The sequence below is a fragment of the Hyaena hyaena genome, unplaced genomic scaffold, assembly GCF_003009895.1.
Source record: "Hyaena hyaena isolate Hyena2069 unplaced genomic scaffold, ASM300989v1 scaffold_102, whole genome shotgun sequence".
Lineage (NCBI taxonomy): Eukaryota > Metazoa > Chordata > Mammalia > Carnivora > Hyaenidae > Hyaena > Hyaena hyaena.
This window is the reverse complement of record NW_024080734.1, coordinates 3,153,680-3,225,168: the sequence shown is the minus strand read 5'-3', so window position 1 is coordinate 3,225,168 and position 71,489 is coordinate 3,153,680. Positions and strand designations below refer to the sequence as shown.

The 71,489-nt window shown below is 48.4% G+C and overlaps 1 protein-coding gene across 2 annotated transcripts; it reads left to right on the top strand.

The window, feature by feature from the left end:
* The first annotated feature begins 45,532 nt into the window (after positions 1–45,532).
* On the top strand, positions 45,533–48,350 carry NKX2-5 (NK2 homeobox 5). Of its 2 annotated transcripts, none has more exons than XM_039235759.1 (2): positions 45,533–45,863; positions 47,403–48,350. In XM_039235759.1, the coding sequence occupies exons 1-2, from the start codon at positions 45,533–45,535 to the stop codon at positions 48,041–48,043; spliced, it is 972 nt and encodes a 323-aa protein (XP_039091690.1). In that variant the 3' UTR covers positions 48,044–48,350. The 2 variants fall into 2 exon arrangements, with proteins under 2 accessions (XP_039091690.1, XP_039091691.1); XM_039235760.1 differs by lacking the exon at positions 47,403–48,350 and adding an exon at positions 47,076–47,155.
* The last annotated feature ends 23,139 nt before the right edge of the window (positions 48,351–71,489 follow it).

Sequence of the window (71,489 nt, the reverse complement as noted above, 5' to 3'; positions counted from 1 at the left end):
AGCTGGAAATATGAATTTAACATGAAATTCGATTTTCAAATATTGGCAACTAACTCAAAGTTTTAAAAACACTGAGCTAATTAATCAATTAAAATTTAAAAACGAATAGATAGAAACACTGCAGAGGCCAAGCAAAGCACTGCTTTGGGCCATCGCTTTGTAGTCTTGATGCAAAGCCATGTTCCTGACTCACGCGGGTCCCAGCTCTGGCTTCAGTGGGCTTCAGTCTGCATTGAAGTTCAGCCTCTTCTGTCTCTAAGGCATCTTTCCGCGAAAAGGAATTGGGGCTTGCTGAGGGCTCCCTTGCCACCACATAGAAGATTTGAGCCAGCACATGGAAAAGAGGAACCAAGAGATGGAGAAAGCAGATCTTTAGTAACACCATTTGAGCACCCTGATACAGCTGTGCCTGAAACCTTCCTTTTTTCAGCTTTCAGTGTCGTAACTTATTATAATTTTCTGTCCCCTTTTTCTTTCATAAACTAGATTGAGCTGGGTTTCTGTCACTTGCATTTAATTGTTCAATCCTAAGTGTATAAAATACTGTTGACTCAAAGAAAATTTACTGAGACAGAGCAAGAAAGAGAGAGAGAGAGAGAGAGGAGAGATAACCCCATAGTCCAAGGACCTCGGCTCCAGTCTGGTCTCTACCAGCAACCACGTGACTTTAGACAAGTCACTCACCCATCCTGGCCCTTGTTTTCTCATTTATTAAGTAGAGATGATAATTTCTGTGTCGCAGAGCTGCTGGGGGCCTGGGTGGAAAGGACCAAGCCTGGTCCAGCATAAGGTGCCCTCCAAGCGTGGGAGCCGCCTGCTGCCAGCGGTCTTAGCCTGTCGTCGGCCAGGATACTCCCAGCCCTGTGCGGCCACCAGCATATCTCACGGCTGCTCCCGCCGCCTTCCACCTTTCCACTTACCGCCAGCCATGTCAACACACACACACACACACACACACACACACACCCTGGAACCTGTACCCTCCGAGGCCCTGCTGACCCCTCTCCACACCTCCCAGGATGGAGACCCCCTGCCTGCATGGGCCAGTAGAGATCCCAGGCCAGCCTCTCACCTGACACGGGATTTTAAAATTAGAGAAATATTGGAGCACCTGGGTGGCTCAGTCGGCTAAGCGTTTACTTCAGCTCAGGTCATGATCTAGCAGGTTGTGAGTTCGAGCTCCGCGACAGGCTCTGTGCTAACAGCTCAGAGCCTGGAGCCTGGTTCAGACTCTGTCTCCCTCTCTCTCTGCCCCTCCTCTGCGCTCTCTCTCTCTCTCTCTCTCTCTCAAAAATGAATAAACATTAAAAAAATTAAAATTAGAGAACTGTTAAAAATACGGAAAATGAACAACCCCCGACATGCCCATAAATAATTTGGTGAGTATTCAACTAAGTATTTCAATACATAAAACAGAAAATTATGCACACTATATTCTTTATGAAACTGGAATAAGATGCACAGTACAGCTGTCTTTTTTACCTCTCTTGGACATCTTTCCGTGTTCGCAGAAGCTACTGTATTCTTATTAATGTGGCCACAGAGTTTTGTTCTATCTCAAAGCAGCCCCTTGCAGACAGATATTCTACACAAGCAGATCACCCCTGGACCTGTAACCCCGGTCACTTGGGGACCGCGCATGGGGTGGGGGCTGGGTGAGGTTTCTATACAGCTGATTCTTAAAGAGGTAGACATGCTGAGTCAGGGGCCACCTGGTGTCTCAGTCCGTTAAGCATCTGACTCTTGGTTTTAGCTCAGGTCATGATCTCACAGTTCTATTCCTGAGATTGAGCCTCTGCTCCATCAGCGCAGAGCCTGCTTGGGATTCTCTCTCTCTCTGTCTCTGCCCCTCTCCCACTCATTCTCTCCCTCTCTCTCCCTCCCTCCTTCTGGAAATAAATAAATAAACATTTTCCAAAAAGACTCTGGGGGGCATCTGGGTGGCTCAGTCGGTTAAGCATCCAAGTCTTGATTTCAACTTGGGTCATGATCTCATGGTCGTGGGACTGAGCCCCACATAAGCCTCTGCACTGAGCATGTAGCCCACTTGGGATTCTCTCTCCCTCTGCCTCTCCCCCACTTGTGCTCACTCTCTCGCTCTCAAAAAAAAAAAAAAAAAAAAAAAAGGACTCTGGGACTGAAATTCAGAGTTTGTGTTTAGGGTCACTTTTTTTTTTTTTTTTTTTAGAGAGAGACAGAGACAGAGTGCAAGCAGGGGAAGGGCAGAGAGAGAGAGTACAAAGCAGGCTCCAGGCCCTGAGCTAACTGTCACCAGAGCCCGACGCGGGGCTTGAACTTACAAACCATGAGATCATGACCTGAGCCAAAGTCTGACATGACTGGTACCCCTAGGGTTACCTTTTAAAGAAAGAGAAGCCCCCAGGCGTCTCCTGAGTCCCCTCCAATCACTCTTGGCTTCCACCAAGGTGCCCCTGCCCTCTGCAGGTTCATTCCTGCACCAGCTCACAGGGTAGGGTAACCTCACCCTACAGTTTGGACACACATGTGCACACAATGGTCTTACAATACTTCGCGCTTGCTAAAAGTTCCCGATCGTTTTATGGACCTAAATCAGGTCTCCCTACCTAAAGTGTAAGGTTCTGGAAGATAAGGCACCTGCCGATTCTAAATGTGTTTTTCTGAGTCTATACTATACTACAAGTGTTCCATCTACATCTTCCCAACATCATTTAAACATCAATATGTTCGAAGTCCAGATGTGGAAACTAAAGTTCAGAGAGAGGAAGTAATTCCTCCAAAGTCACAGGGCTTAGCACTCAAGACGTCAGCACTCGATAAATAATTTTGAATGACTGAAAGGACGGACAGATGGATGAAGAGACAGCAAGTCAGTGGCCCACCCAGGTTTACCTAACTCCAACAAGATCCTTCCACTGGAGCATAAGGGAGATCCTGGCTTTTAGCACCCAAAGTAGGCACACTGCAGGCACCCAGTCACTGCCCAGCATTCCCGCCCAAGCAAAGAAGCCTCTGAGCATCCTTGTTGCAAGACTGAGCGCTGGATTCAGCCACAGGTATGGGTGAGCATCAGGCGTAAGGACCGAAGATTCTCCTCCTCCCTCCGTCACACCAGGAACGGGCTGATGAGCTGAGGTTCCATGAACAGGATTAAGTGGGATTCTGTTTTACTAGGACCCACCTGGTTAGCAAGAGGCTCGCCCCCGCCAGACCACAAGGGGGCAGCAGTTCAGCACCTGCTGGTGTCCACGGCAGTGCTGGGTCTGTGGCGCTGCTGGGTGAGCAGCTTCCACCAAGGTGCCCCCCCACCCCCCACCCCCACCCCCGGCCCCTGGTAGTAGGTTCATTCCTGCACCGGCTGACGGGGTAGGGTAACCATACCCGACTTGCTGAAGAAAAGACTTCAATAACCAAAGCATCAGTGCCTGCCACTAGGGGGCAGCTTAAAACAATCACCAGCAAGTGTAGCTTAGCCCTGCACAGCCCTTACAAAGAATGGGGCCCCTGCTGATCCGGAAAGTCCCCAACATATATTGAATGAGAAAAAGCAAAGCCTTCAACATGTGCGTGGTGCGACCTCACTTGTGTAAGTTTTAAATACGTGCAAATAAGTACATGTGTCATTTGTGTGCTAGTCCGTGCAAAACAAGATTCTTAAAGGAAATCCAAGCAGCTGTTTTAAGGCTGTCTTTGGTAAGACGGGGCTTTACTTTCTCTTTTCTGCCTTTCTGTGCTGTTGGAGGTACTTTTGTGCCCTTGGAATGTATTAAATTTTTTTAATTAATAAGGGTGGTCTGGACATTGGGATTTGTGGAGGCTTTTTTGTTTGCTTGTTTTTCCCTTTTCACATGCTCTTAGTTTTTAACCTAATCAACACTGAGGAGGGCGGCAGTGTAGGGCTTGCTGTGGCCCCGCCTCCTTAGCGCCCACAGTGGGGGCTGGGCAGCTGGCAGAGGTGGGCTCCGCGGTGCCCCTCCCTCTCCAGGGCAGGGTGGCCAGCTCTGCCCTGGGGCACAGGGCACCTGCAGCTACCGGGAAGCTGCCACCCTTTGATTTTTGGCGGCCGCCTTTGAGGAACCAGGACAGATCCACTGGGTACTGATGCAGTCCCGACTAGGAGAGCCCTCTGGCCTGCTGACATGGAAAATGGAGCTTCCCGGCAGGGCTTGTGTAAATGGGCAGGGCTTTAGAACCCAAAAGACCTGACTCTGAACCTGGCCTCCCGTATCTGACAGCTGGTCGACTCTAGGTCAAAGACTTGACCTCTCTGAGCCTCAGTTCTCTCATTTGCAAAAGAGCAGTCATTAGAGCTTTGTTATGAAATTTGGCATCGACGTACACAAGCCGCCTAACAAAAATATTGTCATGTAATAGGCATTTAATTAATAGCGACTATACGCATTATTAATCTTCTCCTTTTTCTTCTTCTAGAAAGGAATCCACCCTGAAATTGGATGGAATGAAAACGGAATTCAGAAAGTCTCCAGCCTGGTAATTGCCGTCTAACTGCCCCAGGTCCGTCTCTGAGCCAGATCTGTGTCTCCTCAATACTAGAGAGGGCGCCCTGTTCCCTCAACCCTATGTCTGAAACTGAAGCGCATTCAAGGCGCAGGCCCCGGCTCCCAATCCTGCAGTTCCACGCGCCCTCGCTTGGAGGCAACATTGAGCTTCAGATTTCAACCTGCGGGGGAGCGCTCCTCTGCCTTCTCAGTTCCCAACGCCTGGATGGCCAAATTCAGGACTCAAAACTCGGCTCTTCTTTACTAAGACCCATTCTAGAGGCAAAGTAGAAACACGCTATGTCCCTAAAAGTAGTACGAGCTGGTGTCAGAAGAGAAAGAGACAAAAAATAAGATGGGGTCATGGGGAGCCAGGCGCACCTTTGCAGACCTACCTGTGGACAATGAAAACTTGCAGGCAATGTCAGTGACTGGGACCACTGGGTAAATTACGGCACATCCACCTGAACAGACGTGTTGAACTCTAATGATGAATAGTACTCAACAACTTGGGACAATTACATAAGCAGAACGAAGATGCAAATTTTGTTCTCTGTGTGGCAGCCATCTCAAAATTATATATGCTGGTAGAGGAAAGGCAAAGGAAATGGAAATAAATTTTTTTAAAACCGGAACTCCTGAGTAACAGGACTATAAGTTACTTTTTCATATATTCTGTTTTGCGTTCATATTGTTTAGTCCCTTTTTGATTATTTGGGACTATTGGCGGGTGTTGGTGCAGCAGAGTGGCAGAAGACACGGATATTCCATAACACCACAGCCCTGCTTCTGGCCCCTGAAGCCACTGGACGTCCACAGGGGAGGTAATCCTGTGGGTTAAACTACAAATGGTCTCCAGAAACTAGCTAGAAAATGTCCAGCCAGTAGGAAGCCACAAGCACTGTTCCACGGTTCATCGAAACACATCGGAGGGACGCCTGAGTGGCTCAGCCAGTTAAACGTGTGACTCTTGGTGTCCGCTCAGGTCATGATCTTGTGGTGGTGTGAGTTCAACCCCATGTCGGGCTCTGGGCTGGCAGCGCAGGCCTTGCTTGGGATTCTCTCTCTCCTTCTCTCTTGTTCTCTGCCCTCCCCTGCTCACACTGTCTCTGTTGCTCTCAAAATAAATAAATAGACCAAAATAATTAAGAAAACACATTGGAAAATAAGAATGTGTGTGTTTAATAGGTTAGTCCCTTTATTGTAGAAAAGCAGAATTTCAACATGAAGGGAAGAGAATGAAAGAAAATGGAAGGCGATACTATTCCATAACAATCATCTTTTTTTTTTTTTTTGAGCAGACTTGGCTCATCTACTGCTTCTGTCATAATAATAATAATTTGCCATTTATTAAGCCTTCCTGTTTATTAGTTTCCAAGCAGTACAGTGGGCACTTCATACGTGTTCTTCCACTGATTGCACTAAACAACCTCGTAAGATAGTAGGTGTTACTTTCCTCCTTTTATAGATGAAAAATAGAGGCTGTGAGAAGCCACTTGCCAGATGTCACAGAGCTTATTAATGTGCAGGATTTGAACCAGAAGTGTCCCTTCCCAAAGCCAGAGGACACCCGACAGGGCTCCAAGGGGGGCAGGACTTGGGTTTGGTCTCAAACACCAAGCAAGGGAGGAAAGCTCCACCAGAGACTCTTGTCTTCATCCCCGTGGTGATATGAATAAGATCTATGTGCCAGCAGGTTCTGGGTACTGTTGCTGCTGGGATTAGAGCACGGAGTTTGATTGGCAGGAGACTGAGTAGGGAGGGTCTTTAGAAGATGCTCAGGGTCCTGGTTTCCACTCTTGGATCCTCCAGCTTCTCCTTCTCCCTGGTCTTCCTGCCTCTTAGTATCAATATGAGAGAGCACACAGCCCACTGGCACATGAAGCCAGAGTCCTGCCACTGTGTGAAAGCTCCAAGGTCAAACAGCTCAGTTCAAATCCTGTTTCCCTAGAACTCATGAGAGCAGTGCCTGTGAAGATGGTGTCGGCCATCTTGGCCAATCTGCAAATGTGCAAATGTGCCGAAAGAAAGGATTTCTCGCGGGACATAATTTGGGTTGGATTGGGCTGGGTTTTGCCTAACATCTGTATGTAAGACAGAGTCCTAACAAGGGAGGCCCTGTTTCCAGATCTATTTCACAGATGAGAAAACCAAAGCTCAGTGACAAGGAGGAGCTTTCCCAGGGCCACTTAGCTGGGACAGTATGCAGACTCCAGAGGTCAAGCTCACTAGAGCCCAAGCTCCCAACTACAATATCGTGCCTTTCACTCTGCCAGGCCCCTTCGATGGTAAAAAGAACAAAGACAAAAACACAGCAACCTCCCTGAGCCTCAGGGTCTCCATCTGTAAAATGGGCTAGAGAAAATAACAATACCTACCTCAGAGGATGGCTGTAAACGTACAACAAGGCAATATATGTAAAGTGACACCTGGTCTGCACTCAGTGGGTATCAGTTACTGCTACTGAAATCACAGAGCCCAGACTTGGACGGACCAAAGTGAGCTGGCCCAACATCGTATAACAATTTCCTGTCTCTGCTTCAACATCGAAGTCACCATCCTTTCTCCAGGAGGCAGTGTGTGCTTTCATTAAGACATTCGTGACTAGAAATGTCGTCCTAATACATTGGGCTAAATCTGGCTCGTACAACATACACCCTCCCTCCCCCAAGTCTATTTCTGCCCTGGAAGAGAGACCGAATGAAGCCAGTCCCTCTCTCACTTGGCAGTGCCTCCAAGCTGAGTGCCTGTGCCCTCAGAGCCCTCCCCCGGCCCCTCCAGGGCCCCCTCGCACTCAGCATCCCTGTCCCTAGAAGCCCACGGCAGGATGCAGGTGTCCAGCTGGGCCCTGCCACTTCCCTGACCTGGGCCAATATTAACGCAAAATTGATCCCCTTTTGTTTCACATTAACAAAATGGGGGAAGGAGGGCAAGAAGGAAAGACATGAAAGGCACAATACTGAAAATAAAAAGGAGAGCTGTGTTTGGAGCTCTTTGTGAAGCGACGAATCTTAGTTTGAGACACGTGTTGATTTCTTAGCTTCGATCCCCACACCTTCTCCCCGCCCCACCCCCATTCTGACAGCTAAAGCTTTCCTGCAGTCACGCCTCTGTCCTGGTGGGTGTCTGTTCCAGGGCGTCTGCACTGTCACCATCCTCTTCCAGCATTCAGGCACTGAGAATGAATGGGGCAGATGGCGCTGGGTTCAAAACACGTGTCTGTCCACAAGGCGTGTATCACTTGAGCCAGGCCACCCCTCCACCGACAGCCATCACAGCCATCGCCCATCCTGTGTCCTCACTGCATCCAGGGTAGGAGCTGGCCCTGGGCCATCTTCCCTCAGAAGCAGAGTTGGTGGTTTAATATCCAGCTCCCTGGACCACTCAGGGAGCTCTCTCCACACCAAAGAAAGATGCTACTGCACAGTAGGAAGGACACAATATAGGGTTGGCTTCTCATCTCTGAACTCAACTGAAATTCTTTTGAATGTGTGAAAGTGTTCTGGAAAGTCAGAGACTGATTCCAAGCCTGGGCTGAGTGCTTCCCCCACACGCACTCATTCTCCGACCTAACCATGTGGGTACTTACTACCGAACTGCAATTGTCTACTTCCTCGTCTAGATCTTTCCCTAACGTGTCCTCTCCTTGAGGGTAGGGACACATCTCTCTTATCATCCCTGATTCCCCAGGACCTAGCATGCTGCCCAGATGTAATAGGTGATCAGTAAATATCTGTTGAATTAACTGATGAAATGAATGACTCTTTATAGCACTTACCATCTGATCCACATACTATACATTACATGAAGCTTCACAGCCTAATGGAAGGCCCATCAGTGGACTTCCAGTTTCAAAATGGCAGAACTAAAGTCTTCCTCTTAGAAATCCCACAAGGATAAGAAGAAACGGGCACAAACTGCATCTTCAGTGAAGCCAGGAGACACCTGTAACCCTCTACCCCAATATATAAAATCACAGCAACTGGAAAAATGTAAATGACTCAAGAGTGAAAAAGCATGCCAGACCCGAGGGCTTACGGGGTTGGGTGGAAGGATCCAAATTTGTTCTTTTAGAACTGCCAAAAAGGCTCAGGAATAGGAGGCATCAAGTTCTCACATAAGATAGAGGTAGAGGAGTGCCTAAGTGGCTCAGTCGGTTAAAAGTCCAACTCTTGATCTCAGCTCAGATCTTGATCTCAGGGTCATGAGTTCAGGCCCCACTCCAGGCTCCACTACTTAAAAAAAAAAAAAAAAGAGGTAGAACAGGGAGTGAAAATAGGAATTGTTTGTAAAAATCTCTTTAAAGAGTAGAGTCCATCACCAGGTGAATAGGTGAACAAAATGTGATATATCCATCTAATGGAGTATTATTCAGCCATCAAAGGAATGAAGTCCAGATTCAGGCTACAATATGCATGAAACTTGAAAGCAATGCTAAGCAAAAGAAGACAAAACATCACATATGGAATGATTTTATTCATATAAAATGCCCAGAATCAGCAAATCTACATCATGCTTAGTGATGGCCAGAGGCTGGGGGAAGGGAAAACAGAGAGTGACTGCTAATGCATCCAAGGTTTCTCTTTGGGGTGATGTAATTATAAAGTATAATGTCACAATAATGTAAATACTAAATAATGCTTTTATAAAATATTGAGATAAATTATATTGGAGGGAAAGGAAATGAAAAGATGTAAGTGGGTTAAAATCTTCATCTGTCATAACTGGAAGTCAAAACTGGAAGTCAAGCAATAATGGTCAAATCAATGAATCAAGAGATACATATGACTTGCAAATATGGAAGCAAATGCAGTAATAAATAGTGAAATGCCTTGAAAAATGTTGTTTCTGGGAGGAGGGGGTCAGCATTAGTTGGATGGGCTGGGGGGTAATAGAGCAAGATAAATTTTGACAAAATTTTTGAAATTGTCTTAAATGCACTGGTTTTGAAATCAAGACATTGGCTCGACCTGGTTCTGCCACTTCTAAGCTTGAAGGGTGACCTTGAGTGAATTCTTTCCTTTCTTTGGCCTCAGTTTCTTCTGTGTTAATAATCCCTGCCTTAAGACACAAGGACACAATGTCTTTTTTTTTTTTAATGATCTTATTTATTTTTGAGAAAGAGAGAGACAGAGCAAGTGGGGAAGGGCAGAGACAGAGAGGGGGCCACAGAATCCGAGGCAGGCTCCAGGCTCTGAGCTGTCAGCACAGAGCCCGATGCCGGGCTTGAACCCACGAACCGTGAGGTCATGACCTGAGCCGAAGACGGACACTTAACCAACTGAGCCACCCAGGCGCCCCAGCACAATGTCTTTATAGATAGTTAACAAATGGGTGGTCCCTTCCCATTCCCCCTGTGTCGCATGAATGTTCTCTTGGAAGTGGTGGAGGGGGAGGGGCTGTGTCCTCTGCTCCTTTTGTAACCCACCTAGCTTCCGGCAAAGTATGTGAAAAAGGATATGATTTGACAAAGCTGCTAAACTGAATAGTTGGCTGTTACAACTTTCACTGTGGCTGCTCGTGTGAGAGGAGGTGTTTCACTGAGGGATTATTACAGGAAAATAGAGATAAATCCACTGTAATAATACCATTACTACCACATCCTTGTAATTGCTCCCACAGTAACAAGAGTTTTGTGGGTTTGGTGAAAGCAAAAGCCTGCAAAATAATCTTGTACAGCCAATAATTTCTAGTCATTTTTTAAAAATAAAGGCTCCCCGGGCTGAAGCCACTACTTATCCTCCAGTCTCATTTTCCCCTTCCTTCTTTAATCACAGGACCCCTATCCTCACCCTGGCTGCCCAAGCAGAGACCGCATTTCCCAGCCTCCTTTGCAACTGGGGGTGGCCCTCCCCCACCCAAGTGCTCACCAGTGACCCTGAGAAGATGTGCTGTGTGCAACTTCCACATCACTACCTCAGAAGAACACTGCTGGCCTTCCACTGCCTTTCTCCTGCTCCCATCACACAAGCTGGGGCAGGGACGTGGTGGTGACCGGCAAGACAGGAGGAGCCTGGAGCCCCAGATGACAGTGGAGCCGAGCTGCCTCCCTGTCCCAGCTACAGAGAGCCTGCAGCCCATCTACCCCAACTGTTCACTGTGAGCACGCAGCACTGGATGTGACAGAAAACACGAGAGCCAGTTATAGAGGGATTCTTGCTTCCATTCCACAATCAAGTAGCAATTAGGGTTTGTTCCTAATTAATTTTTTTTAATTTGTTAATGTTTATTTATTTTTGAGAGAGACAGAGACAGAGTGCAAGCAGGGAAGGAGCAGAGAGAGAGGGAAACACAGAATCTGAAGCAGGCTCCAGACTCTGAGCTGTCAGCACAGAGCACGATGCAGGGCTCAAACCCATGACCTGTGAGATCATGACCTGAGCCAGTCGGACGCTCAACCAACTGAACCACCCAGGCGCTCCTGTTCCTAATTAATTTTTACAGGCAATACGTATAGACACTTCAAACTTAAGATTTGCAAAAACATATACCCTGAGATGTTTTGCTTGATTCTAAATTCATCTGGCCAGATCCCCTCCCCCTTGCAGCCCCCAGGTAACTCTTGTTTATTTATTCCTTATTGATTCTTCAATAATTTCTTTATGCACCTACAGACTGATGCTTATTATTTGCTTCTTATTTACACAAAACATAGATTCTCACATTCTGCATCCAATACTCCACACTGGTACCACTTCTGGGAGTCGGTTCTTAGAAAATAACCAGGAAGTTTGCTGTATGACCAAACATATTAGTTGCAGCATTATTTATAATGGTTAAAAGGGGCGGGTGGGGGGGTGGACCCTGAATGCACAAAAACAGGAAACAGCTGCCAAGGCTATTTGTAAACCTTATTTGTCTTTGTAGATAGTATTCAACAGCATGGGCAAATGCTGATAATGTTCTATTAAGTAGAAGAATCTGACCAGAAAATGTGTCTTTGGCCATGTGAAACATGTGTGAAATATGAATGGAAAACACCGCACCTGAATATTGATAGTGCTTCTTGTCAGTTGGTGAAATCGTTTTTTCTTCCTCTTCTCTGTTTCCCAAAATGCCAACAGTGAGCATTTTTTACACAATAGGGGATGGGTAGCAACATATCTCCCCCCTCCTGGGAGATACTTCCAAGGTCTCCGGGCACCTTCATACGTAAGAGTGACAGAACCGGGATGTGGTAAGGGCCGGATTCCTTGCTCCTTTCCTCTGCTTTGGAACTAGGAGTTCCCTGGCCCCAGGCCTTGAGGCTGCTATCTCTTGGCTTCAGTGCAGTTTGTAGCTGGTGCTGGGCTCTCCGGCCCAGGGTAGCTGGTGCTGGAAAATTACCATTCGCCCCATCGGAGTCTTCGTATGAGTGTATTGGAGCTTTCATTTCAACTCTCCTTCCGCCCCGAGGAACGTTCCTCAGACAACATGCCACTCTACCATCTCCTGTCAATCAAGAAGTATCTCCTTTGTCACCCCCATCACCCCCCAGCCCACACCCACCAATAAGCCCCCATCCAGATATGTCCCCCTCCCCCCCCACTTCATGCCAGCCCACTGGGGCCCTCTGAATTTGCCCACCCCCCCATTTTTCCACTTTTCTTTTAGTCAGGCCAGAATTTTCCAATGCATGGTAGTATCTGGTTTTTAAAAATTAATAAGCACTGTACTGACTTACTACAAAGTATATTAAGACAAAATACATCAAGGGTCTCAAATCCCTGATTTAGTGGGTATGAATACTTGGTGCAAGGCTAAAATAAGGTTTTTTTGTTTTTTTGTTTTTTTCTAGGAGAGAGAGAGAGAGAGAGACAGTGTGAGCAGGGGAGGGTCAGAGAGAGAGGGAGACACAGACTCTGAAATAGGCTCCAGGCTCTGAGCTGGCAGTCAGCACAGACCCCGACGCAGGGCTCAAACCCACGAACCGTGAGATCATGACCTAAGCAAAAGCCGGACGCTTAACCGACTAAGCCACCCAGGCGCCCCTAAAATAAGTTTTCAAGTAAAAACAAAGTATAACTATTCTTCCCCCCCAAAAAAGTGTTATTTTAATAAATAAATATATTACGCACTTAGTATGCTTATTTATCATTATTTGTATATGTTTACACGTTATTTATCTTACCTGGCTATGGCAAACAATTGAGGGTAAGGAAACTCTACATCAGGGTATTAATTTTTTTCAATGTGTTAGTACTTATCCAGGAGGGATATATTCATCACCACCCTGGGAGTCCCAGCCTGGGAGGTGGGCCTGGGCAGAGAAGCACAGAGCTGGACCTCCACAACGGGCAGATGGAAGACCAGCAGAAGGCCACGTTCAATGTGCTGCTTTCCCCAGTGAATTCCGTGAGGGCAGAATTCCACCTGCCTCTCTCGGGAGCACCTTCCTGACCCTCTCTGAAAGCTCCCGAATTTGGGGCCAAGGCCAGGGGTTGTCCACTCTTACCCAGGAGAGGAAATGAGTCTGCAAGCAACCTTCTCAGCGAACGAAGCCCCACTCGCCGGGCAGCAGGGCCGGGAGCAAATCCCATTTCCTAAATAACAGCCTGCATTTTTTAATCACTTGCTGAGGTCATCTGGTCCAATCCTAGTGAGACACGACATACCTTCCCAAACCCTCTCCGTCTCCTCAAAGAAGAGCTGACAAGCCAGGATCTGCCCACCTCCTCCAAGCAGAAGGGGAAAAAAAGAGAGAGAGAGAGAGGGAAAAAGGATGGAAACAAAGATGGACCACGTTAAACAGAGCAGGGCCTTTTAATCCCTCTGCACTTAAGCTTGGGACGCTCGGGCACTTGGTGCTTTTCTGGGCCGCCTAAAATGAGGACCCTTCAGCACTCCTCACGTGCAAACTGGAAAGCCACACATGGGGTGGGAGCAGAGCGGGGGTGGGGGCAGGCAAGAGGGCTCCTAGACTCCAAGACTTCAGGGGATTAGGGAAGTGACAGGCGTCTTGTGCAGGGAACTCTGCCAGGCCCCGCCCCACCTCCCCCGCTCCTGGGTCCAGCCTTCCCTACCCCATCCCGGCTGCTGAGCCCAGCCTCTCCCCAGGTCTCAGTTCCACACTGGGGACGTCTGGGGAGGCGGGGGAGGGCTTGGCAGGTCTGGTCCCCACCAACTGCCACCTTGCCGGGTGTGAGCAGAACAGCAGGTGGGTCCAGAAGGAAGGCGCAGTTTGCCTACGTTGGCATCTGGCAGCATCTCGCTGCAGCTTCCCTGATATAAATACAGGGAGCGAAAATAGCTAATCCCAGATAACAGCGGTGTAATCACCCAGCGCCCGGCCTGGAATCCCGGAGAATTTGGAGGCAGCAGCTGCCGGGGCTGCCCCCATCTGCAGCCCACTGCCCCTGGGTGGCCCGGGCCGAGAGTGTGAGCCAGAACAAAGCTGGAGAGCGCGGAGCAACTGGGAGAAAGAGACCTGATGAAAAACACCTCTGAGCGGGCGCTCGGCCTGGGAAGAGAGGCGTTTTCTGGAAGCCCCGTGGAAATTCTGAGTTTGCAGCCATGGGAACCTGGGCTCCCTGATCCTCGTTGAGATATGAGGATACACATGGGATCATCTAGTTTGGGGGTCTGTTTTGTGTGACTTCCAGGCGTTGGTGACCTCATTGGTCTTATTACTGGCCTGTAGTCTGGGCGGAGCAGGGCTGCTCCCACACGTCTCCCGCATTCGGGCTCTGAGCCCCAAGTGGGGGACCTGCGGCTGCCAGCTCTGGGCTCTGCCCTGCTGCCTGAAGCGCTGACCAGCAAGTGGTTACCGCTGAACTTCCGCTCTTCCTACGGCGACCCGACGGGAGGGGCTGCTGGGCTTGCTGTCTTCAGCCATTTTGCTCAAACAAGACGTTTCATCAGGGCTTGTTGAGCTGGTGCAAAGAGCTCCGGCCTCCTCTCTCCTGCTGAGTGCATCCCTTGATTCTCTGTCTGCCCATTGATGGGCAAGCAATCCCCAGCCGTCAGTCATGTCTTTCCTCACACTCTGTGCTTCGTCCGGGCTCCTCAGTTGCACCTCTGAAGGGCCCTGGACATTCCAGTCCCTTCTGCTGGGTCAGGAGGCATGTTCTCCCTCAGACACAGCAGACAGAGGCCGGTAGCCTGAGGTCGGCTCGGGCTGGGCCGCTGTGGATGGACAGTAATGGGACCAGGCCACAGCGGTGCCCAGAAGCAAGGGGGGGCTGGGCCTCAGAAATATGTGCTCAGGGAGCACCCATACAGCTGATTCCCTATGGAACCGTGGTTACCATCCTTCGTATACCAAGAAAAGGGGGAGAGGAACATTCCGGAGCAGACCGGAAAGAATGGAGACGGAATCACTTGCCCTCTCCACACATTCTAGGGGTGACAGTGAACAAGACTCCTCCTGACTGGTTTCTGAGAGGCTGTTCTGTGATTCTCTAGATTGGAGAAGCCAACTTATTATGAACGGTGTTAGTTTTGTTTTGGAATTTCCTGTCACTTTATTACACAAGAGCTTCAAATCCAAAGGGAAGGCTCAATGTTTATCATTGTGTATTAAGTACTAGACTTGTACAAAAACTGGGACAGAAACTGAAACGAAAGTACAAAAATTGGGACAGAAATTGCATTAAGATATGATCTCAATCATGTAAAGAGAATGAAAAGCCACACACCTGAACACGGTCTATAGTTTTCGTCACTTAGTAAGATTATGATTTTTTTCTTCTTTCTCCTGAAAGAAACTTGGGTTTCTCCCCCCAGTTACCCTTTGGAAGAAGGAGACATGGAACCTGACAATCACCTCTGCGTTAGAGAAACCCATGATTTCTTAGATATGATTTGCTTAGGTCAAGGCTGAAAATAAGTTTTCAAGTCCAAAAAAAAAAAAAAAGTGAGTCGACTTACATTAAAATATTAACTAAAAATAAATTAGTGTAATAAATTTTAAAAACTTGAAAAGTATGTACAGATGGCTGACTTGGTGGGGGATAACCCATTTCCCCCCTTAAGATTCCTGCCACAAAGAGGGATCCACGCAGAGGATCAGAGAGAGGGGAGGGATGGAGTTCACAGGAGCATGTGCCAGGCCAGCAGACCCCCTAGATGGAGGGCTATGCTGAGGTCACTCTTCATCCCCAGGGGAATCCAGGAGGCCCCACCGGAATCTCCAGGATCCAGTGGCTTCAACACTGGGCCGGACACTGCCCATCCAACACAGATCCTTGGTCTTTTGATCTCAGCCACCCAAACCGAGATCAAAGATGACAGTTGGGATAATACTTACAATGCATCCTAACTAGAGCTGAATCTCTTACTCTCCATTGAAAAGTTTTTTCTTATATGTATTTCACAGAAGACGGACCCCCCCAAAAAAAAGAATAAAAAGAGAAGGGAAACGGCTTTCACCGACTACATTCTATGTCCCAAAAATTATATTAGAAACAGGATGTATTTCATTTACTGCAGCCCCCAGCAACAACTGAAACATCACACCCTCCGTTTCACAGATGAGAAAACAGAGCCTCAGAGAGGTTAGATCACTCATGAAAGGTCACCCAGCTAGAAGCGACCAAGCAAAGATCCAAATCTGGTGAATCTAAAGCCAAAGCCCAAGGTCTTTGTGCCAAACCACACTGCCCCCAGCCTCTGAAAGGGCGTGTGCATGCGCACAGAAAGCAACGAGGGGGTAAGAAGGACTGTGAGCTGAAAGTGACAAGATTCCAGGTAGTTGACAGTCCTTCTCACCAGACGTTTTAGCAGTGGGGAGACACATGAGCCCAGGAAAAGAAAGCCAGATAAGGAAACAGAGTCAAGGATAAAAAGCAGGTGCACAGAGCTACTCTGTGGAATTAGCTCTGGGGCTCTGCGTTGGTTGGGCTGGTGGCTCAGCCTCCAGAAACGAACCCCTCTGGCCGGTATGTAAATCTGGGTTCCACTGCACACGCCTCGAACAGGCCCAGGTCTTCCGTGTCTGCCAGACCGGCAACTCCAGCTGTAATCTAATCGCACCCCTTGAAGCCCCAGCCAGCAATCTCTTTCCCTCACCCTGTCACACATGCCATCACGTTGCATCACAGACCCCCTCACACGCACAGACCCGGCAGGACACTGGGACCTGTCTTGGCCACACATCCACAGATCGTCAGGGTCAGCCCTGGTTCTGCACAGTTCACAAAGGCCAAAATAAAAGTGAGGCCCAGAGGCGCCCTTGGGGGAGGACTGGCCGAGAGAGGTCAAGGATTGGGAGCTTTCAGTCAGCCAAGTCCCGGTTCCTTGCTGCCGCACACTGTGGTTCTGCTCAGGGAAAACTATTAGGGACAAAAGCTAAAGAGGAAAGAAAGAAGACACGGATGTTTCCAGAAGTGCAAGGAAGTAGCAAAAGATGTGAGAAAAGGTATAATGAAAACTCACTGGATGATCCAGATTGAAGGTGTGACTGCTATAATGAGCACTGTACCAATAACTGGCCTGAGGCTTAGAAAGTCACAGAGCGGGGCGCCTTTGGCTCAGGTCATGATCTCATGTTGGTTCGTGAGTTTGAGCCCCACATCGGGCTCTCTGCTGTCCATGCAGAGCCTGCTTGGGATCCTCTGTTCCCCTCTCTCTCTGCCCCTCCCCTGCTCTCTCTCTCAAAAATAAATAAACATTTAAAAAAGAAAGAAAGAAGAAAGGGGCACCTGGGTGGCTCAATCAATTGAGCATTAGACTTTGGCTTAGGTCATGATCTCACCATTCGTGAGCCTCCTTGGGCTCTGTGCTGACAGCTGGGAGCCTGGAGCCTGCTTCAGATTCTGTGTCTCTCTCTCTCTCTCTCAGATAAATAAACATTTTTTTAAAAGTCACAGAAGGACTGACAGCCTGAGGCAAACTGCCTTGGACACCACCACCCAGGGCTGGGAGTCAGCGGAGCCTTCCTTCCCAAGGAGTTCAGACATTTCTGAAAATCCTGGGTTGAGGATCAAGGGGAAACAGACTTTAGCATTTTGCATTTGTACAGAATTCCATGTCTCTATGTAGTTTATGTAATTTGCTCCCACAGGAATCTGCAAGGCAAGTAAGCCCAGTGTTATTGTCTTCTAACAAATGAAGAAACCAAGTACATGGGACCCACAGTCCTACAAATAGTTCATGGCCACACTGAGACTAGAACCAAACTCTGAAAGAGCGAACTCCTGTCACCAGTAACAGGCGAGGTCATTCAGACCAAACCCCACTCTGCTGAGGACAAATATAAAACTTGCAGAAACAGCAAATCCTTAGCTGCACAAATGGAAGAAATTCATAAATTGTCTTGGAATATATAAAGAAGGGAGATACTGCTACGTTCTATCTGTTACTTTCCCCAGCAAATCTAAACTGGGAGATTATCAGTAGACTTAAAGGCAGTAACAAAATTACCCAGCCACTCTTTTCAGTAAATGTAATAATAAGTATTTAGTAGTAGTAGTATTAGTAGTAGTAATAGTATTAATCCTAAATAGTGATCACTTTGCTTTAGACATGAGGATTTATGATTTAAGCATGCAAAGGTAAAATAAACAGAAAGAACATCTGTATGTGCTTTTTTTGGGAGTGGTTTCTTTGTGAGAGTTTTGACTGACAGAATATTTTTTGAGAAAGAGAAGGAATAAACCCAGTGAAATATATTGTCAGCTTACGTTGTTGTTTATGAACATCTGTTTCATGCTTTTAATAAAACTGATGATTATTCACAGTAACAAACCCAAAAAACCTGCTTAAAACCACCAGAGAGCTGGGCCACTTGGGTGGCACAGTTGAGCCTCTGACTCTTGATTTCAGCGCAGGTCATGATCCCAGGGTCGTGGGATTGAGCCCCACATCAGGCTCCGTGCTGGGTATGGAGCCTGCTTGAAATTCTCTCTCTCCCTGTGCCCCTCTCCCCTGCTCCTGCTCTATAAATAAATAAATAAATAAATAAATAAATAAATAAATAAATAAATAAATAAATTTTAAACAAAGAAAAGAAAATGTAGTGAAAGAATGTTTTAAAAAAAAAGACACCAGAGGGCTAACAAAATAATGAAGAATTACCAGCCGGAATCCAAAAGAAGGGAAAGGCCCAGAGAAGTGAGTCCTTTCTTTGAGCTGCTTGGAGACGTGGAGGCATTTGCTAATTCTACCAGGGGTGGCTGAGAGGCTGAGTGGCACTTTGGACAGCTTCACAGGGATAAAGGGGCAGAGATCGTATCTAAGGCCTACCAAGAGTTTGGGACTTGAAAGGATTGGAACTCCAAATGGATGCTCTCTTACAAGGAAGTGTGAACCAGAAGTCGACAGGCCCTTGTGGGGACTACAGCTCAGGTTCAAGTATTCTAAAGCCCTAAAATTAGAGTTAAGTAATCCTGGATCTTCAGTGCTCCCAGAGCCTGGCAGAAGCAAAGACAAGTCTTGGGAGGAAAATAACATCCTCAGAGGCTTCAAATTAATCCTGCGTGGAACCTTCAGATACAATGCCCAAAACACAATGAAAAATAATAAGGCACAAAGGACACAAAGCAATATTTTTTAAAAAGGAAAAATAGAGGGGCGCCTGGGTGGCTTAGTCAGTTAAGCGTCCGACTTTCGCTTAGGTCATGATCTCGCGGTTCGTGGGTTTGAGCCCTGCGTCGGGGTCTGTGCTGACTGCCAGCTCAGAGCCTGGAGCCTGTTTCGGTCTGTGACTCCCTCTCTCTCTGACCCTCCCCTGCTCACGCTGTCTCTCTCTCTCTCTTCTAGAAATAAATAAAACATTTAAAAAAAAAAAAGGAAAAAGAGAAAAATCAACAAATAATAGAAACAGATCCACAGAGGCTTTGGATATTATTGAAGTTAGCCAATACTTCAGAGTAACTATGCATACCACGCTCTAGGAAATAAAAGGTAAGACTAGAAATTTCTCCACCCCAGGAAATGATACCGGTCACCTAAGCCAGGTACTCACGTACTAAGGTGTTAGCCTCAACTCTTCTTCCTTTGGCCCCCAAAACCAATCCATCAGCACATCAGTGAGCTCTCCTTCCGAAAATAATTATGTGTTTGGATTTGTTCATTTTCTCCCACCAGAACGTTATCTTTTTAAATGCAGGAACTTTGTTGTTCTTTTGGGTTTTGCTTTATTTTTACTAGTGCGTCCCTAGCTTGTGGACCAGTGACTGTCATTTAACAGACCTTCAAGAAATATGTGTCACTAGCTATGAATGTCAGGGAATGTGTCACAGGGGAGGTGATATTTGAGCTGGGTCTTGAAATATAACTGTGTTCACCTGCTAGGGAAGGAGGAAGGGAACACCAGAAGAGGGAACCAACTACATAAGCAAAGACAGACAAGCAAAGATGAAAAGCAGAGTGTCTGAGAAGCTCAGACTCTAAAGGCAGGCATGCTGAGCTCAAATTCTAGGTCAGCTCCTAGTTCTGTAATCTTTTTTTTTTTTTTTAATGTTTAGTCATTTTTGAGAGAGAGAGAGAAAGAGAGCGCATGTGCATGAGCAGGGGAGGGTTTCGAGAAAGGGGTGGGGACAGAGGATCCAAAGCAGGCTCTGCACTGACAGCAGAGAGCTCGACTCAGGGCTCGAACTCACAAACCATGAGATCATGACCTGAGCTGAAGTCGGACGCTCAACTGACTGAGCCACCCAGGCGCCCCCTATAACCTTTTGAAAAGCAATTTTCTGATCTGAGTAAGATGGAACGAATACTAGTACATTCTTCATAGGGCTGTCCTGAGAATTAAATGTGAATAGCATAGCACACTGTGCATATGTAATAAATGGCAGTTTTATTGATGCTGATCTGTGTATTATTGACAATGGTTTTAATCATTTGGCTTGGCTAGAATGTGGGTTGCATCAGAAGTTTCTGGAGGATGTAACTAGATGGTCAGGTTGGAGTCAGATCACTTGGGGTCAGGAGAGCCTCAAAATCACAGCAGCAGTCACCAAGTGGTCACAGCTTTGCCAATTATTCTGTCACTCAAAGCATGAGGTGATCAGCAAACACTCACCTGAGAGCCAGCTTCTATTATGCAAGCTAAACAGCGGTCGGCTAAGATAGAGCAACTCTCCACTGGCTTATCTAATGCTTCATAGCAAATCGCCCCAAATCTTGACAGCTTAAAAAACAATGAGCATGTATTGTCTCATATGGTTATTGGGTCAGGAATACAGGAAGAACTTAGCTGGGTTCTTCTGGCTTTGGGTATCCCATGAGATGGAAGGCAGGTACAGTCATCTGAAGGCTTAACTGAGGCTGGAAGATTCACTTTCAAGTTTGTTCCCATGGTTGTCGAGTTCAAGCTAGCTGTTGGCAGGAGACCTCAGTTACTTGCTACATAGACTACAGGGCTGAGTGTCCTTATAACATGGTAGCTAGTTTGCCCCACAGCAAGTGATCCAAAAGAGGGCAAGGACAAGTCACAATGTCATTCAACACTGAGCTCCAGAGGTCATCCACAGTCATTTCTACAACACCCTATTGGCTACCAGGGCAGCCCCACTCATGGTGGGAGGGGATGGGGGGCTCCCACCTCCTCCACATGGCCTCTTATTCTTCCAGCATACCAGGAAGCAAGGATCCAGGGGGACTATCTTGGGGCCTGGGGGCCACAGTTGGCCAGAATGGAACTGAATGTCTTCTCGCATGGCAACAGAAAGAACCACTGAACAACGCTAAAAGGAAAAGCACAAGAATGTAAAGCAGAAGAACAGGCCTGCTGAAGGGATGAAGTAATAAGAAAGTGTAAATATGTCAAATAAATAAAGCATAATAGTAGCAATAATAGCCATCATTTATTGAATGCTTCCCTTATCCTGGACAGAAGCCGAGAACTTTCCATGCTCTATCTCAGTTGTCGCCAAGCTACAATCCTCGGACCCAATCGGGCCTATCGCCTGACTGTGTGAAGAACATCTTCATGAAACACAGCCACACCTATCCAAATATGTACTGTCTATGGCTACTTCCGCCTACAACGGCAACTGAGTTGTAACAGAAAGCATATGGTCTGCAAACCCAAAAATATTAACTATCTGGTACTTTACAGAAAAGCTTTACCAATCTGCTGCATTCTACCTCACTAAAGTCTCATAAACACCACACAGCAAGGTTGGGGGATGCGGTGGAGAAGAAAGGAAAGTTTTTAAATTAAAAAATTTAAAGACCTTTGAGGTAAGTGATATTGCTTGCCTCGTTTTATAGATGAAGAAAGTAAGGATCAGATAAGGTAAGCGACTTCTCCAAGACCGTGTCCATCTTAAGTAACAGAGTGCAGTTGGTATTAGCCTGACCTCAGGGGCTGGGATTTACTGGACTAGGAATCAGAAAGGCTGGCTTTTCCAAGGAGGTACGTGACCTTGAATAATTACTTGCTGTCTTGCTTTTTGTTTCATCCCTCTGCTAGGGATAGATTTTTAAATGTCTGACAAACTACTTCATAGGAAAGTCAAGTGATAAATATAAAAGTAGAATTAAAGGGATGCCTGGGTGGCTCAGTCGGTCAAGTGTCCGACTTCGGCTCAGGTCATGATCTCATAGTTTGTGGTTTGGAGCCCCGCATCGGGCTCTGTGCTGACAGCTAGCTCAGAGCCTGGAGCCTGTTTCGGATTCTGTGTCTCCCTCTCTCTCTGACCCTCCCCTGCTCACGCTGTCTCTCTCTCTCTCTCTCTCAGAAATAAAACATTAAAAAAAATTTTTTTTAAAGTAGAATTAAAAAGTAGCAGACACTTCAACAAAAAGAATTAGCATTTGCAACCTCTGCTGCTAACGTTTATAAGGAAGAGCTCTGGAAGAAATGATCAGAAAAGAAGGATCTCAGTTATCCCTGCAGAATACAGCACCCAAAACTTACTGGTTTAAAGCAACAACAATCTATTATTTGTCACGATGTTGTGGGTTGGCTGGATGATTCCTCTGCTGGTTCTCTCCCTGACCCGGACTCACTTGGGCAGCGGCATTCAGTTAGAGCACAGGTTCTCAAATGTAGGGGAGAGGTGAACTTTTTCCCCCCAGGGAACATTTAGGAATGTCTGGAGACATCATTGGTGGTGCTACTTTCATCTCATAGGTAGAGGACAGGGATGCTATAAAACATCGTGGGGTATATAAGACATCCCCCCCACCCCACAAGGAAGAATTATCTGGAACCATGTGTCAATAGTGCTGAGGTTGAGAAAACCAAGCTAGAGGGTCCACAGAGCTGGAAAACTCAAGATGCCCTCACTCACACATCTGGCACCGGGGCTGGCCATCGGCTGGGGGCCTCAGTCCTCTTCCGGGCAGCCTCATCCTCCATTGGGTAGGCCAGACCAGCTTCCTTACAGCACGGTCCCAGGGCAGAGTGCCAAAGGAGTGAAGGTGGAAGCTGCAAGCTCTTTTGAGATCTGGGCTCTGGAACTCACCCAGGTGGCCTCCATCACATTCTATTGGCCACAGCAGGTCACAAGGTCAGCCCAGACTCTAGGCAGTGCAGGGAATAGACTCCTCCTCTGCTGGGGAGGAGCAGCAAAGTCACATTCAAAGGGGTGTGTATACTGAGAAGGGAGGAATCAATCCACCGCAAGACGTCAGATTCAGCATGTTTCCACCGGAGCTCCATAATTCAGGGGACAGATCGAAGCTGGTGGTTCTCCAAGTGGGGTGTCCAGACCTGCAGCGTGAGCGCCACCTGAGAGCGTGTTAGGAATGCAGATTCTCGGGTCCTGTCCTCTCCAGCTAATCAGAAACAGAGGGGTGGCAACCAGTGACCTGCTGTTAACAAGACCTCCAGGTGGTTGCGGTGCTCGGTCAAGTTTAAGAACCACTGGCCTTAAAGTGAGCAATCAGATCAAATCAGATCAAATACCTCTCTAGGCCCAGGACACTGGCTTGAACGTTGGTGGGGGCCAAGACACCTCTCCCCTTCTCTGTCCACCTCTCCCTGGGGCTCTGGACATTGACCTGAGGACAAATCTGTCTTTAATGAGTGGCAGCGACCGCCCCACAGAGCCGGCAGGTGGGGCAGGCCGGGAAGCACGCGGAAGCCAGCGCGGGTTAGGAAGGCGGGCGGCCTCCCAGGAGCCGTAAGCGAGGAACCAGAGGGCTTTCTCGTTTCTGCTTCTGCTACTGAAAATACCAGCAGGGAAAAAAAAAATGTTCATGTTCATGTTCAATAAAATAATGTTTTGTAAAAGGCTACAAAATACTAGCAGGGCCATTTAGCATTTTTCACCCTCAGGCCAGAACTTAAATTTATATCACTGCCCAAGAAGGAAGAAGGGACCAAACCACTGCTGCTGACCGCCAGCCGTGAGTACACAGAGGGCAATAAAATCCCCGTCGTCCAACACCGTCTGCAGCCTCGAGGCACCACCACAGGTAGGACTCAGTCCAGTGCCCGAGCTACCCGTGAGCCCTCTCTGATGACCCTGCGTCTGGACTGTTATTTTGGGTTTTTTGTGGATTCTGGAGTTAACTGAGATGGCTTGTGACCTGAACACCTCCCGCGGAGAGCGCTGCGCAGGGAAACGCGGAAGCCCACGCCTGTCCCTGTGAGTCAGGGGGGCCTGGGCGGGAGGAGCTACTGCAAGAACAGGGTGTGGGACTCAGGGACTCTCCTGCCTCCTGCCCCAGGGACTGTCCCACCAGGTCCTCTTGAGGAGGGAGGTGTGCGACCTCCAGTGTCCCCTTACAGTGTCGGTTCCATCCGAGACAACACGAGTGGTACCGGATCGCTGATAAACAATATAGCCCAACAAAAGGGCTGCGTCGTTATTTAAGCGCAGGAATGGCTCAGCGGCCTGAGAGATTCACCATCTCCAGCGTGGGCACCAAATGGGCCTCTGGGCCTCCAGGAGGCAGATTTGGGAGACAATGAGGTAAGAGAACTTTCCTGGCATTAAAGTAAGTCTTTCTGTCCATTGGCCCGATCGTGGCAAAGCAGAGGCAGTTTTCCCCCAGCCCTAAGCTCTGCTCACCGGAATTATGCCACCCGGAGCCAGGACATTAAAATCCAACCACTGGGGGTGCTCCAGTGGGGACTTAGGGACTGGATAGGGAGAATTTAAACACTGTGGCTTCCAAACAGAAGTGCCATGAGGACAGGAGGACTCCCCGACACTCAGTCCTTCTGTTTTATGAATCGGGATTCTGCATGTAAAAAATCATTTTCGATAAGGGTTCCCTTGCTCTAAAAAAAAAAAAAAACCTTTGAAGACACTAACAAGATGACTGCTAATGTTCCTTCAAACTTTCAGATTCCAAATTTCTTGTGTACTAAGTATCCGGGTGCCCAGAGTATCCGATAATACCTAAGCCATAATCACCCTCATTGTCATCGTCTCTAATGCATGAATATGAACCGTCACCATAGCATAAACAACCCAACATAACACGAACTTCCTGTTCCACTGAAAAATTCAAGTTCATCTTCCTTGGTTTGAACAGGGGTGGCAGAGCCATTTCATCGCTGACCTTTCCTCTTCATCGCTCTGAGAAAATGGTGATGACATCTTTTTGGCCAGATGGGACTGATGGGAGATTTATGGAGCAGCTGAGAACTGTCAAAGCCGGGCCAGGCAGATCCCACAAGACAACGACCATGGCCTTTTCATCAAGGAGCACGTTGCTTTCTGGAATCCACTAACACAAGAGGTTCATATCTACCCAGTCATCAGCAAGATTATCCCAACACGCCACCAGCTGCCGCCACCCAATCCGGAGGCTTGTGCTCCCGCTCTTGAGGGACGGCATGTGATGTGCACAGGGGTCTCACCCCTCACCCACCACCACCACCCCCGCCCCCGTCTGGCACCCACAGCCCTCCCAGAGTGGGAAACCTCCTGCAATGCCTTCTCGGTTACAGAGATTTCAGAAATTAGTCACAGAAAGGAGGGCAGGAAGACAGTGGAGGTTTCCTGAAGGAACCAGTAGTAACAAGATCTGGGGTGTTTCACCTCGAGGTCACAACAGCTCAGACTGTCCCTGAATTAGCAATGAGTGGTCAAGATTGAAATCAACTTCCTCAAGTCCTCCACTAACGTGTCCTCCACCTACTGTACAGAAGGTTTATGTGAGGCGTAGCCTCCAGCACACGGGTCTCCCCATTCACGGAGCATTCTCTTTAGAGATTTGGATCCATTTCCTACCCTGGCCTCAGAAGATGGCCCCAATGCCCACAGATGATCAGATAGAAGGAAGGGATGGAACTGGAGGAGACCAGGATTTGTTTGAACAAGGGTTTGGACTGGCTTCAGATCCTCTTATAAAGTCACCCACAATTAAGACATGAACTGGGACCCCTTCTACAGCACTGGTGACCATATGTCCTGCTCTGCGCAGGACAGTCCCAGTTTGTTCTATCTTTGGCCCAGCCATCACCTATGCCTTTCAGTAGGAATCTGGAAACCTCCAGGTAGTTCTACAAGCCAAGACATGCAGGGATTACAAAGGCAAAGAGATCAAACATATCCAACTTTTTTCAAAAAAAAAAAAAAAAAAGCCAAAGGTCTAGGACTCCTGGGTGGCTCAGTTGGTTAAGCATCTGACTTCAGCTCAGGTCATGATCTCAGGGTTCGGTTCATGAGATCAAGCCCCACTTTGGACTCTCTGCTGTGAGCACAGAGCCCTGCTTCAGATCCTCTACCCACCCCCTTTATGCCCCTCCCCCACTTGCACTCTCTCTGTCGCACTCAAAATAAATAAATGAACTTTAAAATTTTGTTTTAAATTAATTAATTAAAAAGCCAAAGAGCAACAATGTTCATTGGTTGGGTCTGTAACAGGAAAAACATGAAAACAAGCCAAATGCCTGCAACAGGACATGGTTTAATACATCAAGGCTTATCAATATGGAATGCTATGCTCCAATTCAAAAGTAAAAGGGGATCTATATGGACAGACATAAAAAGATCTCTAAGGCAAATTGGTAAGAGAAAAAGCTAACCAGTCCCCCTTACCTTTTCTTTGTAATTGTGCGTGCAGACATCCAGATCCATGTTTAAAAATGCATAGAGAGGGGTGCCTTGGTAGCTCAGCTGGTTAAGCGTCCGACTTCGGCTCAGGTCATGATCTCACGGTTCGTGAGTTCAAGCCCCACGTCGGGCTCTGTGCTGACAGCTCAGAGCCTGGAGCCTGTTTTGAATTCTGTGTCTCCCTCTCTCTCTGACCCTCCCCTGCTCATGCTGTCTCTCTCTCTCTCTCTCTCAGAAATAAATAAAACATTTTTTAAAAATGCATAGAGAAAGGTTTAGAACAACACTGTGTATAGAAATAAGCTACAGATATAATGAACAATTCTCTTGCATCCATATTTTTACAAAGTGGAATTTATTTTATGTAAACTAATATATCCAAATATTATATAAATTATATAAATCATTATAACAGATTATTAATGAGATACATAACATTTTTAGTACTAACTCATGAAAATTATGCTGTAAGCAATCTCAGTTCTTACTAGCCACATTTCAAGGGCTCAATAGCCCCATGTGGCTTATAGCTACAGTGTTACTGAACAGGTCAAGGCTGGCAGGAGGCACACCAGATAACTAGACTTATCTCTGGGGAGAGAACTGGGATTGGGGAAATGAAGGGACTTGGGTAGAATTAGAAACTGGTGCAGTGAGAATATACTCGCTACTTATGTAATTTTATAAAACACTAAAAATCTGAAATTGAAAAAAAAATAGGAACCAGAACATGAGATATGAAACTAACGGTCTATATATGAGGAAATAGAGTGTTCAAATCAATTCATCAGCAAAGAGTGTTTGCATTTTTTAAAAATTCGATTCCCATCGGGCCCCCAGGGAGAGGGGACTGGCTGGCTGACCTGGGACTGCACTAGCTTAGCCAGCAGCCAAAAGGCAAGCTTCCTGAGGGTCACTTTGCTTGCTCTCTACCTAGAAACAGGAAGCCGTAGTGCCTCTGAAAGAACTGTTATTTCAGGGAAAAAAAGCAGTGATATAGAATATTCAGATTGAAGCTCTGACAAAGTGCAGATGTGAAAACTTACAATAGCGGGGGGGGGGGGAGTACTAGTTTTAAAATGCAGACTCCTGAGCCCTACAAAATAAGAATTGGTGAGGTGGGGTCCCAGAATCTGCAATATACAAGAATTCTAAGAGATTTCTGAACCCAACTAAGGTACAAAGTGATGCCATTCCCTTCTGGCCAACTTTCCACTGCCAGGTTCCTGGCTAGACTCTGACTCCACCCAGAACCATGCTGACAAAAAAGTGGAAGACAGGAAATCCAAACATTCACCCCCCCACCCCTTCTCCCTACTACCCTCCCTTCCCCCCCTCAAACCACCTCACCCCAGAGGAAGGCTACTCGTCTTTCACAGTACTTACTGAATGATGCTTCCAGACCCCATGACTAAAAAGCAGGCCATCCCTTGGTAAAGACTGCCTGTCCAAAGTTAGCCCTGCTTTTACCTCCAAATCAGAGAGAGAGTGGCCTGGTGGACCAGAGCCTTCCCGCAGCCCCTGTCTCTACCTGGGAAGGCAAAAGGCCTTTCTATTTCCAGCATGCAAGAGATGACATGGGGACATCTGGGTGGAAGGTTCTCCCTCAAGATGAGATCTTGTGTCTATTTGGCTTTGGTTTCGGTTATCACATGTTTTTTCTTACTTCTTTTTAAATAATCCAATGTGTAGGGGCGCCTGCATGGCTCAGGCAGTTAAGCCTCTGACTCTTGGCTTCTGCTCAGGTCATGATCTCACAGTTCTGTGAGTCCTGCGTTGGCCTCTGCTCTGGCAGCACAGAGCCTGCTTGGGGTTTTCCCTCTCTCCCTCTCTCTCTGCCCTTCCGCCACTCATGCTGTCTGTGTTTCTCTCAAAATAAACTTTAAAAACATTAAATAACCCAATGTGCAATTTAATGTTTAAAGGGGAGGAGCAATTTCTTCAAAAACATATTGTCGGTAGCGAAAAATTATTGCTTCCAGGTATATAACATCTTCCAAATGCAACTGAGCCCTCCTACCATCTCAACCGATAGTGAAATTGACAGGTGTGATAATCCCTGTTTTACAAAAAAGGACAGGAAGCTGGGAGGGTTAAGAGAGGGGTAGTTGGAGGGAGAAACTGACGTGTACAGAGCTCTTCCTCCGTGTTGGGTCTGGAGCTAGGCGGTGTAGGCAGGGACCACAGTTAATTTCCCTGACAAGCAGAGAAGGTGGTGTTGCTGCTCTTTGCAGTCACACCTGAAGGAAGGGGCCCACGGGCTCGCAAAGCCTGCGAGAGCTGCTTATCCTCTGGCTTCCCACACCACTGTTCCCTCTGACACAAAATGATTGCTCACTGCACCCCCCCATTCAGCCACGCTGAGCTGATTAAAAGAAGGGCCTCCTCACAATACTTAAACAAGCAGATGAATGTTTTCATCGCAGCTAAATGTCCTCTACTAATCTGATGCCCACTCTCCTCTCAGGACACCTGGCCGCTGTCAGTCTCCTTGTGGGTGAGGGAGCTATAGCAGTTTCCCTTCTCCCCACACCCCCAGCAGCCCTCCCAGGCCCGCCGGGCGCCTTCCCTGCACTTGGAGGCTTCCCCACCCCACCCCCTGCCCCGCGATGAGACCTGTCTGTTTCTCTGTTGTCTCCTCTCCCTCAATCTCTCCTTTGGCTTCCAGTTCTTTCAACCTCCCTCCCTCTCTCTTCTCTAGGAACAGCCACCGGGAGTGGAGGCAGACCGGACCGCGGGGCGTGGCTGTGGGGCCCTCTGTCCGGATCCTCTCCACTCTGAGGAATACCTCTCTGCCTGCGCCTGCAGCTCTTCGGAGGCAGGAGACGCCTCTTGGATCCAAGGAGCGCTGGGTGGCACTCTGCGTGTGCTATACAGTGGCGGCGCCACGTGTTTCCTGTTTATCAATCCGCAAGCATGTGTTGTACACCCAGCCCAGACGTGTGCTAAGAACGTGTTCTCTGCCTTCAAACACCTGAAGACAAGGCCACGCACAGGAAGACAGGCACCTAAGGCAAAAAGCAGCGCACAGAGGCAAGGGTCTGCTATTATTCGGCCTGGTTATTCTTCCTTTACTCTATTGTACTATGGTTTTACAGTTGAAGCAACAAAATAACTTCTCGTGCCTGCTCTGCTCTGCCTGCTCTGCTCCTCACCCCGACACTCCTCAAGCTCCACTCCAGCCTACAACATTTCCGATACCGTTCCAGACATTTTTTTAAAGCGGAGGGGGGTGCAAAAAGAGACGATGCTAAGACCTTCTGACTACCTCCCTCAGTGGCCATTTGCAGGTTCGGACTTGGAAGGCCTCTCTGTTTTTTCCCCCTTAAGCCATTTGTCCTCCATTCTGGGATAACTCTGTTGCCAATAATACTGCTAAGAGCCACTGTTTATTGAGCACTTGCTACCTAGCAAACATTACGCAATCCGTTTTGCATGTTTGCTGATTCTGTGGGTCAGGAACTTGGACAGGACACAGCGGCGGTGGTTTGTCTTTGCTCTATGAAGTCCGGGGCTTTAGCTGTGAAAAGTAGACCAGCTGGGTGCTGGGTTCATCTAGAGGCTTCATCACTCACAGGTCTGGCGTCTAAGCTGGAATGGCTAGAAGGCTGGTTGAGTTAGAACTTTCCAGTGTGCCTACACACGGCTTCTTCCTGTGGCTTGAGCTTCCTCACTGTATGGTGGCCTCAGGGTAAGCAGCTGTCTTACATGGTAGCTCATGGCCCCAAGAGCAAGTACTCCAGCAAATGGAAGAGAAGTTTGATGGCTTTTTCTGACCTAGCAACAGAAGTTACATGGTGCCACTGTACACATTTTATTGGTTGTATTGGTCAAAGTGTCAATTTGTCAAAGTGTCAAACCTGTCCATATTCAAAGGAAAAGGACATATGTAGACCCCACCCCTCAATGGGAAGAGTGGCTAAGCTACAGGAGATATGGTTTACAGCTATCTTGTTTCATTCCCACATGATAATCTTTTGAGGAAACAGGAGTTACATCTCCATTTTACAGATGAGGACGTTGAGGTTTAAGCAGCCTACTTCAGAGCCTAAGCTCCAAATCATTGCCCACATGAGCCACTGCCTATCACTTTGGATCCCCTCCTTTGTTCTGGATACTCCCCAAATCCCCACAGCCCAAATTCCATGACCCTTCTTTCCTCACCTCTTTCTGTTGGTTTACCTGCTCTGAATTTCCTTCTTTCCTCCACCTCCATCCCATCTTCACCAGCCCCAGGGCCTGGGATGGAAGTTTCAAGAAAGGCACTGCTCTGACTTCTGCCAATCTCTAATGTCAGCTACTTATGGGCTCTTCACGCTCTACTAGGCCAGAGTAGGAATGACCTTTGTCCTTTGGAATCCCCACTGCCTCAGGGCAGCCACTATGGTGCCCAGCCTTCACTCTGCCATTGACCCATGGCCAGTCCCAATTCGGTATCAAAACCCCACCACTGTTTGAGTATCTCCTTTATACATTATCATCAGATGCCAAAAAATACAAATGAGGCTTTTAGGAAGACAAATGGGGAAATGATTAAAAAAAAAAAGTATATGGCATAAAATAAAATGAGGATTACTAGCTAATATAAAGAGCTCATAGAAATCAATAAGACAAAACTAAGATCTCAGTAAACAGTAGGAAGATGGAAGCAGATGATAGATTTAAAAAAGAAAAATACAGGTGGATTACAAACATTTGAAAATAATAAAAATAATTTAAAATAATTATAATATGCTGTTTTCACTATATATATTTGCAAAGATTCTCAAAGTGAGGACTCCCAGATTGTTTTCCAGAAGGAATGTACAAAATCATAGTCCTGTTTCATTCGTGCTCTAAGAAGACAATGGATCTTCTTGAGCTGCAGCAGTCAGGAAAGACACTGCCCCCCCCCCAGGGGAGGCAGAGATGGGTGGGGGCTATAAAACGGGTAGGAGGTCTCAGCTGCACTGTGACATTTACACTCTGTTTGAAAAGCTCATGGAACCTAAATTCTTCTGCTTAGAGGCACCTGATTAAGCTTAGAGGCTTAATTAGGTAAACATCTGACTCTTGATTCCAGCTTAGGCCGTGATCTCACGGTTTGTGAGTGGGGCCTGCTTGGGATTCTCTCTCCCTCCCTCTCTCTCTGCCTCTCCTCTCACTGTGCTCTGTCTCTCTGTCTCTCAAAAATAAATAAACATTTAAAAATTACATTAAAAATATGAATTAAATAAATAAATTCTGCTTAAACAGCTCTCTAGATATTTGACCCAGCACTATGTATGAAAAGGGATATATGATCATGAATTCAGCTCCTCCTTCAGATCCAAAGTCTTCTTTCTCTTGAGATTTCCCCAATTTAGTGGGTGACTGAAATAGTCTCAGAAAAGATAATGCTCTAGCACCTGTGAGGAAAGCAAGCAGAATTGGACTCAGCTTCTGTCTTCAAGGCGTTTACCATGGAGAGAAGGACTGCTTGCCCAGACCCCAAGAAGGTACCTCAGCCACAGATACCTGAGATACAAAAACTAGTTGTGCTACTACCTCAAGGTCAGAAACATGTCACTAGACCAGAGCCAACTGGCATTGAGAGGGTAAAAATCACAAACCTCCAACTAGGAGATGATCCTCAAATGAAACATATCCAACAAGGGACTCATATCCAAAAACATAAAGAATTCCCACAAATCAGTATGAAAAAGGCAAAAGATTTAAGCAGGCACTTCACAAAAGAGGATATTCAAAAGCCAATGAACATTGGAAAAGGTGCTCAATTTCATGATATCACAGGGAAAGGCAAAGTAAAAGCACTCTGAGATAGCCCTACACTCCCACCAAAATGGCTTAAAATTAAAAACTGATAATACTGAGTGTTGATGAGGATGCAGAACAACTGTAATCCTCCTACGCTGCCAGTATGAGTGTAAGTTGGTACAATTGCAAATTGGAAGACTGCTGCATCTAACGCTGCATTTATGAATACCCTGTGGCCCAACAGTTCCACTCCTAGATCTATACCCGGTAAAAATATGTGCCTATGTTCACCAAAAGATACGTACTAAAGTGTTCATACTTGCACTCACTATTCACCACAATCAAAAGCTGGAAATCATTCAAGTGTGCATCAAGAGAGAATGGGTCTACAGAAGTATATTCATACAATGAAATGTTACACAAAAGTAAAAAGGAGCTAGCCACAATCCATCAACAACGTCGAAGAAGCTCACAAACATCTATTGAGTGAAAGTTGCCAGACATGAAGAGTCTACATATGGTATGATTAGATATATGTGAAGTTCAAAAACATGCAAAACTACTCTATGTTGTTCAAAGTGAGAATAGGGATTATCCTGGGGGGAAAGGAGGAGGCTTCTAGGTGCCAGTAATGTTCCACTTCTTGAACCGGGTGTTAGTTACAGAGCTGTGTTCAGATTGTGAAAATTCACCAGGCTGTTCATTTTTATTTTGTGCACCTCCGTGTTATGCTGGAATAAAACGTTCCCCCAAACTAGTAAGTCTACAAAGCCACATGCTCATGTTCAGTGAGGGGCACTAAGTGCGCTGCTGGACTGCGTCAGGGGCTTCAGTGAGCCCAGGGTCTATCGCAGGAACAAGCAGAGCCCACTTTCTTACTCCAAGTAACTCCCAGAGTCACTGTCAAGCTCAGGATCCTGTAACTGACTGAGACCTGTTCCCAGAGCCACCTGGTGCCACTTCTAATGAACAGGAAGTAGAGCTTTCCCTTAGGAAAAGGGCAGAGAGCTTCTAGAAGTTGACTGCCACATGGAGGGAGAGGGCAATGTACTTGGGGTCCATGCTTAATTTCCTCTCTGGGCTGTTCTTTTTTTTTTTTTTTTTTTTTTTAACATTTCTTTATGTTTTGAGAGAGAGAGACACACATGGCGTGAGCGAGGGAGGGGCAGAGAGAGAAAGAGGGAGACACAGAATCCAAAGCAGGCTCCAGGCTCTAAGCTGTCAGCACAGAGCCCGATGCGGGGCTCGAACACACGAACATGAGATCATGACCTGACCTGAAATTGGATGCTTAACTGACTGAGCCACCCAGGCGCCCCCTCCCTGGGCTGTTCTAACCATTCTCCATTCTAAGTTTCCCAACTTCCCCCATCCCTCACCCCAAACATTTGTTAGAAGAAAAGAAACAAAGCACCGAAGCATTCATTCAGAAGAAGCCCTCTGTGAGGGCCCCTGTCCTGGAGGAATGCAGGAGGCAACTCTCCCCCATGCTGAAGGGCCATCCTGGCCTACCCAGCACCAAATAACTAGGTCAGCTCTGTAACACCAACTGCCAGAGAGGACGGATGTCCAGCCATTGGTTCAAACACAGCATGGCATGGGGTGCCTGGGTGGCTCGGTCGGTTAAGCGTCTGACTTTGGCTCAGGTCATGATCTCACAGTTTGTGGGTTCGAGTCCTGTGTCTGGGGCTGCCAGCTAGCTCAGAGCTCATTTCAACACAGCACGTGGTATGTGAGCTGCCCTGTAGGAAAACACAGCTAGGGACTCCCCTCCACAGCCACCAACCTTTTTTTGTTGATAATAATCAAATTTGGTATTTTTCCAATCAAGGCTGAGATAATATGGAAAGGCTCACAGGGAATAGGAAGACCTCGACCAGAGCCTTAAAGGCTAAGAAGATTCAGAAAGACTGCCCTCTCCCTGTGAGGGAGAAAGGTGATGTTTTCCCCTACTTAATTTCCTACTTAGATAAATAAACCCTCATCAATGAGAACCCACATTTTCCCAAGGCCTGCATTTTCCTCTAGATGCATTTTGGTGGGTGGTCCTCTCTCAGCAGTTGGAATAATCCAGATGATCTTGGGCAACTTGGAAGGGAGCAAGTCTGTATTGAAGCCAAGAAGTAATGTTTCTCCCTCCAGCTTCCCAGGAGAAAGGAATCCTGTGGGTCATTGTGAGGCTGGAAATAAAGGGAAGCCCCCCGGATCCCACCTCATCCAGATGGTTAGTGGTTTTGTGCATGCTTAAGGGGTGAGGAGGAGGAGGGAATTGAAAGCTTTTTGGTATTGTTTAGATTATTTTTCTTAAAACAATTTTTTTTAAACCTGGGTACAACTGACTCCAATATGGGAAGAGAAACATGAAGCGATGTGGGTAACAGTGCTTAGATATGGTGGGAGCTCCAGAGTCCATCCACACCTAGAAACATTGCTGTGCAGGGTCTGGCTTGCAGAAGATCCCCAACGGAGGTCCACCAGTGGCAGGTCGGCTGAGATCGACCACAGTGCCTTTACTAAGGCTGGAAGACCAGCCTCGGGTTGCACCTTGCCCTGGGGCCTGGCTGGAGTCAGCTCCAAGTCGGACTTGCTGCAGGCTGAGTAGGTGAAGTCGCCAGAGGTTCTGATGGTGGGTGGCTGGATTCGGTGGTCTCGCTCACCCTGAGGGCTCCGGAGTTCACTCCTTGCCCGACAAGAGTCGCCTGGAGGCCAGACGGCCCTCTTCAAATGATAAACCTGGTTTTCTCCCAGATGCGGGCAAACTAGGTTGCCCACAGCCGCTAAAGCGCTGCTCTCACTAGCCTATAGCCCAGATCAACTATGTTCGTGGTTCGGGGAAAAAACGAACAGAAGTCCCCTCTCCTGGCAGGCGAGTCTTGCATCCCAAGGCGACCCCTCGACCCATCGATTTCAGCCTGTTAATTTCCTCTGGGCTGGGCTGGGAGTTCTCCTCCTCCCACACTCCCAAAGGGGCGGCAGGGCCTGGCCAAGGGCGCAGCGTGTGACCCCGAGCGGAAGGGCCCCAGTCTGGGTCCTAATGCGGGTGGCGTCTCCCTTGACAGGCGGCGTTTGGGGACAACAGCGGGGATGGGAGATAAGGTGACATACCAGAGCAGATTTGGTGTTCGCTGATACTCCTCTCCCGACAGGAAACGCGGAGCTATTTAAAAGACCCTATCGATTACTTTATCTCTCCCAGAGGAAAGCTTCTTGCCGAGAGACAAAAGATGTTCCCTACCTAGAGATACAAGGCCACAGCCTTCCACACACATCGGAGGGTCTGCACAAGCGACGTCCGATGAGGGTGCGGGGAAAGCAGACCACGTTTACACCGCAGAGTGCACAAATGCGAGCGTGCAAGAACAGGTCTGGAGGGCAGCGGGAGAAGAGCGGGGAGGAAGGGGCATTTCACAAGATCATCCTCGGCACCCTTTGAAATTTTTTGACCGTGTGCACGTAAAACACACACAAAGAAAGTGGCTGTGCACCTGAAGTACAAATGTGTACCCGGGTCGTTTCAGCATATTTAAAGAGCACCAGTGAGCACACGGAACGTTACTGGTCGCTGTGAATGTATTCCACACACCCACAACGTAAAGGCTCCATTGTGCTCCTTTTCAGGGCTTAAAGGTCTACGACTGTCAGGTGTTCACTTAAAGTACGGAGCTGTGCCAACGCAACCCTTATAGTACGCCCATTCTGTGTCCGAATTCCCGCATTTCGCGCATTTGCTGGGGCCGCAGTGTCCTGATGTCCCTGAGGACACTGAAAGGGCTCCGGAATCCCGCATCCAGCTGGCCTCTGGGTTCCCTGAGCCTTGCCCAGGGGAGGCTCTCAATAAATGCTGATTGAGCCAAAGGGACCGTATCGAATGGTTTCTCCCGTGCAGCAATCTGCCATCTACGCACTCGCAATGTGCTCCACCCGACCGTGGAGACTTCGCAGCCTTTCCGCAGAGCAGGTTGGAAGACAAGACGGGAAAGGAAGGTGCCGGGGAAGGAAGGGTGGCGGACCGCCGCGGGAAGGTTCGATCGCTCGCTTCATGTCCGGCTGAAGTTCAACACAGACCAGGCCGCAGCACCCAGGGTTGAAGCTCCGGGCGCCGCGGCCGGGGTTGCCCACTCGAGCCAGGGACGCCGCACAGATCTGGGCTCAAGCCTCCTCCCTCCGGGAAGCCGCGCTGCCCTAGGCCTCGCTAGCCCCCCGCGCTTGGGACGAAAGCGGCTCAAGGTTCGCGCAGCTCGGCTTCTCCAACCTTGCGCGCTCGCGCCCAGGGCTCCTCCAAGGCCGCAGTTCCGCAAGCTGCGCCCACACCAGGCAGGTACGGATCGACCCCAGAAAATCCACGTGCCTCTTCGTGGTGTTCCGAATCGTTGTCCGTCGGACTCGAGTGTCAGCTGATTTCTCCAGCGGTGACCTTCAGTGACGGGATCCTGAGGGACAGATTCCAGCGTCCGGGCTCTCCTCGCCTCTGCGCGCTGTTTTCGCTGAAGCGGTTTGCAGCGGCGGGGCGTGGGCTGGGGGTGGGGGGCATCACCGGGAACACCGAGGAGAAAGCACCAAATTAACACAAAACGGCAACGGAAGTTTGAAAACGACTCCCTCTCCCTCGGATCTGGCAAATCCTAACGCGAGTTTTAAAGCGGGTCACATCTACGAATGCAAGATAAATTCGGTTTTAGAAACATACTCCCCCAACTTCCCCAAAGCATGAAAAAGTGGCTTGTACAAAGATACTAACAAGAAAACCGGCGAAAATGGAAAGGAGTTGCTCTTACAAAAATGTAGCTCTCCCCACCCCCCAAAAAGGCAATATATAATAGTACTGAAATCGGCAGAAAATGTCTCCAGAAGGACACAGCGTTTAAAGGCTGGTGGCCGCCTGAATGGGGATGGGAATTAACTAAGAGGCTCAAGGAAACCTTCTCGGGTGATGCAGATGTTTTTGTATCTTGACTGTGGTGGTCCTTACGCAAGACTCCTGGAACTGTAGGTATACTTGAACTGTTCACTTTGTTTTAGGTACATTTTGCCTTAATAAAGTTGATGTGAAAAATAAATACACCCACTAACAACTTGGCCTTTGGGGAAGGAAACGGGGCGGCTGGGGGAGAAGCATGGGACACTTTACATTGTACCCTTTTTACCTGTTTGTTTTGGTTTTTGTCATTGTTTTTACGGTGTAGTACTTATTCAAAATATATCATTCAGACACTGGGTGATGTGAATGTAAAACAATTGTTAAAGAAACCAACAAAAGCAAAAACAGAAATGCTTGTACACCCGTTTTAGGGGGTTAAAAAAAAAAAAGCACACTCAGTCCAAGCCCAGAAAATATCTTGGAAGGAGCGATATCTTTAATGTTCAGATACAGATTTGCTGTATTTGGGTTCTGGTCATGTGTTTAGTACACCAACGAAAAATGAACACCCAGAACTTTTCCGGTGCTTATGTGTGGTGTGAGCGGCTGTCATCTCCTTGAGGACTCTCAGGGCAGGCGGGCCACGGGAGCACGCGACAGAAAGCCATAGGAACACGAGGGAGACTTTCCTAGACACGGAGTCCCGAGTCCCCGCTTAGAGCAAAGAGGAGGGAGACCGCGGTACTGCCCCGGGAAGGGTGAAATGCTAGGGCTCCAGACCAACCCAGGGTGCGAGTGGAGCTGCCCAAAGGCTAAGCAGGCAGGCAGGGTGCCTGGTGGCCTGAGAGTTCGGAGCCACTTAGGCACCACCAAACCCACAGCTTCCGGGCGCCATCCAGCCCACCTCCCCATAGGGCAGGCAGGCAGTCTGGGACCAGTAGCCACAAGGGTCCCACCTCTGTTTGGGGTAACTAGGTATGAAATATCTCCACTTAAAGCCCTGGAAGCTAGGGGAGTCACTTGGCCCCGTTAGGACAGATTTCAGATCTGGTTCGGATTCAAAGCTATTTCAGAAAGGTTTTTGGAGGCTGGCCCTCAAGAGACAGATGGACAGTGGGCCAGAGACCAGGGGCCAGGAAAACTAGCCACCACCAGACTTCTCTGCTGGCCTGGGGACAGGGCCTGGTTGGGGTTTACCAAGTCCACCAGCTAACCTCATTTGCTGCCCCACTCTGCGACCGCCCCACAAGACCTTCCACCAGCAAGCCAGTGAGCACTGAATAATGTGATGGGGCGGCACTTCTGGTGACCCCCAGACTTGTGTCTGCTGCTGGGACAGATTGGGGGAGAAATCACAAGGGCAAATTTGCTGGTGGTGGTCAGGACCATTGATGTTCTGTCCCTGAATATAGGGTGGGACAAAGTCCGTCCCACTCCCTTCTCTCTGGGGCTCTGCTGACCACCAGACTCAGATTTCTTTCTGCCGATGGCTTAGCTCCAGTCCCTTCGTGGAGATTCCACTGGCTTGCTGCCTGGGCTGCCTGTCCCAAACTGTACACACCTTTGATTAGTTACGTTGGAGAGTAAGGCTCAGAGATGTGCTTTTTTTAAAACATGTGTCCCCGGAGATTCTGGCCTAGATATTTACACTTTATTCACTACATTTGGGGTTTTCTCTTGATTGTGGTTTTAAAAATCTCTTTAAGGCAATACTTGCTTTTGGTGAACAACAACAAAACAAAAACAAAAGAGGGAAATTGTCCTAAAAGATGTACTGTGGAAAATGTCATTTTTTTTCCTGACCCCACTCCCCCAGGTCTCTTTGCCAGAAGGTTCGTTACCATTTTGTTTATCCTTCCCAAAAAAATCCATATAACTATATATGTACATATGGCCATATATAAAATACAAATTCTGCAACCAGGTTTGATATTCAATGTATCTCAAAATATATTCATAGAGATGCATATAAGTGTAACTATTTCTCCTGGCTGCTAGTATTCTGTTCTACTGGTGAACATAACCTGTTTTTAACTATTCCCCTAAAATCAATATATTGGGGTCTTTTTAATGTTTTGATTCTTTAAAAGATTAAAACTACAACAAAAAAATTTTCTTGTATGCATATACCTGTAAAATAGAGTTCTAGATGTGGAAATACTAGTTCAAAGGGCTTTTACCTTTTTTTTAAATTTTGATAGTACCAAATTACTCCAAAGGGATTTATCAATTTACATTTCTAATCAACAATGTAAAAGAGAGACTAAAGAAGGGCAATTATCAAACTTTTTGATCTTTGCCAGTCTGACAGGTGAAAACATTTGCCTCTTTGTGTTTTAATTTGCCTGTCTTTCTTTCTTCCTTCCTTCTTTCCTTCCTTCCTTTCTTTCTTCCTTTCTTCCTTTCTTCCTTTCTTCCTTTCTTCCTTTCTTTTTTTCTTTCTTTCATTTTATCAGAAAGGTTCTGCTACTCTTGGCCAATTTTTCAATTGTTTCCTTGAGCCATTTTCTTATTGATTTACAGGAACTCTTTCCATATTGTGGAAATTAGGTTTTTTTGTTGTCATTATTTCTAGCATTTAGCCTGTATGTTTTTTCTCTTTCATTCTATTTGTTTTCTTTTTGTTTGTTTTTGCTGTGCACAAGTTTCTTTTTATGCCATCAGGTTTATATAATTTATTTCTTATGGTTTCTAGATCTTTAGTTCTCCTCATCCACCCTCCCAAATATACAAACACTCCAAAATTATTATCTTCATCATCTCTAGCACTTTTATGTTTCAATTCTTAGGTTTAAATGTTTAATCTCTCCAGAATTGAAAGTATTTGGTGTAAGAATAATCCATTTCCCTCTCTCTAACACCACTTTCACTTTATTTTAAACATGTATGATACTCCCCCAAACAGTGTAACGTCACAATTGGCAGGGACCTTATTTCCCATCTTAACCAGTTTCACAGTCACCAACATGTCTCGTCGCCAGACCCACTGCCCAGTGAGTCCAGTTAGCAACCTGGGATGCTTCCCAGAATACCACAGCTGAGGAGGGCCCTTAGATGCAGCTAATATCACCAAAAAGAAAATCATGAGACTGGTGACCAGAGAAGGGGAAAAGGATATGCTCAGGGTCAGCCAATCAGTGAGAGAGGAAAGACCAGAACCTAGTTCTGGCTCATGGTCCGGTACAACTCTGCTTCCTTCCAAGTCCGTGTGACTTGGGCTGTGCAATCCCAGCATCTGGTACATGGTGGGCACTCAGTCAATGAAGAGATGCAGGAAATCATGCCGGGCATCCCATAGTGACTAGGAGTCACTTGGAGGCTATGGGGGGTGGGGGGAGCAGGCATTCTGGCCCTCTCTTTCAGCTTTTCCCCTCACTGCCCTCTCCTGGCCCCCCTGCAGAGAGATACACCCATAGATATATGTACACAATATCCATCCATCAGGTAGTTCTCTGCTTCCCCCTTTTGTGGGCCTCAGGCCCTTCCTATGGCTAAGCAACTTTGGATAGCCAGCCCTTAAACCACTTCAGGGGACTTCCTGCCTGTCCTAGCTAGCTAGCAGAGGCTGATCCTAGGGCAAGAGCCAGATTACAGGGGAGCACGAAGATAGTATTTCCAGGGCTCTGTTCAGTGCCCAGAAGCAGGCAGTCCAAGCTTCAGTCCTCAAAAGCTTTAGATTTCAGGGTAAAGTGGGCTGGGAGTTTTGCTATTCATAATAGCAGAAAGGTGGAAACAACCCAAATGTCCATCAACTGCTGCATATAGAAACAATGGTTATATCCACGCAGTAGAATATTATTCTGCCATAAAAAGGAACAAAGTACTGGTATGTGCTGTAACATGGGTAAACCTTGAAAACATTCTGCTAGGTGAGAGAAGCGGGTCACAAAAGGCCACCTTTTATATGACTCCATTTGTACGAAATATCCGGAACAGACAAACCTATGGAGACAGAAAGTAGACTGACTTGTGGTTGTCCAGAGCTGAGGGGGTAGGAGCTGGAGGAGAGGGTTGAGGTTGATGGCTAAAGCCTACAGGTCCCTTTGGGAAGTGATGAAAATGTCCCAAAATGAATTGCTTGATGGCTGCACAACTGTGTGGTTATATTAAAAATCACCGAATTGTATACTTTAAAGGGATGAATTGTATGGTATGTGATTGACATCTATTAAATCTCAATAAGTTGTTACCAAAAGAAAAGGAGGGGGGGGGAGGAGGGATCTTGAATTTGTCCCTCTCCTTCTCTCTCCCAGCTAGTCTTATTGAGGGAAGGAGAGTGTGTGTGTGTGTGTGTGTGTGTGTGTGTGTGTGAACAAGGGTGGGGAGCAAAGTGTCTTGCCTCCTCTCCAGTTGGTGTTGGTGTGGCTCTAGGTCACAGTGACCTGTAATAAAAGAAAACATTCACAGTCCTGTAGTGAGTCCTCTGTTCGAATCCTAACACTGTCACTTTCCATCTGTGTGACCCTGAGCAAGCCGCTTCACCTCTCTGAGCCCCTTTCTCCTCTACCCAGCGCTGGAGATCGTGTGGCTCACCCAACGCGAGCTCTAGAAACAGCAGCAAAACGAGGATTTGACGGCGGCTGAGCCACCTGGGTGAGGCGCGTCCCCCTGCAGGCAGCGTCCAGTGCCCCCCGAGGGCCGCCTGGACCCGTCGGAAGCTGGGGACGCGAGCGGCAGCCCTCGGAGTCGTCCCCCGCCCCCAACCCCGGGCCCGGAAGGAAGCCAGGGCAGCGGAGGGGCCCCGCGGCCAGACCGCGGAGCCGGGCGGAGGGCCGGGAGCCGGGCCGCAGCCGCCGCTGCTCATCCATCAGCCGGACGAAGAGCAGAGGCGCGCTCTCGGCCCTCTGTTTGCTTTCTCGCCAATTATTGCCGCGCCGCAGCCCCTTTGTTGATACAGTAGTCCGAAAAAGTGCTAATGTTCATTTATCAGGGGGCCCGCCGGGGACTCCCACGAGTTGCGATTCTTCCCAAAATATAAACATGGGGCGAGCGTCCCAGACAGAAACCCCCATCTGTTTCCCCGGCGCGGGCGGAGAGCGAGGCGTTGTTGAAGATAAAGCCGCGGATAACGCCGCCTGTCTCCAATGGACGTCTCCCCGGCGCATTAATGACATTCCCGGTGATAGTTCCAGCTTATCTTTCAATTAATCATATATACCTTTTGTGGCCAGCCGTGCTGATTGCAGGAAAGGGGGGCCGGCTTGGGCCGTGCTGATCGCTTTTTCAATTAATAATATTTTATGCGCGTAGAACGCGCTCAAGTCATCTGGAATTTGGCTCCTCTTAAAGCCCCAACTCTTTAAAAGGCAAGGAAATAGATGGATAGATTTTTCGATCTCTCCTCTCTGTCTCTGTCTCTCTCTCCTTTTCTGTAGTCTGAAGGCTGTTTGTTTGTCCTGCTAGTTTGGCCAAAGTGCGGCTTAGAGAGACGTCCAGGTTGGGTCAGCCGCCCTTGGGAAGGAAGATGCCTAGTGAGTCTGGAGAATCAAATTTCGTACCTCCCCACCCCCAGCCACTGCAACTTCTATTTAAAGAAAACAAAAAGTTTTACTCACTCAGAAAGTGACGACTGCAAAAAGAAGTTAGCAATTGTTCTTGGACACTTCTCTGTGGAGACTAGCGTGGGTCCACCCAATTTCGACTTTGCTCCTATATATTTGTTTTGTTTTGTTTTGTTTTGTTCTGCCCGGATTTCCTCTCACCAGCAGCTCTAAGGCCTGTTCTAGAGCCCAGGAAAACTATTATCGGATTCACCGAAGGTATAGGGAGCGGAGAAGTCACCGATTTCTTCCAAATAGGGAGGGTTTTCTTTCCTCCCCTTTTCATGACACCTGACCCACAGGTCTGTCAGCCCTGGGAACCATACCCGAAAATAGGTGATAAATCTTAACCGCCTTGATTTGCAAAGGAAATGCCAAGGTTGGTTTTTTTTCCTTCCTGCAGAACTATCTCTTAAACACACACACACACACACACACACACACACACGAGAGAGAGAGAGAGAGAGAGAGAGAGAGAGAGAGAGAGAAACACTAAACTAAAAACAGGGATCCCGGATGCAGCCTCGATGTCCCCCATTAAACGGTAATATTTCAGGCATCGGCTCACACTAATCTTTCAAACTGTCATCGCAAGCTGCCGGACCAGCCTATTCACTTAACAGCCCTCCCAGGACCCTCGCTTGGAGCTCTTTTGAATGAGACATTTAATTGAATCGGATGTGGCTCGTTTGCCAGACGTCACCGCCTAGGCGATAGGCATCCTTTCCCACTCCCCCCCAAAATCTTCAAAGGGGAGGTAGGCCCCCAAGCTAGGTTAGTTGAGGACAGTAACTAAAGCATGGCATGGAAGGGCCGAAGAGGGCCACTGATCTGCAGGTTCCTCAGGTGAGAACCCAAATTGGGGGGTTGGGAGATGGGTGAATGCCAAGGGTTCCTGAGGCTTGAGAGCACCCCCTTCTCCTCCCTCTCACACACACATTTGAAAAAGACGTCTCTCTGCAGACCCAGCTAAGGATCCCCCAGAAACGCGCTTCAACCCTGGCTGGAAAATTCAAAGGTAGATTTCCGCAGCGAAAGCCAGGGCCTGGTACTGGCGCCTGGCTCCTGGAAGTCGGGGTCGAGAGCTAGGACACTAGGAAGAGCCACGTGGGGTCCACTCTCCTCCCTAGCCCGAAGGCCACAGATCTTGGGAGTGCGGGTTTGATGGGGACTGGAAAGGCACCTATGTTAGGCCTGTGCTTAATCCAATCTTGCTCTTCCGCGGAGTTGCCAGAAGGCTCACCGTCCTGCTTGAGCACCCCAAGGTCCATGTTCCGGACAGACACCACCTTGTCCCTCTGCTTTGTGCGTTTCCTTGGTGCTTAGTGTGAATTTGGGAGTCGCAGCCCGTGCCCTTGGTTTGCCTTTGCCCCTGCGTGCCAGCGCCACTCTTCTACTCCAAGCACTTCTTCCCTAGTCCCCAACACGCCCTCTCCTAAAAGCTGAGCCTTCTCAGTCTCCATTCTTACCAAGTCCCCACACCACGCCTGCGCCTTCCTGGTACAAGCCTGGGTCGAGACTTGTGAAAATAGACGCGTTTCCCCTAACAAGCCCCGCCAACTCCAGAGATAAAGTAAGGCAGCGACCTCAACCTGGGGGCCATTCTGCCTGCCTGGATCCTGAAACTGTACACAAAACAGAGCACTTCTCTAAATTGTTCTGGGGGTGAGGGAGTCGCCCAGACTTTCATCAGATCTCCCGAGGAACTCAGAGGGATGAGGTGGACCCGCACAGGGTCTGGCCGGGTAGGTAGCTTGCGCTCCTGAAACATTGGCAGATTTGTCTGATAGCAGATCACTTCTAAACTGACCCTGGGGCTAAAAATTAACACTCCGTGTGCCCTGCCCTGCCCCCACATGCCGCCTGGCGCGGCTGCCTGCTGTGGGGTGCCCTGCTCCGAGCCAAAGCTGGCGCGGAGGTGTCTGAGAAATCCTGGCCCCTATGCGCTCTGAGATCCCCACCTGCCTGAGAACTAAGCCTGGGCTGGAGCCTGAAGTGCTGGGGCTGCTGAGGCCTAGACGCCTTTCTACCAGGCAGGAAGGACAGGGGAAAGTGGAAGGCAGGAATGGTGGGCTCCAGGAAAGGAAAAACTAGGCGGCTGGAAGGTAGGCCGCCCTAGAAGACAGCACTCTTCTGAGAAGCCGAGTTGACCGCTGGGATTCTGGATTTGTTTCATTATTAAGGGGGTGGTCATCTCTGAGAGGAGACTGATAGTGACTGACGCCCCCTGGAGTTGTGTGTGTGTATAACTTGCACTACTACCATAGAAGGTGGCCATCCACAGTCCCATAACTGCCCAGGGCTCCTGAGAAAGGAGGTCTACTGGGGCATGACTGGCCCTGTAAGTCAAACCAAACAGAACCCCAAAATTATCCAGAATCTCCCCCTCCTGCCATTACCCAAGATCAAACTTTCTCCCAGTGCTTCTCTTCTTTTACAAACTCTTCACTTGCATTTAAAACAAAACAAAACAAAACTCTTTACGACTCCTGGAAATGACTCTCCTCCCCCAGCTCCCTACCCAATCCTTCACTGCTGCATTCTGTTTTAGGTTCTGAGGAACATTTCTTCACCCCCAGATCCACCCAATCTGACCCAGACTCCATATCCAGAGAAGAATTAGGTCCTTTACTTGCATATGCGCCTCAGTGGGGTTTCAGGCTAGTACTACGGAGAAATCTCAGGCTGCAGGAGCAGAGGGAGAGCCTTCCAAATGCTTTGCGGCCCCTTTAAAAAGCTGAACAGGATTTTTTTTTTTTTTTTTTTTAGCCGTATGACTATATTAGGTGACACGAAACTGCTCATCGCTCCTGTCATCGGGGCCCCTGGCCCAATGGCAGCCTGAGTCCCCCTCCTCTGTCCTGATCCCGCCTCTCCGGCCCCTTGTGCTCCGCACTACCTGCAGCCTGGCCACAACCCGAGCGGGAAGGCGGGTGCGCGGGCGAGTGGCGGGCACCATGCAGGGAGGCTGCCAAAGGCCGTGGGCAGCGCTGCTCTCTGCCGCCCACCTGGCGCTGTGAGACGCGCGCTGCCATCATGTTCCCCAGCCCCGCGCTCACGCCCACGCCGTTCTCGGTCAAAGACATCCTGAACCTGGAGCAGCAGCAGCGCGGTCTGGCTGCCGGGGAGCTCTCCGCGCGCCTGGAGGCCACCCTGGCGCCCGCCTCCTGCATGCTGGCCGCCTTCAAGCCCGAGGCCTACGCGGGGCCGGAGGCCGCGGCGCCCGCTCTCCCGGAGCTGCGCGCCGAGCTGGGCCCCGCGCCCTCGCCTGCCAAGTGTGCGCCTGCCTTCCCCGGAGCCCCCGCCTTCTATCCGCGTGCCTATGGCGACCCCGACCCTGCCAAGGATCCTCGGGCAGACAAGAAAGGTGAGAAAGAAACACAGGCCCCTGCTCCCTCCTGGGGGTCGCTTCTGTGTCCCCAAACGCCGCGGAGAAACTCTGGCCTGGGTAGAGGAGACCCGAGTGCCTGGGCGGAGGGCCGAACGCAGGGGGCCTGAGCCTGAGAAACAAGGTCGTCGCCAGGGCCCTGTGCCCCGCGTGCAATCGGAGGTTTAAAAGAAGTGCTGGATTGAGATGATCAGAAACAAGAGACAAAAGAAAGAATTCTTTTCTATTGGCCTAACAAAGCCCCAGGAGGCAGCAGCCTCACTCAACCCAGTTAGCGATCGGTTTGTGGTAGACAGAACAGAGAACGAGATATTCTCTATGTTAGGATTGTTGTCGTTGTTTTTAAATCTGTTTAGGGTTTAAAGGCCTTTTCAAAATCTGCCAAAAACATCTAAACAGAAGTTAAAATTCTGCACAACAGACATACTTTTGCTCACAACTGGAGAAACGTCCAGGACCTTTGATAGCCCACCGGTAACCCGGGTTTCTAGGGCTTTTCCTTTGTGCCAGGACAGTGGACTCTCTGGGAACAAAGGCCTTGAGTTTAAAATGAGATACCGCGGACTCTCAGGAATCTGATTAGCAGCTTTATTTCTCTGGTACAACTTCCCAAGGCGACCAGGGTCGAGGGGTTCTCTCCTGGAAAAAGTTAGAAAAATCCACGGGAGCAAGGGCGTGAAGAAATGGAGGGGATGGCTGCGGAAAGTGGCCGCATCGCCGCGAATGCCTTCCCAGGATCGGGGAGAGGGGAGGCTGGCTCGGCCGCAGAAGGGGATACGCTGGGAGACCTTGTTCCAACTGGGGAATCCGAGGTGGCAGGGGGCGCCGGGCAATGGCCCGCAGTGAACCAAGAAGGGAACTTTCTAGCCTAGAGAGTTTTGTCTAGGAGCAAAGGGGAAGGCCGGGAGACAGCTGCTGGCGGGTCAATACAATTGACCGCTACCAATTCGACTCCAACTCGAGCAGGCGGGCCGGGCAGGTTCCGAGGCTGCCTGCCCTATCCGCGGTTTCTTGGGCGCTGGACAAGCCCCAACGCCTCTTCCCCTTCTGTTTCTTCGGGGTTCTGTAATTTTGAGACAGTGTGACCGAGCCTGGGGTGAGGCCTTGGTCTCCCTTCATATAAATTCTCAAGCCAAAGTAGCCTTAATCTAATTCGCCCCAGGGCATCATCCGGTTTTATTTTCTTTGCAGCCTGAGATCTTAAGTCACAGTCCGTCTCCCTCACCAGAATGTGAATTCCCCGAGGGCAAGGACCTCCCGTGTTATGTTCTCCAGTGCCTAGAGCCATGCCTGGCATATAGTAAGCATTCAACAAATGCTAACTGTGGGTCGGAAAGCGAGCTGTCGGTGGCGCCCAGTGCCCTGTCCAGTGCGCTGGGCAGAGGAGACGCAGCCAAGCTGGGCGCTCCAGGCAGGTCGGGGGTGGCACCCACTAGGGCTAATTACCCGGCCGGCGCTCCGCGGATCGGGCCGCTCCGACTTGACCTTGCGTCCCTCTGCCCCTCTGTTTCCCCGCAGAGCTGTGCTCACTGCAGAAGGCGGTGGAGCTGGAGAAGCCGGAGGCCGACGGCTCCGAACGACCCAGGGCGCGACGGCGGAGGAAGCCGCGCGTGCTCTTCTCGCAGGCGCAGGTCTACGAGCTGGAACGGCGCTTCAAGCAGCAGCGGTACCTGTCGGCGCCAGAGCGCGACCAGCTGGCCAGCGTGCTGAAGCTCACTTCCACGCAGGTCAAGATCTGGTTCCAGAACCGGCGCTACAAATGCAAGCGGCAGCGGCAGGACCAGACTCTGGAGCTGGTGGGGCTGCCCCCGCCGCCGCCGCCGCCGGCCCGCAGGATCGCGGTGCCAGTGCTTGTGCGCGACGGCAAGCCGTGCCTCGGGGACTCGGCGCCCTACGCGCCGGCTTACGGCGTGGGCCTCAACGCCTACGGCTACAACGCCTACCCCGCCTACCCGGGTTACGGCGGCGCGGCCTGCAGCCCCGGCTACAGCTGCGCCGCTGCTTACCCGGCCGGGCCGCCCCCGGCGCAGTCGGCTACGGCCGCCACCAACAACAACTTCGTGAACTTCAGCGTCGGGGACTTGAACGCGGTGCAGAGCCCCGGGATTCCGCAGGGCAACTCGGGAGTGTCCACGCTGCACGGTATCCGAGCCTGGTAGGGAAGGGCCCTACCTGGGGCGCCCCGACCGATCCCATCTCTAGAGAGGGACACTGACTCTCGGGGGAGGGAGGACCCCCTGACGTGTCTCCGCGTCCCTTGGATTTCACGTTCACTCCCGCAGGGGCCTAGGAGCTTTTTCCGCCCGACGCCCCTTTGTCCTCATGCTCGGGAGAGTTTGTGGCCGCGTTTACAGAGCTTGCGGCGAACGATCCCGCAGCCTGGTGCCTCAGCGGTCGCCCCGGGAGCCCTCCAAACGCCCGCGAGCACCCACAACGGGCTGAACATGGGCCAGTTGGGACTGGGAGCCCGGGTGCACCTTTCTTCGAGCCTGGGCCCGGCGCCCGGGCCCTTGCTGCCTTGCCGCCGCCCACCCACCCGTATTTATGTTTTTACCTGTTGCTGTAAGAAATGGGAATCCTCTTCTCATTAAAGAGAGTGCGCTGATCCCACATGTGTGCTTCTTTCGGCTTGCGGCGCTTCAGAAACTGAGTTTTGAAGGGATTTTTAAAATTTTTGTATTTATTTTTGAGAGAGAGCGCAGGGGAGGGGCTGAGAGAGGGGGAGACAGAGGATGGAAGCGGGCCCCGCGATGGCTCCAGGGAGTGGGCCCTGGAGTTCCAACACAAAGACCCTGAGATCATGACCTGAGCAAAATCGGAGGCTCAACCGACTGAGCTACCCGTGCCCCGGCCCCCCCCCCCCCCCGTAGAAACGGAATTTTAGAAAGCAGAGCTGGCATCCCTGTCTGATCTAGAGTTGCAGATATAGGCATTCACCGAGCAAATTAATAATAATAGTAAACTCGTGCTGGGTCCTTTGTTAGATACTTGCTGGCACTGTCTTCTGTATTCTTCAATAATGCCCAAAAAGGAGGTCCTGTTTTAACGTCGAGCAGACCCTTGAGAAGTCTAATGACCTGCCTGTGAGCAAATAGCCAGTAGTGGTAGAGCTTCTATTCCAGATCTCACTTCACAGAGAGTCCTTGCCAGAACTCCCAACCTTACTTGCTTGAACGCTACCTGTCAGGCACAATTGAGGTGCTGGGCCTCAGAGAGCAAAGGGACCTGGGTCCTATGCGGTTGGAGCACACCGTAATTCATCCTGCTTAAAAGAACACCTTAGTCCATTTTACAGACGGGAAAACCTGGAACCAAAAAGCTCGTCAAGCTTCCCTGAACTCCCCCAGCCCCGCCAGGAGTGGCCCCAGCTGGTGGGCTCCACGCAGAGGTGTCCTGTCTACCACGCTCACCTCCAGCTGGGGCTAGGCCACGAGAATTCATGGAGCCAGGGAACCTCCCACCCAAACCCCACTCCCATCCTCTCCTCTCCGCATTTAACGAATTTTGCCAATCGTCCCGACCTATGAATGCTACCGATTAGGTTTTACGGATGAGAAACAGGCTCAGGGAAGTTAAGCTAAAAACATGCTTACTGTGAGACCTGTTGGCTGCTCGCCTAGCCTTCAGTTTCTCCTCTGTAAAATGCAGGTAACAAGGACACCTTGCTCTGAGCCCAGATCCCACCTGCTGGGCTCTTCTACTTCCAGCCTCTAGGTTGTGGGAACTAACTGCCCTTCTTAAAGGGGATGAAATGGGAGGGTCGGGGAGGAGTCAGAGCTTTGAGTTTCCGAGGAATATGGGTTTTTCTGAGATTTTCCCCCAGGAAGCACTGGGCCGACCTTGTGGTACTTCAGGCAGTTGGCTTAGACCTCCTGGTCGCAGCCAAAACACTGCTTGGGGCCTTCAGGGACCAAGCGCGACTCGATGTGCCCTAATGCCCGGGAAGAGTCCCCAAACCAAGCCTGGTGGACCCAGGACCCTCCTGCTGACCTGCCGGGCCCCACGCAGGGCTGCCAGTGCCTGTCCTGTCGCCTCTTTGGGTAAGTGCTGCCCCCGGGCTCGACACACCCCACAGGTGGGAGAGGGGAAGATGCCAGGAGGTTCTAAAAGCTACCTCTTTCTGGGAGCTGCACGATTCTGGGCTGGATGTCATGGGGAGCACACAATCGATCATCGCAGGGTTTTGCACTTGGCTTTGTGAAGAAGGGGAAATGGCTGAACTCATGGCTTGGCTTTGGGCCCCCGGATTTATTCCCTCTGCTCTAAGGCCAGCGCCATGGGGAGGAGGATATGTTCAGTTCAGTCCCAGAATTCCACATTCCCGGCCTACAACTCTGCTTTAAGCCTTTACCTCCAGCATGTTCGGAGCTCCCTATCCCTCTCAAAGATGCATGCCTTGGTCCCATCTCACAGACGGGTACGCTGAGGTTCCTCCAGGCCACCAGTCCAGCTCCGAAGGCTGACAGCACTCTCCTACCACGCGTACCCAGCGCACAGGCGCCTAACTCACACACCCACTGAAATCCTTCTCTCTGGAACTCACGCATGTTTGAGCTCTGAATCAGATCAGTGTATTTGCCCACAACCTCCTGGGGTCCTGCACATTCACTGGCCTTTTTCATGTTACACACATCTATGGTCACAGTAGAGAGAATAATTCTTTCACTTAACATTATACAGCGAGGATTTTTCTTTTTTCATTTTTTAAATTAATTAATTTTAAGTAAACTCTACCCCCAACCTGTGGCTGGAACTTCCCACCCGACATCAAGAGTCCATGCTCTGCCGAATGATCCAGCTGGGCGCCCCTCCTGAGGATTTTTCTATGATGACTCTCTCTCTATCCGGTCTGTTCAGGGACCAGCTGAGTGACCCCAATGTCTCTTACAAACTGGTAACAATACCTGGCTGGCATGGGGCTCGTCAATTGCCGGCACTCCCGGCCTAATGCTTTATAGGAGTTCATTGCAAACGATGAAACTGGGGACCTGAGGTTATGGTAATGGTCAAGGTTATACATTCCCCCAGCGGGAGCTGGGGAAACCCATTAGGCTTGTACTGAGGGGCACAGGGGGATGCATGTTGAAGAAACACAAGCCTGCCACGTTAGGTTGCTCTCTCCCAGAAAGGTGCAGCGGGACCCTGCTTCTGGCCATGGCACAGAGCCGACCCCACACTCCCACCAGTAGGGTGAGAGTCTCAGGCTTAATATTCAGGCTCATTGTAGGGCAAACTGTAGTGCGTGGGGGTGGGAAGCACCGTCAGAAGGTGTAGGATCCAGAAGTGGGGGCGGCCACCCCGCAGGGATGTCAGAAGTATCCTAAACAACTCCCGCGTTTACACATTGGTCCTTTCCAAATTAAATCCGTAGTGTTTGTTTTGTTTTTCAAGTGTTACATAAACGATGCGTGCAGCGAGAAAATTCAACCAGGACAGAAAATTAAGAAACAGATGAGAAGTGCGGGCCACCTCCGAGGTGGCGAAGCGCTCAGGGATTGGGGTGGCGGCAGGCAGGCTCCGCATTCCCGGAATGCCAGGGGAAGCACATAGGCGATTACAGTTAATCATTTTAAAAAATCAAAGAAGGACGCCCCAGTTAAAAAACAATGAGAGAGGGGTGCCTGGGTAGTTCATTCGGTTAAGCGTTGTATTTCAGCTCAGGTCATGATCTCGTGACTGGTGATTTCGACCCGCTGTGGCTGTGGGGCCCCGTGCTGAAAGCTCCGATGGAGCCTGGAGCCGGCTTCTGATTCTGTGTCTCCCTCGCTTTCTGCCCCTCCTCCTCTCACTCTGTCTCTCTTTCAAATATAATCATTTTTAACAATTAAAAAAAAAACAAACGAGAGATACACCATGATGTTAAATGGGAAAAGAGCTGGCCCCCGGGGCTCGGGTACAGTGGCCCCGCCGCGCCTCGCCCTCGCAGGCTGGCAGAGGAGGGACGTGGCTGGGGTCTCCCACTCGGAAAGACGCCAGACGACCCCGCCCTTCCCCGTGAAGCCGCCCTCTGGCCCGGAGGTCCTCTCCCTCCTTGCGTTATTTCCAGCTAGCAGATAAAGCTTTTGTCAAATCAGAGTAGCTCCTGTTTTCTTAATTTTGTAGATACCTCTTAGAAAAACACCAAGTTGTGACTCTCGTTACCTGTATTGAAAAGGACCCACAGAACCTCCAGGGAGCGCTGCAGACCCCGGACCTTGACAACAGCCAGGAACCCTACGCCGCCCCTCGCCTCCTCCGGGAAGTCTTTCAGGCTCCCGGGCTCGGGCTAAAGCCCCGCTGCGGGAGACAGAGTCCCCAGGGCTTGCCTACTTGCCCCTTACACTGGGCTCCTGGAAAAGGGGGCCTGTGGCTTGTATTTCATTTATTTATCAGGATTGGAGCATACCACGTGCCAGGCACGGTCTTGAGATCTTTACAAAGTGAACCCATCTACTCCTTTTTCACATCTCTGAGTTCTGCTTAGGAAATAGATGAAAAATCAATCTTAGGTTCAGAGAGGAGGAGTAACTCACCCAAGGTCACACAGCTGGTCAGTGGGAGAGCTTGGTTAAAACAACAACAACAACAACAACAACAACAACAACAACAACAACCTAGGCAGGCTGGTTCTGAAACCTGAGTATAAAGCACCCTTCCGTCCCCAGGTCAAAGAGTGGGCAACAAGAGGGCCCCTGGGTGGCTCAGCCGGTTAAACTTCTGACTCTGGCTCAGGTCCTCATCTCCGGAGTCTGGAAGTTCATTTGAGCCCCGCATCAGGCTCTCTGCTGCCAGTGCAGAGCTGCTTAGGATCCTGTCTCCCTCTCTCTCCGCCTCTCCCCCACTCGTACTCACTGTCTCTCAAAAATAAATAATTTTTTTTTAAAAAGAGTGGGCAACTAGAAATGTTTGTCAACTGATTAAAGAGTACAGTCATAATATTGGCTAACAACTCTTTGAAGGCTTTTTTGTGCCAGGCATAAGAAGCCTATGAGTTAGGCACAATTATTCTTCACTTGGGGCAGAGAGATGTGACCCACCCAAGATCTCACAGTGGGGGAGGCATAGCAACTGGGATTCCGGGGGCGGGGGGAGGGGGCAATCACCCCTCACCTTAGTCTGCTGCATCTCAGGAGACTCTACTGCAGAACAGGGTGGAAAATGAGCACCCACCATAGGCTGGTCACCCAGAGCCAGCACAGACCCACTACCCTGCTCCAACCCACAGCTGCCTGGGATAACAGTACACAGTATTGACTCACATCTGTTCGTGCTCGCCTCGTGCCAGGCCTAGGGCTAAGTGCTAAACCTATAAATCTCATCCTGTTGTTTCCTTTGAAACCCAAAGAAGTTTAGGACACTGCCTATCTAAGGCCACTCTGCTAGTGCGGACTGGGGGAGCCCGGGCTTAGATCAGATGGTGCCTGGAGAGCCCTGGCTCTTTAAGCCGTTCTCAGCAGGTCTCCAACTTGCCAAAGGACACGACCTGCTGGAGGCTGGAACAAACCCAAGCCCCTGCCTGCCCCAACTCCCTTGAATTGGACTCCCGGGGAGAGGCCCTGGAAAACCCTGGTAACCAGGTGATTCTCATCGTCTGGCAAGTTGCAGAACCGCAACTCACAGAGGCCCCCAGACCCTTCAGGGTCTGGTTCGCGAGGACCTGGGAGAAAGTGGAGTCAGATTTCCCCTCGCTAGGCCCCACTCTTCCATCTCAGGGTCTCTGTGTGTCTGCTGTGATACCATGACTATGCACAAGCCAGGCAGTGTCGGGGACCCTGGGAGCAGGAAGGAGGCCAGAAAGAGGGAAAACCGAGGGGGTTGGGGTTGGAAGAGGTACTCTGGGACACACTTGTCTCAGCCCAGACTACAAAGCCATCCCTGTGGGTTACACAACCCAGTGCCTGCCAGTACTGCACAGAAGAGGAGAGAAGTTTGGGGGGACTATTCAGAGACAATCCATCTGTTCATCCAGGCTCTAAGCTCTACCCTGGGGTCCCACAGGAAGGGGAGTAGGGGGAAACCAGCCTCAATAGGGATTTACAGTGTGCCAGGCTTTCCACTGGCCCTCTGTCTGTGTAAGCCCATCAAAGCCCCACAATTAACTGCTCATCATGGGCTCCATTTTACAGATGTGGAAGGTGAGGCTTTAAAAGGTTTTGTCAGTTGCCCTGTTCCAATAGTTAGGAAGTAGCCAAGCTGGGTTCTAATACCAAGCCCTCTTCTTTCCAGTACACCCCCCAACTATCCCCACCCCAAACTCCAGCTTACAGAAATCTCAATTGCAGCATTGACTTGCATTAGCTCCAGCTGTTTTCCTCTATCCTCAGCTTTTTAGGAGCGGTCTTTTTAAAAAGCTGCTATATAGAAAGGAGTTCTCAGTTTCAATGAATGCAACAGTTATCATTCATTATTGTTCTTCTGTGGCCCTTCATAAACCCTTGTGCAATTTCAACAGTAGGAAATATATCTTGCTAATGACCTTAGTTTAGCTCTCTCCTTACAAATTAAAAAGAATAGGGGTACCCGGGTAGCTTAGTAGGTTAAGAGTCCAACTTCAGTTTGGGTCATAATCTCACAGTTCATGAGTTTGAGCCCTGTGTTGGGCTCTGTGCTGACAGCGCAGAGCCTGGAGCCTGCTTCAGATTCTCTGTCTCCCTCTCTCTCTGCCCCTCCCCCTGCTTGAGCTTTGTCTATCAAAAATAAATAAATAAACATTTAAAAACAATTTTTAATGACTTAAAAAAATAGTTTCCCCTTTTCTCCAACTCCAGGCAAATATGACGCTCAGCTATCATCGTATTTACCCTTACCAGTGGTTATTTGACTTATTTCCATGATCCAGAGTTCCTAGCCACCTAGATAAAGATCTCAAGAGCGATTGGGAAAGATTTGAGGTTTAGAACATATAAATAAAGAAATGATGGTTTAAAAGGTCCCTACGTAATCCCGATCAAAATGCTAGTAGTGTATATGTGTATAATGTAGCTTGACAGGCTGATTAGAAAACTCACATGGAACTCTGAAGAAAAGCCAAGATGCTCTTCAATAAGGAAAACAAGATGGGGAGGTTCTTTACCCATCAGATAACAGGGTTTATAAAGCCCTGGTTGTTAACCCAGTATGGTGTTGGCACAAGGGCAGACAAATAAACCAATGGAACAGAAAGGGGCACCTATCATCATGTATGATCCATAACACAGTTATTTATTTTTTTAAGTTTTTATTTATTTGTTTTGAGAGACAGAGAGAGATGAAAAGCAGGGAAGGGGCAGAGAGAGAGGAAGAATCCCAAGAAGGATCCACGCACTGTCAGTGCAGAGCCCAATGCGGAGCTCAAACTCATGAACTGTGAGATCATGACCTGAGCCAAAATCAAGAGTCCAGCACTCAGCTGACTGAGCCACCCAGGTGCCCCCATAACACAATTATTTTTGAAGGTCAGTGGGGAAAGGGTGGGCTTTTCTACAAAATAGTGCTTCGTGAGACAAAAAACAAATGAAATTGGACTCTTACCTCACACCATTCATGAAAATTAAATCAAGATGAATGAAACCTACATAACATTTAGAAGATGACGTAGGAAAAAATTTTATGGCCTTATGGTAAGAAAAGTTTACTTAAATCTGACACCAAAATGCATAAACTTAAAGGAAAAGATTGTCTACATTAGATATTTGTAATGCATGTGGCCAACAGAATATTAGTATGCAGAATAAATAATGAAATCCCAACACGCTTCCTCAACACTGCACTCCAGGCCTCTTTGACTTCCTTGCTGTTTGTCACACAAACATGGCACATACTCCTGCCTTAGGGCCGTTACATTGGCTGTTCTCTTTGCCTGGAACAGCATTCTCTCAGATATTTGTCTGGCTAATGCCTCATCTGGTTTAAGTCTTTACTCAAATGTCCTTATCATAAGGCTGACCCTGACTACTCTATTTAAAATTGCACCCCCCCCCCACATTCTCCGGGCAGTCCCTATTTCTTTTCCTTTAACCCTTGTCAACTTTTAATGTCATTTTTTGTTCAGTGATGTATCCCAAGCATATAGTAGAGTACTTGGCCCTTGTAGATGCTGAATGAAATGTGATGAATGAATGAATGAATGAATGAAGACAAATTATCCAAAAGGGAAGAGTGGACAGATAAAATGAATAGGAATTTCATGGAGAATGAAGTACAAATGTCCTCAAAACATATAAATACAATTGATCTACTCATTACTTAGAAAAACAAAAAGTCATGACGAGGTACTATAATTCACCCACCAGACTGGCAGAAATCAGCCATTAGTACCATAAATTGGGAGAATAAGCAGCAATGGGAATTACTCCTCTGGAAGACGCATTACCAAGTAGAAAGCCTTTAGAAGACAGTTTGGCACAACTTAGGAAAGTTGAATATGAGCCTCCCCTAGATTCAGCGATTCTATATCTAGGCACATATCCCAGGGATATTCTTATATTTGTGCACCCAGAGACATATGTAATTATGTAACTAAGTTCAAAATAGCTTTGTGTGTAATAGTATGGACTAGACACAACCCAAATGCCTGTCAACAGCTGGATTGAAGAATCACACCACAGAATATTATACACCAGTCAAAATGTAGGTACCATAGCCACACCCGTCAACATGAATCAATCTCAAAGATGAATCAGTGCTCAAAGGTGAGCAAAAGGAGCAAGCCACCGAAGAATATGGACAATGAGATTCCATTTACATAATGGTGAAAATGGGCAAAATAACATGATGAATTAGTTAAGAAGTGCACCCACCTAGATGTCCAAACTATAAAGTCAAGCAAGTGAATGAATAGCTCAAAATTCAGATAGTGGCTGCTTCTGGGGGAGAGAAAGAGAATTGCAATTGGGGGGAGCTTTCAGTGGGGACTTAGGGGTAGGGCCACGGCCTATGTCTTGGTTTGAGTGATGAGTACTCGGGAGTTTATTTCATTATGCTTTAAACTATACATATATATGCTCTTTATTTTTATTTTATTAGTATTTAACTTTTCAATATGAATTACAGTGAAGTGCATAAATGTTAAATGGCCAATTAAATTTTGCAAATTATAACACTCTTTTGTGTATGCATGTAAAATGCTGTATTTCACAATTTTAAAGTACAGCCCCCAAATAATCACAATGTCCTGAATTTCAGGACTTAGCCTTAGAATAAGGAGGCTCTGCCCAAGATATATTTCAAAGTGAAAAAAAGCAAGATAAAAACTGCTTCTGGGAGGCTCTCAGGTATGTAAAAAAAAAAAATAGTATATACTATTATTTTACATTATAAGCTATTATCAATATTATTTTATAGTATCTAATGATCATAATTTTTCAGCTGTCAAATGTTATTTAGTCTGCTGTACATTGAGCCCTTAAAAGCCATATGCCCCGGGTGACTGGATGGCTCATTTGGCTGAGCGTCCGACTTCGGCTCAGGTCATGATCTCATGGTTCATGAGTTCGAGTCCCATGCCAGGCTATGTGCTGACAGCTCAGAGCCTGGAGCTCGCTTTGGGTTCTGTGTCTCCCTCTCTCTCTCTCTCTCTCTCTCTCTGCCTGCCCCCCCCCCCCGCCCGCTCATAGTCTGTCTGTCTCAAAAGTAAATACACATTAAAAAAAAATTTTTTTAAAAAGCCATATGCCCATTTGGGCCTCCGAACAATTCTGTGAAATGAATCCAGGTACTATTTCAACCGAGGACAAAGAGGCGAAGCGAATCAAGTCACTGAGCTTACAGGCTGCAACCCTCTCCTCTCCATCACAACAAACCGGGGCGGGAAGCTGGGAGAAGTGGGAAGGAAATACTCCATTATGTGCCTGGCCAGTGGTACTCTTAAATTTTATACCAGGAAGGCTTCCTTAGGACTTCAAATAATTCAAGCCTGGGTTGCAATAGGATTAAATGGAAATTACAATTCATATGTCAAATTTTTTTTAATTTTTAAAAATGTTTTAAATTTATTTTTGAGAGAGAGAGAGAGAGAGGGAGGGAGGGAGGGAGGGAGAGAGAGAGGGAGAGTCTTTGTCCCAAGTAGCCCCCAGTAGTGGTCTGTCAGCACCAGTACAATTCTATAAGGCCATTCAATTATAAAATGAAACCATAAATCCCACAAAATATGTAGGATTTTAATTTAAAAATGAGCAAAGGACTTGAATAGACATTTCTCCAAAGAAGACATACAAATGGCTAATAAACACACAAAAAGATGCCCCAATCTCATTAACCATCAAGGAAATGCAAATCAAAATCACAATGAGGCACCATTGCACACCCATGAAGGCGGCTACTATCGAAAGAACAGAAAATCACACATTGGTAAGGTGGTGGAGACCTGTGGCCCCGTAAAATGGTGTAGCATCTGTGGAAAACAGTACTGCAGTTCCTCAAAAACTGAAACATGGAATATCCATTTGACCCAGCAATTCTACATCAAGATGTACACCCAAAAGAAGTAAAAGCAGAGACTCAAACAGATATTTGTACACTCGTGTTTATAGCAGCATTATTTGCAATAGCTAAGAGAAGCAACCTAGTTCATCGACGAATGAATGAACAAATGTGGTTTATAAGCATACAACGAAATATTAAGCCTTAAAACATGTGCTACAACATGAATGAACCTTGGAGACCTTATGCTAAGTGAAATAAGCCAGACACACAAGAACGGATATTGTACGGTTCCACTCATAGGAGGACCTAGCTAGAGGAGTGAGATTTATAGAGATAGAAAGGAGGATGGTAGTTGCCAAGGGGCTGGGGGGAGGAAGAGTGGGGGATTTGTGTTTAAAGGATACAGAGTTTTAGTTTGGAAAAAGGAAACAGTTCTGGAGAAGGATAAGAGTGACGTTTGCGCAACAATGTGAATGTACTTAATGCCACACTTAGAAATAGTTACAGTGTTAAACTGTGTTATGTATATTTTATCACAATTAAAAAAGGAAGTCCCAAAAGCAAAAAAGACAAAAAGAGAAAGTGTTGCCAGCTTTCTGAGAGCTGAGGAAAGTGTTCCATTTATACCCAAGGCAACAGGAAGTCAAAGACCAGGCAGGGTGAGCCCAATTCATCACAGAGAGAGAAAATCAAGGAGTGATTTGTGAAATAGTACAAATCCACTAGACCAGTGGTTCTCAAACATTTTGGTCTCAGGAACAATTTACACTTCTTAAAAATTGTCGAGGACCCAAAGAGCTTTAGTTTGTTTGGTATATTTATTGATGTTTATCATATTAGAAATTAAGAGTGACCACTTTTAAAAATACTTATTAATTCATTTAAAAAATTACAGTAAGCTCATATGGGGCTTGAGATACAAGACAAGCAAAGAAAGATGTAAATATGTGGGCCAATATAAGCCAACACTGAATGTAAGACGCGGGGTTAAGAAAAAGGTGGGGCTAGATTTCTAATACCAGACAACAGTAACTTCTACATGGGGAATGGTGACATGGAGCTGAAGTGTGTGAAGCTCCAGAAAGAGAGTGGAGGTTTTGATCAACGGTAGATTTTCCCAGTAACATTATATTCCTCCACTTGGATGGCAGCTACACGGGTATCGCTTTGCTACGATAAGTAAAACTGCACATATGTGTTTTATGACTCATTCTGTCTGAATGTTATATCGAATCATTCTTTGATTGTTTAGAAAAATTTCACAAAGCACAAAAAGGATATATAGTGACACACTGAATCCTTGTACAGATAGCTGAGGCATAAACGAGTAAATACGTGAGATTCTTTTTTTATTTGCCCCCTTTACATAAGTGGCAGATTTTAGACTCACTGTTCTGCACCTTGCTTTTTTAAAATAATTTTTGGAGATGGCTCCATATCAGTTAGTAAAGCACCTTACTCTTTGCATTATAAGTACATACTGTTTCGCTGCATGGATATAGTAGTTATTTTGTTGCTCACTGACGAATGTTTAGGTTGTCCAACTTTTGTGTCTTGTAAATGATGTTACGATGAATACTTTATTAATATGCCATTTTGTATGATTAACAGACTGAGATTTTTATTTTATTTTTTTTAAATATTTTTATTTATTTTTGAGAGAGAGAGAGACAGCATGAGCAGGGGAGAATCAGAGAGTGAGGGAGGCACAGAATCCGAAACAGACTCCAGGCTCTGAGCTAGCTGTCAGCACAGAGCCCGACGCGGGGCTTGAACCCACGAACCGCGAGATCATGACCTAAGCGAAAGCCGGACGCTTAACCGACTAAGCCACCCAGGCGCCCCTCTTCTTTATCATTTTGTCAATTGATGGACATTTGGGATCTTTCCATAATTTGGCTATTGTTGATAGCACTGCTATAAACATTGCGGTGCATGTGCCCCTTCGAATCAGCATCTTTGTGTCCTTTGGATAAATACCTAGTGGTGCAATTGCTGGGTCGTAGGAAATAGGGCTTTTTAAGTTACAACTACAGAAGGCATAAGTTTCATAATGACAGCCGCATTTTGAGGGTTTTAAATTTCTGTAGTATCTTTTCTCATTTACCTGCAGTTATAAGAAATGAAATGGTATTGGCTTAAGGTTCTATGGTAGCATAGGACAGAAGCCAACTCTGGCTAAACAAACTCAAAAGAGGACTTCATTGAACAGTTCTTAGAGCAGCTCATCAAATCCAAGGGGGATCCAAACAACAAAGGTCCAGGTGGTGTAGAACCAGTGCATCCTGGAGGCCCACCTGGAGGAGGAGTTCACAGCGCAGCCCTCGTTAGAGTCCCAGTGACTGCAGCCTGTGAAGCTCCATCCGTGGTCAGGGACTCAGGAGAGCAGCTGGAGGCGTTCTCTCCCTGGATCAATCAACTGTGCTACAAGGGAACTCAGGGCCCGCCCAGGGCATTGCAACTGTTCCCAGAGAAGGGGGCATCATGGGCTGGCTGGTCTTGTTAACCAGCACCTACCACTAAGTGGGTCATGGAATCCTCCATGGACCCTCCGGTGGCCAAGGAAAAGCTGGCAAGGACATCATTCTTTCTGAAAATATAGGAGTGCTAAAACCCCAAACCATGACAATACCAAATGTTGGTGAGGATGCGAAGCACAGGAATTCTCATTCATTGCAGGTGGGAATGCACAATGGTACAGCGATCTTAGAGCAGTGTGGCTGTTTCTTACAAAACTAAGCATACTCATTATACCAGCAATTGTGCATGCCCTTGGTATTGACCCAAAGAAGCGGAAAATTTATGTCCACATAAAAACCTGCACACAGGTATTTATAGCAACCTTATTTCTAACTGTCAAAATGTGGAAACAACCAAGATGTCCTTCAGTATGTGAATGGGTAAATAAACTGTGATACATCCAGACAATGGGATATTATTCTTAAAAAAAAAAACCAAAAACTATCGAGCCATAAAACAGTATAGGAGAACCCTACATGTATATTACTAAGCAAATGAAGCCAATGCGAAAAGGCTACACACTGTATGATTCCGACTCTATAACTTTCTGGAAAAGGTAAAGCTATGGAGACAGTAAAAAGAGTAGTAGCTGCCAGGGGCTTGGGGAGGAAGGATGATTAAGTGGAGCACCAGGGATTTTCAGGGCAGTGAAACTATTACGGATGATGCTAGAACGCTGATGCACGCCATCGTCCATTTGTCCAAACCCGTGGAAGGGACCACACAAAGAATGGACACTAGTGTAGACTCTGGACTTTGGGTGGTAATGATGTGTTCGTGCCAGTTCAACAGCTAGAACAAATGGGCCACACTGGGTTGGGTATTTGATAGTGAGGGAGGCTACACACGTGGGTAGGGGCAGGGCACATTTGGGAACTCGCTGTGCCTTCTACTCAATTTTGCTGTGAACCTAAAACTGCCCTAAAAAACAAAATCGTTGTTTTTAAACAGTATCCCTGATTAGAGAATTAATACGTTTTATTGCAGCAAATTTAGAAAACACAGAGGTGAAAATTACCCATGATGCCACTCACAGAGAACGAGGCAACATCATTTTTCCCTTTCAGTGATTTTTCTAGGTATGTCTTTTTTCTTAACTTTTACTTTTTGAAGAGAAAAAAAAATCAGGCGAGTCCCTTCACCTAACACTGGCATGTTTTTGAGAGTCTGGATCCAACATTCCTGATTTCAAATCCCCCTTCTGCCACTTACAGCCCTATCATGATGGGCAGCTTCCTTCACGTCTCTGTGCCTTATTTCCCTCAAGAGGACATACGGCACCTATGCCTTCAGCTGTGGGGAGGATCACACTGGTTGTTTGGTGCCTGTGGTCCCCACATGCCGGACGAGAGGCCTCTCCTAATTCATTCCACCCGTGCTGGGTCCACACCAGGTGGTGGGTTGGGGGGCTCTCTGACTCTTCACAAGCTCCCTCAAGGTAGCTATTATGATTTCCTTTTCCTTAAAAAAATTTTTTTCGGGGCGCCTGGGTGGCTTAGTCGGTTAAGCGTCTGACTTTCGCTTAGGTCATGATCTCGCGGTTCGCGGTTCGTGGGTTTGAGCCTTGCGTTGGGCTCTGTGCTGACTGCCAGCTCAGAGCCTGGAGCCTATTTCAGAGTCTGTATCTCCCTCTCTCTCTGACCCTCCCCTGCTCACGCTGTCTCTCTCTCTCTCCTAGAAATAAATAAAAATATTTTTAAAAAATAATAATTTTTTTTTTTTTTTTAATTTAAGTAATCTCAATACCCAATGTAGGGCTTGAACTCAAGACTCCAAGGTCAAGAGTCACATGCTCTTCTGACTGAGCCGGCCAGGTGCCCCGTGGGTTTTTTTTTTCATTGTGCAAAATATAATAAAATTTTACCGTTTTAACCATTTTTAAGTGCACAACTCAGTGGCACTAAGCACACCTACAATGTCACACAACAATGCATTTCGAGAACTTCTCATCAGAAACAGGAACTCTGAACCCCTTAAGTAGTCACTCCCCATTCGCACTTACCGAGCCCCCGGTCCTTGCTACTCTCCGTTCTGTCTCTATGAGTTTGCCTCCTCTACATGCCTTAAACAAGTGGAAACAGACAGCATTTGTCTTCTTGAGGCTAGTTGATTTCACGTAGCACCAGGTTTGCCAGGTTCATCCATGTTGTTACTTGTTTCAGACTTTCATTCCTTTCTATGACTGAACAGGATCCCACTGCGTGTAGATGTGACATTTTGTTTACTCATTCATGTGTGGATGGACACTGGGGTTGTTTCCACTCGTTGACTGTTGTGAATAATACAGCCATGAACAGGAGTATACAGGCCCCTGTATGTTTGAGCCCCTGCTTTCAATTCCTTTGGGTCTATACCTGGGAGTGGAAGTGCTGGATCATATGGGAATTTGGTGTTTAACTCTGAGGATGGCCTCACCATTTTACAGATGGGAAAACCAAGTCTCAGAAAGGTGGGAGGGCTGCCTCCACTCTGGAGTAGGTGTAACCCAGGCCTGTCTCACTCTAAAACCCATGCTGTGGCCGGCACACTCTGTTGCCTCAGAGGTGACAGGTGGAGCTGAGATGTGGACAGATGGGGGAGGGGGGCAGACATCAGAAGGCCCACTTGGGGGACCCTCTGAACTCCATCTCACATCCGTTTACTTTTCCACTCCCAAGGCCCTGGGCCAAGCAACTAGCTGGTCCCCCTGCGATTCTAGCCACAGGCTCCATTCTCCCTGCTCCCTCTGCCCCGCTCTAGCCAGTGGAACCCTGTAAAGACACAAATCCGGTGGAATCGCATCAGTCCCCTAATTAAAGTCCTTCAATGACTTCTACTTAAACTTAGGGCTGAATTCTTGGGCCTGTTGCTCTAGCCTCTGTCTGTCTCTCCAGCTGTACCCTGGCCCATCCCCTTCTTGCTGAGGTGTCCCGATCTGCAGTCTGTCTCCTGATCAGAGAAGCCCCTTCCTGCCTTGGGACCCTTGCCCATGCTATTATCTCTGCCGTCAGCACCTTCCCCATACCATTGTCTGACTGGCCCCTTCTCAACCTTCTGGTCTCCTGTTTAAGGATTAAGACTCCTCAGAGAGGCTTCTCTGGCCACCATATCCAAAAGAGTCCCCCCACTTCCAACTTCTCCATGTCTCCTATTTTGATAGTCCATGATTCCAGAAGAGCCCCTTCTCAGCCGAGAGTGGGCAGCTGTCCGTCAGGTTCAGCTCATGCGAAACAGGGGCCTAAGGCTGCACGAAGTCACCTGGGCCACCAGCCACCGTAGGGGAGGCCAGCTCCTGCCTCAGTCTGGCTCGGATCCCACGCCCCTCCCTGCCCCCTCCAAGCCAACGGGTTGTCTCAGAGGAGGAGGTTTCCGAAGTGCAATCTGACTCAGTTTCACCCTATTTATACCCTCCAGGGCTCCTGCTGCCCTCAGGGAAAAGCAGGCATGTGAAGCTGCGGGGGTTTGCCTCTCTCCTTCCGCAGCTCAGCCCGAGCCCTCTCACCCAGGCCCTCAGCCCCAGACACGGCAACTACAGAGGGCCTGCAATGTCGTGTCCTTACACTGAGCACAGGGAAGCAGACATGTCATCAAGGATCTGATGAGCCCACCGCAAGTGTCCTACCTGCCTAGGCCCATCTCCTGGTCCCCTACAAGGCCACTGGTAATACTGCTAATTAATATTTTTGTGGGTTGCCTGGCAAGCACTCTGATCAGATGGTGCAAATAAAATGCAAATGAAGAGCAAAATGAGAAGACAAGTCTTGCACAAGATGCAGGAGGTCATGAAGTTGAGGACCTTGGCATCAGAGAACCTCACAGACCCCAGCCCCTTGTGCCTGGATAATTGGGAGCTGGGAGGGAAGGAGAGCAGACAGCTATCACCAAAGAGAAAATGCTGAGACAGTCAGCTCCGAATGGGAGCGATTCAACACACCAGAGGGTAAAGACAGGCCCTGGGGAAACCCGCCCAACTTGTGGCCTGTGCTCTGAAATGAAATGCAAAGTGAAGGATGTGGCGAACTTGGCCAGAATAATTGCATCTTTCCCCAAATCAATATGTGACTCCAGTTTGGTTTGCTGTAAGAATTAAAACAACTGTCGATATAACAACTTTTGTTGACTATTAAATGAATTGTTTTCCTCATTTTTCATTTCTTTTCCTCAAGACAAAGTCCCAAACTAATCTTTCTTTTTTTCTTTCTTTCAGAATTTGTTTTCACACTTTGGACTCCATTTATTTTAAATAGCCCTTTTTCTAGCATGAGTTTTCCTTAAAAAAAGATGACACCCCCCCATCTGCCCCTCCCGTTCTCGTGGTCTCAAAAACAGTACTTTCTCTTATATACACGTTCACTCTTGTGTTTGCATTTCCTCCTTTCTACCTGGTAAACTCCTAATCATCCATCAAGGTCCAAGTCATGTGGCCCACTCTTTCTGAGAAGCAGTCCTTATGTTACACAGACTTTGTAACGTGGTGGCTACTGTTGGAAATCTGATGCATATCTATGCCCACAGTGTTAATATAGAACACACTACTTAGTAGGTGCTCACACATGATGAAGGAAAAAAGGAAGGAAGGAAGGAAGGAAGGAAGGAAGGAGGCAGTACACCTGCAGACTCATATTCTCCTGCACTTGTTTTCTGCAACAGTCATAGCATTTGTTCATCTTGCTGCTCCCTAGGGAAAAGAGGTTCACCCTGTGCAGAGCCTTCATCACCGAAAGTGTATCATAAACATGTACTGACTGAATGAGAGAGTGGATTCATCAATTCTGACTTTCAAGATAAAGAAATCCACTCCTGCAGATGGAATTAAAATATGACTGTCTGCATTTTACTCATCACCTTTTCACACTTCCCTCCTCTGCTCCTCTCTGGCATCACTGAAATTCCTCCAATATATATTTATTAAACATGTGTGAGGCACTAGGGAACTCAACAGTAAGCAATATCTCTGCCATCATGGATCTTTGGTTCTGGCGAGAAGGCTGAAAATAAAAGAACAAACAAATACATATACAGACAGAGTCATTTGAGATGGTGGTACTGAGAAAAAAATTCAGCTGGGTGATGCCATAGAGGGTACTTTGGGTGGGTGGGGTGGCATAAGGGAGGGAGAGTGGTGTTTTAAGCATTGTGGTCTGGTAAGGCCACACGCTGGAAGTAACATTTTAGTTATGCCCTGAGTTTTTAGATGTAGCAGCCATGGAAGAATCTGGAGAAGAGAGCTGAAGGCGGAGGGAGCAGCTTGTGCAAAGGTCCTGAGGTGGGAATGGCTTTGGCATGTTTAAGAAATGAGTGTGGTCAGAGCTCAGTGAGCACTTGGCTGGTTGGCTCAGTAGATGGGTGGAGGACTATGATGCGGGGTGGCAGAAGTCAGTCAGAAGTCTCCACTGCCCTGTATGGTATTGATGTCTGTACATGAATTTCCCTGACCCTTGACTTTGGGCTTGCCCGGGGTGGGGGGTGGGAGCTGTTTTAATGAATGAGATGTTAGCAGATAGGACATTGGCAGAGGCTTGACATATGCTTTCATGGTGGGGCTTGCTATCTTGGGCTTCTGGCAGCCCACTGGCCCAAGGAGGATAAGAGACACCTGGCCTGGACCTAACCTAGAGCCTGAGCCAAGCCCACCCAACCTTGGCCAAACTCCAGCCACCCCAAAGATGTTGGAAAAACCCTGATGGTTTTAAGCCACTGGATTGGTGGGAAGAGATTACTTCGCAGCATTATTTTGGGTAGAGTTAACTCATATGAAGCCACTGTAGGAAGCTGGGGTCTCTTTTCAAGGGGCATGAGAAGCCAGCTGGATGAATGCTGCCTTCGATGGCCCTTAGCCCCAGGGTCTCTATGACAGATGGGGCAGTCACGAGGGTGTTCCCACATACCATTTATCTTCCCGTGGGGCACATAACGTGATTGCGTTTCCTGCCACCTTAAAGTTAACATGGCCGTGTCACTTGTGAGCAGAAGTGATGCTAACATGGCAGTTCCAGATGAAAGCATTTAATGGCCAGGACACGAGTCCACCTCTCAGTTTTCCTCTGCCAGTGCAACCCGTAAATCTCTCTAACTCCACCCACTTCTCTCCACTTCCGCTGCTCCCGAGCTGGTCCAGGATACCTTTCTTTCTCGCCTGTATGATCACAGTAGCCTCCCAACCAGTCTCCTCTTTTCCATTCCTGCTCCCTGTGTTAGACAGCGTAACAGTCTCCCACAAAGATGTCCGTGACGTTCATGGCCAGATCTCTGGAACTTGTGAAGATGTTAGTTTATAGGGGGAAAAAATCCTTTGTGGGTATGATTAGGTTTAGGGTCTTGAAAAGGGTGGCTTGTCATCCAATTGTGTGACCTGCTGTCATCACATGGGTCCTTACAAGAGACAGAAGGCTTGGAGTCAAAGAAGAAAATGTGACAATCATGGCAGAGGTTCCAGTGAATGCACCTGGGAGAGGATGGAGGCTGGAAGCCTCCGGAAACCAGCAAAGGCAGGGAAAAGATTCTCTCTAGTGCCCCTGGGAGGAAGGCGACCCTGATGCCACTGTGATTTGAGAGCTTCTAACTTCCAGAACTGAAAGATAATAATAAATCTGAATTGTTGTAAGCCACTGAGTTTGTGATAATAGAAAACAAGCCCACTTCCCTAGAGTCTAGTCCCTACACAACAGTCAGTGATCAGAAGTCAGAGGCTGTCTCTTCCCTGCACAAGGCCCTCCAACGATTGCCTATAGGGGATCCCGAACTCCTTGCCTGGGCAATGAGGCCCGTCCACCTCTCTGGCAGCCTCACTCACCCCTACTGGCGGCTTTCTCAGAGAGGGCCTTCCTGAGACCTAGTCTAAACTGGGGGCTTCTGTGTCCTCTGTTTTAGCTCCCCTTACGACATCTACTCCACATCTTTGCAGATGCATAGGTTTGCTGTTGTCCCATCTAGACCGTCAGCACCATGGAGGGCGGGGACTATGCAGTCACTGTCAGTACTCCGTGAGCAATTATGAAGCATCGGGCTACACTTGCAACATCCCACTGAATTCCCAGAGTAACCCTGGGCAACAGACATCATCACTACCTTCCTGTTACAGAGAAGGCCCGAAGTCTCAGTGCACAGGACACGGAGAGTAAGGGATGGAGCCAGGACTGGACTCGGGCAAGCTTGGCCTGGAGCCCAGTCTCTTATTCTTCTGGACTCTACTGCTCTGTTAGATTCACCCTGCCTGGCACACAGTAACTGCTCAGTAAGTACATGGCAAATGGAGGGATGTCCTCTGGAGGTGTGGCGCCAGGGCTGAGAACGGCGTGCTCTTATCGAAAGAGCAGCAGGGAGCACAGCTGCATTGTTTAAAATAAAACATGCAAGACAACGAGACCAAATTGTTTGGGGCCATCTACGGCCCCACTGCCCATCTGTTCCCTGTGCCACCCTGTCCCCATTAAGTGTAAAGCTCAAGAACTGTTAGAACAGAAACCCAGCCCCTGCTTAACAGTGTTTACAGATGACAGAGCCAGCCGGCCTCCCCGGAGAATGACGGTTTTTAAACCTGACAGTGTCTCCCCTCAAGGAAATGAACTGTTTGGTTCTGCAGGAATCATCTTCAAAGCCGGAGAACCTGGCTTAAGCACGGCGTTTAGGAGAAGCTAATCGTGCCCCTGACTCCCGCCAACCAGATGGCTGGGCCGCCTACCCCTTATGGAATCGGGGCCCTGCTTCACACAGCTGTCTGAGCTGTGGGCTGAAATCAAGATGCTGGAATCCATCCTCTCTGCTCTTTCATCCGCAGCCTCTGGGACCTGTGGTCCCGAGTCAAGTGTGGGGTGAGCCGCAGGGCCCGCGGCAGGCGAGGCCTCGCAACCAATTAGCTCCCATGCCCAGAAGCTTGCTCCTTTTTATGTTCCTAATCTCTTTACCAGAAACACTTTGTATTTTGTTCTGAGCTGGGCTAGGAGCATCGCCCTCTTCAGGGGGTGCTGGGAAGTCAGGTGTTTTCAATGCCAAAGCTGTCAGGCCACTGGCAGGCGGGGGGTTAGAACTGCCAGGAGGAAAGAGAGACCATAGAGCACGACAGTGGGGGAACACCAGAAGCCAAGGACTAGAAACCAGAACATTCTATTAGATGAAGGGAAGTCCTTGGACCTGTCAAATTTTGTGGGTGTTTGGGAAGCAACCTGAGGGGGGACCAGAAAGTGGGGGTGGCTATGGGGAGACACTTCTGTTATGGAGAGGAAACACTTTTCCCCACATTCTGAGATGATGAACCTGGACCCAAATGTCTGGCTGTCATTAACACTCATCCTCTCTGGTGGGATTACTTATGTGTGTTTTCTTCCTTCTCTCTGAATTTCTGGAATGATCATGGGTTTCCTTGAAAAACTGAAAAAAAACACGTTTTATGTTGAAAAACAAAATAAAAATCTGGCTGACCCTGCAAGGGTCCTCAGAATAACCCTAGCAAGTGCTCAACACTCGGTGAATATTCTTTCCTTGAGGGCCGTGGTCAGCCCCTGAGCCAGGCGGGCCCCTCCTCCAGCCCCGCCTCTCGGAGCTGTTTTCGGACTCATGGCCTGCTCATCACCACTGTCCCAAACAGCCAGACACTGAGCTCAGAGTCGGTGTCCAGGCCAGTCCTTGACATGTAAGCTTTCTTATCCTCAAAGGAGGAGAAAAGGACTGAGTGGGCAGGCTTGTGAGCAGTAAGTAGACCGATGTGTCCGCAAACTCTGAGCCAGTATCTGGCACACACAGAACAACAACCAAGGGTAATGCAAGATGGCTGGCCGAACCGGAAACCAGCAGTGCGGCCAGCCCCGGCCCTCACGCCTCACCTTCTGCGTTACTCCCATGTCCACCCACCCTGCTGCTCAGGTGCCTCTTTACGTTTTCCCTAAATTCACTTTAAGTGACTCACTGCTTTTACCTGCCTAATCCTCAACAATACCTGTGAAGCCACATCTTTGGTGTGCCAGTGACATTTCCCAAAGATACATGAAGGTAAGTACAAAACTACTGACAAATCAAATGTTTAGTGTGCACCATCTAAAATGCGCCTTTCATGGGGGCACCTGGTGGGGCTCAGTTGGTTAAGCATCTGACTTCGGCTCGGGTCATAATCTCAGGGTTCGTGGGTTTGAGCCCCACATTGGGCTCTTGTTGCCAGCACAGAGCCCGCTTCAGATCCTCTGTCCTCCTCTCAAAAATAAATAAATACATCAAAAAATAAAATAAAATAGTCTTTCATGGCCCCAGGGTCCTGTGTCCCATGTCGAGGGAACCACACAGCAGGAAATGCTGACCCACCCACACCGATCTCCTATGAAGCTTCCGAGCTGGGCTCTGGCGCTCTAGGTGGGCTGCAGCACATCAGCGGTGAGGCTCCTGAGACAGGCTGCTCTCTGCGGGGCCAGCACCCTCCCCTACCTTCTCAAGCCCACACCACAGAGCCAGCCAGAGGGCTTCCCAAACCATAGCCAAATGCAAGCCAGTGAAGGGTGGGTGGGGAATGAACCCCGGGGGCGGTGGCCTTGGGCTCTGGCCTGCCCTCTCTGTGCCCACAGTAACCACCTTAGTCAGGCTCCATTGCCTTCTACCCTGACCTTGTCTCTCACTCTCCAATCTATTTTCCACGCAAACCTTTTCCTACAATGTCCTCATTCAAAACTCCATCATGCTTTCCAGTGACCAGAGTTGAGGTGGTAAACTGGAATGTTCAGCCCATGCAGGGTTCTCTCTCTCTCTCTTTAAAAATGAACACAAGGAATGCGATTTCATGAATATTTAAGTAACACCTGTTAACGACTATGCCAGGAGCTCAGAAAGTAAGTACTTTGCAGGTCTTCCTTACCGTGATAGCGAAACAGCGAGGCTGCAGACATGTTCTGTGCTGCTCCGGACCATCTTCTCTTTGTTCCACGTCTCTCGGCCCCAGGCGGCCTCATGTGCACTGGCCTCATGCCACTGTTTGGAGGTGCTGCTGCAGGACCGTGCATCTGACGGAGCTCTTCCCACATGAGGCCTCTCAGCTGGCTGCTCTCTCATGAGGCTCTGTGCTCCTCTGCTACAAGGATGGGGCCAAACTTCTTTTTAATGTTAATTAATTTATTTTTGAGAGAGAGAGAGAGAGAGGACAAGGGGGGAGGGACAGTGACAAGGGAGACACAGAATCTGAAAAGGCTCCAGGCTCTGAGCTGTCAGCACAGAGCCCAATGTGGGGCTCGAACCCAGGAACCATGAGATCATGACCTGAGCCAAAATCGGATACTTAACTGATGGAGACACCCACATGTTGCAAACTTTAAACATTCGGACTATTAGGTTTGAAAAATGGAGTTATCTGGCCCATGTTCCCACGTGGCAGCCACTAGGAGAGCCCAGTGGCCGCTGCCCCTTGACTGAGGCATCTCCTCTCCAGTCCACCACAGTCCCCACCACCCCCTATTGTTCCCCAACAATGAGGTGGCACCAGCTGTTTGTCTTACAGCAGAGTTGAGGATGGAGAAAGATTTATGTCCTTGTCTTGCAAAATTGGAAAAATTAAGCTTGGCAAAGGGGATCCTGTTTTTCAAACAGGAAAGAAGATATTTCTTGGTGAAAAGAAGCACCGAGTCTGCCTTACTCATCTGCATGGCTTGCCTGGCCTCTGTAAGTCGTCGAGTTTGTGTCCCCTCATCTGGGGACAGAACTACACTCCTCTGCAGGGCACAATGAAGTTAGGATAAAAGGTGGCTAGACTAA

What these genes read in the sequence shown, in the direction of transcription:
- NKX2-5 (XM_039235759.1), top strand. Translation starts at nt 45,533, where the DNA reads ATGTTCCCCAGCCCCGCGCTCACGCCCACGCCGTTCTCGGTCAAAGAC. An exon ending in TCCTCGGGCAGACAAGAAAG is followed by an intron (nt 45,864 to 47,402) that starts GTGAGAAAGAAA and finishes GTTTCCCCGCAG; the next exon opens with AGCTGTGCTCACTGCAGAAG.